The sequence below is a fragment of the Pleurodeles waltl genome, chromosome 5 (genome assembly GCF_031143425.1).
Source record: "Pleurodeles waltl isolate 20211129_DDA chromosome 5, aPleWal1.hap1.20221129, whole genome shotgun sequence".
Classification (NCBI taxonomy): Eukaryota; Metazoa; Chordata; class Amphibia; order Caudata; family Salamandridae; genus Pleurodeles; species Pleurodeles waltl.
Genome location: NC_090444.1, coordinates 1,076,082,118 through 1,076,154,206, shown reverse-complemented (window position 1 = coordinate 1,076,154,206; position 72,089 = coordinate 1,076,082,118).

The window sequence follows — 72,089 nt, the reverse complement described above, 5'->3', positions numbered from 1 at the left end:
ATATTAAAAAATTTAGCAACAGTCATGTGTAAAGCAAGGTTCAAGAATCGCTAAAACATATCAGTGTCAATTAACATTAAGGGGGTCATTACAACATTGGCGGTAAAAGGTGCTTACCGCTGTGCAGAAGACCGCCAACACACCGCGGCGACGGTGGAATCCCGCCACAGCTATTATGACCCTCATCTCGGAATCCGCCGAAATTCAGACACCCACACAAGTCCGCCACAAAAAAGGTCAGTGTTAAACTGGCGAAAACAAAACCTCCACCTCCACGGCAACAGAAACACGCCCATGCTATTACGACCCACGAATCCACGCGGCGGTCTTTCAGCCGAGGTATTCCATTGGCGGTACACACCGCCGCGCTCAAAATACACATACATCTCCAAAACACCGCCACATTGGACAATTCAAAATACACACACCTGACACACATACAAACACCACTTCCACACACCCAACACAATATAAAACACACACCTACATCACCCACAAACACCTACGACCAAAAAATAGAGACGAAGGCCAGAGAGAGAGCACAGAATAGACAACCCCACCACACAGAGGCACACAACACCATCACCCACACAACATCCACGCACAAAACACCACACACCACTACACATCACCACACTCATCAACACATACACCACCCCACAAATCACCTACACCACCCCATGTCACGCCAAAGACACCGCTGGTTTTCCGAGGAGGAGCTCAGGGTCATGGTGGAGGAAATCCTACGGGTAGAGCCACAGCTATTTGGCTCACAGGTGCAGCACACATCCATAGCCAGGAAGATGGAGCTATGGTGCAGAATCTTCGACAGGGTCAACGCTGTGGGACAGCATCCAAGAAATCAGGAGGACATCAGGAAGAGGTGGAACGACCTACGGGGGAAGGTGCGTTCAGCGGTCTCCAGGCACAACATCGCGGTTCAGCGGACAGGCGGCGGACCCCCACCTCCTCCCCCACTACTAACAACATGGGAGGAGCAAGTTTTGACCATCATGCATCCAGAGGGCCTCGGAGGAGTCGGTGGAGGAATGGACACTGGTAAGTCAAATCTTAACTATCATATCCCCCACCCTACCTGCATGCCATCACACACCCCCACCCTCACCCCCTCCCCTATCACTCCAACTCCTCACTAATGTACTAATAACACAAACCACCCATCCCTACATCAAGCCCTGCATGATATAACAAAGCATGGACACCCATCACCAAAGCATGCTCACTGCACATACCTAGTACACCCCCCCAAAATCATCACACAAGCCCCCCCACAGGAATGCTTGCACTGGTGTACACGGTGAGCCACCCATTGCACACCATGACACACACACATGCAATAATCATGCACTTATGCCCCTGCAGGATCACGAAGGACCGTCAACACACCGGAGGGTCCAGGCAACTCCACTCCACCCACAGAAGAGGCCCACAGTGACGATAGCAGCTCTGCCCTACTGGATCTAGATGACCAGCCCGGACCATCGTGGGCCTCGGGACAGTCGGTTCCCCTTGCACAGGCACAGCCCAACACTGACCTTCCACCCTCTGGTAACACCAGCACAGCACCCACCCAGCGGGCCCATACCTCCCTACCCAGGACACGTCAATCAGCTGTGTGTCCACCACTACAGGGAACCCAGGATAACCCACCACCCCAACAACAACAGAGACCTGGAGGCAGTGGTAGTGGGCACACGGTCCAGGGGACGGAGGCACAGGAACACAGGGAAACTGGGAGGGCTGCTGTGCGACAGGGGGCGGACAGGCCAAGGGAACCCACTCTCCACGAGGCCCTCTCCTCCATCATGGGAGCATACCACCACTCCCAGGAGACGATGGCGACGGTCCTGGCCAAGTTTCAGGACACCCAGCGCCTGCAGGAAAAACAGTATTTGGGGTTCAGGGAGGAGCTCAGGACCATCAGCTCCACCATGGGCACCATCGTAGGGGTGCTGAAGGACATACATCAGACCTTGAGGGACACCGTGGCACTCCAAGGGGCCCCTGACACTAGCATGGACGATGAACTGCCCACCACCCCCGCCGGCGCTAGTGGACAGGACGCCCTGCCACAGGACCACCACACCAGCACCCCACCCCCTGCAGACGGACAACCACCACGCAAGCGGTCCCTGAGATACAGGAACAGGACAGAGCAAGATGGCAAGACCCCCGCCAGGAAATGAGACCACCCTGATTGTCCTCCCACTGTCCCACTTTGTTACCCTGTCCATACTTTAACTGCCCCAGCTCCACTTCCTTTGCCCATATGGCCAGTGCACCTGTGTGACCAATGGACTGGACTCTGCCATGGACATTCCTCCACCGTCCCCCATCTCCATAGTACAACACCCCTCCATTTTTGAGCACTTCAATAAACACCCTTGAACCACAAAAACATCTGGAGTCAGTCTGTGATTTGGTAAAATGTACTATCAATGACAGTGTCAAAATGCGTTTCTAGTTGTAAAGCCAACATACCTATGTCACACATCACAAGTCCTTGAAGGAGGCAAGCAGATAACACACGTTGGTAACCATACCTGTGAAACCGTAATGGAAAGGTACAATTCAATTACCAAATAATGCTATGAAATTACACACAGGATAGAGGAAGACGTGTGACAGTGAATGTAATGGTAAAAATGAAAATTTTCTCACCTGTGTGTCACTGGAAATATTGCTGTATGACTGACTCCCTGTTGTCGTTGTATTCTTCCTCAGCTTCCTCCTCATCACTGTCCACAGGCTCCACAGCTGCCACAACACCGTCATCTGGACCAACCTCCTGCAGAAAAGGCATCTGGCGTCACAAAGCAAGATTGTGAAGCATCGAGCAGGCGATGATGATCTGGCACACCTTCTTCGGTGAGTAGAATAGGGAACCACCTGTCATATGGAGGCACCGGAACCTGGCCTTCAGGAGGCCAAAGGTGCGTTAGATCACCCTCCTAGTCCACCCATGGGCCTCATTGTAGCGTTCCTCTGCCCTGGTCCTGGGATTCCTCACTGGCGTCAGTAGCCTGGACAGGTTGGGGTAACCAAAGTCCCCTAATAGCCACACACGGTGCCTCTGGAGTTGACCCATCATATAAGGGACGCTGCTATTCCGCAGGATGTAGGCGTCATGCACTGAGCCAGGGAACATAGCATTTACCTGGGAGATGTACTGGTCTGCCAAACATACCATCTGTACATTCATCGAATGATAACTCTTCCGGTTCCAGTTCCTGTCCATCAATGGCACCTATGATGTTGGGGATATGTCCAAGGGCATAGAAGTCACCTTTCACTGTAGCCAAATCCTCCACCTCAGGGAAAATGATGTATCTCCTGACGTGTTTCAGCAGGGCAGCCAACACTCTGGACAACACGTTGGAAAACATAGGCTGGGACATCCCTGATGCCATGGCCACTGTTGTCTGAAAAGACCCACTTGCAAGGAAATGGAGCACTGTCAGCACCTGAACGTCAGGGGGGATACCAGTGGGATGGCGGATTGGTGACATCAGGTCAGGCTCCAACTGGGTACATAGTTCCTGGATAGTGGCATGGTCAAACCTGTAGGTGATGATTAAATGTCGCTCCTCCATTGTCAACAGGTCCACCAGCGGTCGGTACACCGGAGGATTCCGCCATCTTCTCAATTGTCCCAGCTGACGGTGCCTAGGAAGGACAACAGCGACCACAGAGTCAACAAATTTCCAGGTATGTACCCACAGATACACAGAACACGACACCAAACACAAAACCATTTCTGTATGTGTGTTGAGTGTAGGCCTAGCTATGTGTGACGCAGAAGTAAATGAAGCCATGTGGGCCCCTGAAATGGCGGCTGCCTGACCTCTAAACTGGGACAATGGTATTGTGAGGTAACTGCGCTGGCGTTGCACACCGTTGCGGTAGGCGGTGGTAGACCGCGGCTCAATGCAGCATTGGTTAACATTGGACCCTATGGGTCCCAGGAGCCAATGAACTAGTGTGCCGGCGTTGATGATACGCACCGCCGCGGACGTCACCGCCGCGGACGTCACCGCCATTTTCTAACTATTCAATCACTCAATACCTGACCTTCGACAGGAGAGGACCTACACTGCAAGTGCTGCTGTGACCTCGGTCTGGAAGCGACGATGGCTGCTGCGTCTGGGGAAAGGGCCCCTGCCTTCACTGCTCAGGAAGAAACTAGTAGATGGGGTCCTCCCCCAGTACACGCTACTCTACGGTCCTCCAGACCAACAGCTAAGTACACAGGGAGCACCTTGTATGGGCTAGGCCTGGGTGGAGAGGGCTGGTTGTAAGAGGGAAGAGGGCAGAGTTCAGGGAACATGAATGCATGTGAACGCATGTGCCACATGGCAAGGGTAGGGAGGGGGGACACTTACATTGACGGTGCAGTTGGTAATGACTTCTCTTCTTCCCTTGTGCATGTCATGTAGGTCAGCGCCCACCAGAAGAAGGACATTTGGCATGCCATCGCCAAGGAAGTCCAGACCCTGGGGGCCCACCAGAGACGGGGCACCCACTGCCGGAAAAGATGGGAGGACATTCGCCGCTGTAGCACGAAGACGGCGGAGGCTCAGCTGGGGATGGCCTCCCAACGTGGGAGGGGTGCCCATCGCACCATGACCCCCCTGATTTCCGGATCCTGGCGGTGGCCTACCCAGAGTTGGATGGGCGCTTGAAGGCATCACAGCAGACACAAGGGGGTGAGTACACTATCATTCTGGGGACTTTGCGCGCAGTTGAGGGGTCTAGGTGTGGGAGGAGGGTTGTGGGTTTCCCTAGGCCAGGGCGACTTCCATAGGCTAGGCCCCTCCGTAATGCAGGCCATGTGGCACTCCACCCCACCGCAGTAGAGTGCAGGTATAGATGCCCCTGTGGCATCCATGTGTGCAGATGTCCACCATAGCCATGTAGTCCAGAGCCCAGGAATTGCATCTGTAGAGGCCAGGAGCACGGCATAGTGCAGGGGGCTGCTGTGTCTGTATTGTCCGCCAACGGTAGCGGTTTGCCATGCACTCAACCTGTCTTTCTTCTGTCGTCCCCCCCCCTTTTTGTGCTCTCCCTGTCTTTTTGTGCATCAGCATCATCAGGCGGAGGTACAGTGGCACCGGAGCACAAGGGAACTGCATCCCACATGGCCATGGAGGGCCACACCACGGACTCAGAATGCACCAGTGGGACGGAGGGCGAGGGAAGCTTCACGTCGGCCACCGGATCACCAACAAGTGACACGGACTCGTCCGCCGATGGGAGCTCCCTTGTCGTGGCGGCACCATCTGTGCCCCACACTTCTACAGGTACAGCCGCCACCTCCCCTACCAGCACCGCCCTCCCAGCAGCCCCTCAGCCTTCGCCCGTGCCCGCTCACCCAGGAGGGTGGGCATCACCTTCGCCCCAGGCACCTCAGGCCCTGCCCCAGTCACCCCTGCTGCCCTCAGTGAGGAGGCCATTGACCTCCTCAGGTCACTCACTGTTGGGCAGTCTACCATTGTGAATGCCATCCAGGGTGTAGAAAGGCAGTTGCAACACGGTAATGCATTCCTGGAGGGCATTCATTCTGGTCAGGCTGCCCTTCAGCGAACCCTGCAATCTCTGGCCTCAGCACTGATGGCAGCCATTGTCCCTGTGTCTAGCCTCCCCCCTCCAACTTCCTCCACCCAGACCCAATCCCCTGTACCCCAGCCCATCCCAAGCACACCATCAGACCAGCATGCACACACCTCAACACACAAAAGTGGCTCTGGCAAACATAGGCACCACACATCCCCCAGGCACTCACACAAGCATCACCCACATACAGACACATCAACATCCACTGCCTCCACTGTGTCCCCCTCCTCATCGTCTCCCTCCTCCCTCCCAGTGTCATCTACACTCTCACCTGCATGCACTACATCTACAGGCACTAGGACTCGCACCAGAACACCCAGCACCACACCCCGCTCACCTGCACTCACCACCCCCACTCCCATTTACACGCCCCTGTGTCCTCTCCCAGTGTGTCTGTGACGCCCCCTCTCAAAGTACACAAACGCGGGCACCCACACACCCAACATCCATCCACCTTACGACAGCCTCCAGTACCTGCACCTGCACCCAAAACACCTAAAGTGACACCTCCTACAACCACCTCCTCTTCCTCCACTCCCAGACCCCCTCCAGCTACCCATCCCAGTGTTCGTCAGAAACTGTCCCTCTGCAAAGTTGACCTTTTTGCCCCCACCCCCCCCTCCAATTCATCAGTCCCGTTGTAGCGCCTCAGCCAAAAAGCCTCCAGTACCAGTGGTGCGTGTTCAAGGTGTGTGGAGTGCACTGGCCACCAGGGCAGGCAGTGTGACACGGAGCCAAGGCACTGCCAGTCCACCCCTCTGAAATTGGAAAGTGGCCGACGGGACCGGCTGAAGACTCCTGGAGGTAAAACAACTCACAGGGGTCCCAGGGGGATTTCAGAGTCAGCTGTGACTCCTCCAAAGGTGGGGAAGGGCCAGAAGTAGTCTGCACAGCCTGGTGTGAGCATCATGGCGGAGAAGGGCGGCATCCTTCCCGGCGGATGGGACGTTACCGCCAGCACCCTCGTCACTGGTCATGAGACCACCGCCAGAGTCATTGCCCAGGAGGGCACAAGTATCGTCACTGGTCAGGAGACCACCGCCAGAGTCATTGCCCAGGAGGGCCCAAGTATCGTCACTGGTCAGGAGACCACGGCCAAAGTCATTGCCCAGGAGGGCCCAAGTATCGTAACTGGTAGGGAGACCACTGCCAGAGTCATTGCCCAGGAGGGCACAAGTATCGTCACTGGTCAGGAGACCACCGCCAGAGTCATTGCCCAGGAGGGCCCCGGCAGCCACAACCCCGCTGGGCAATGAGGGACCGTCATGCCACACACCAATGGCCAGTCCAGAGCCCGCCATGGCAAAGCACCGCTGAACAGTCCAGAGACCGCAATGGCAAAGCACCGCTGAACAGTCCAGAGCCCGCCATGGCAAAGCACCGCTGAACAGTCCAGAGACCGCCATGGCAAAGCACCGCTGAACAGTCCAGAGCCCGCCATGGCAAAGCACCGCTGAACAGTCCAGAGCCCACCATGGCAAAGCACCGCTGAACAGTCCAGAGACCGCCATGGCAAAGCACCACTGAACAGTCCAGAGACCGCCATGGCAAAGCACCGCTGAACAGTCCAGAGACCGCCATGGCAAAGCACCGCTGAACAGTCCAGAGCCCGCCATGGCAAAGCACCGCTGAACAGTCCAGAGCCCACCATGGCAAAGCACCGCTGAACAGTCCAGAGCCCGCCATGGCAAAGCACCGCTGAACAGTCCAGAGACCGCCATGGCAAAGCACCGCTGAACAGTCCAGAGACCGCCATGGCAAAGCACCGCTGAACAGTCCAGAGACCGCCATGGCAAAGCACCGCTGAACAGGGCATGCACCGCTGAACAGGGCAAGCACCGCAGAAGAAGGAAAAAGACCGCCACATCAGGCATTGTTATCCCATGTGCAGCTGGGACCATGTGCAGCTGGGACAGGAACTGTCACGGGGAGACTAATCAAGTCGGGGCACCATTCCCCCTCCAGAACCAGTGGAGAGATCCATCCACTACCTCTGTCCTTCACAGGATGAAACACTCTGGGCACCAGTCCCCCTCCAGAACCAGTGGAGGCTGTTATGTACTTGTGAGACTGTGGCTTTGCACTCCCAGGATGGAACAGTGGGCAAACCACCCACTGTAGAGACTTGTGAGACTGTGGCTTTGCACTCCCCAGAATGGAACAGTGGGCAAACCACCCACTGTAGAGACTTGTGAGACTGTGGCTTTGCACTCCCCAGGATACATCAATGGGCATGGAGTCCCGTCGTGGATGTGGCGTGGTGCTGTAATCCGGCTGAGGTGCCTCCCCTTCCCTTCCCCCTGAGATGCCTGTTGTTTTTCTCTCTGATGCCCCGGCAGTGTTCTCTCCGTTTTTGGACAGGTATCTTGTGTGGGCCTCGCCCATGCATTTTTGGCCTAGTGGTGCACGGACATTGAGATATGCATATCTGCACTACTTCTCGTACTGTATATACCTTTGTATGAGTTTATATATATCTGTAAATAATTGACACATGTATTTTGATACATTACAATGAACTGATTTCGTTTTGTGTTTGCATTCTTCCGGGGGGGTTGTGGGTTGTAACTGTGATGTTTGTAAATGCATTGGTGTGTGTGTTGTAATATGCGAGGGTGGGGGTGGGGGTGTTGCGTGTGTGCCCCCCTGACTTTTGCCTCCCCCCTCCCCTATGTCGTAGGTGCAGTACTCACCGTTGTCTTCGCCGCTGCCGGCGCTGGTCTTCGTAGATGAGTAGGAAGAGAAGGGCAGGTAGGATTTGTAATTCCGGCTCCATGGTGTCCTCCTTCCTCGTGGGATGTGTTAAGGTGAGCGTTTTCCCATTGCAGAAACTGTTTCCTTCGTGTTTTTATCCACGGTGAATCCGCCCCGGAAAAGGTGGCGGATTGGCGGGTTGTGATACTATGGGCGGTACTTTGTCTTCCGCCTGTCTGTTGCCGGGGACCGCCGCGCTGCTTGTCTGTACTGCCGTGGCAGTCGGAGTGTTAAAGTGGCTGTCTATGTTGGCGGTTTCCGCCACGGTCATAATTCCCTTTTTTTGTCCGCCGGCCTGTTTGCGGTGTTACCACACCTTTAACACAGTCCGCCAGGGTTGTAATGACCCCCTAAATGTGTTTCCTAATGCCTGCATATAAATAATACATAGGTAGTTATGTTGAAAGCACAAAACATGCAATAATTGACTTGTTATTTTGTCTATTTTCAGGTGACCAGGAATATGGTATGCAGTCATGACTGATGACCCCATTCACTAATCCACGGATGGGTGGACAGAAGAAATACATCGCAGCTCTGTTCAAAACCCGCAATATGGTGGCGCTCATGTTTGGGTTACTAAAGTTCCAGTTTAGGTGCCTTGACAAGTCATGTGGTAGACTACTCTATTCACCTGCCATGGTGTGCAAAATAACATTAGTTTGTGCAATATTGCATAAATATATACGTAAGGACCAATGTCCCATGGGACTCTCAGTGGGCAATCCCACATGAGCATAAAGAGGCAAAAGACTCTTAGTGAGAGATTGTCCACACAATGGCAGGTTGGCAGAGACAGGACCAAATTGTGGATTTTCTTTCTCAGTAAAATGGAAATTACATCAATAATGACAAACAATGTCAACTACTCATCCAATACATATTTGTTTTGAACTCATCCGTTGTGTGATATATATGTTAATGTCAATGTATCGATATAGTCATTCACATCTTGTCAACTACATGTAGGGCTCAAAATGTCTATTTTGTATTTTTTGGGTGTTGATAAATATGGGGGCATATCTCCAATTCAGAACAAATCCAACGCAGCAAGTCAATGTGATGCAGTGCACTTCATGAAAGTGATAGGGCAAGACTGAACCATATCTAGATATATATGAGTCATTCCTGTCCTCCCTCTCTTAACCAGTGCAGTGCAGTGCAGTACAGCACGCTGTCTTGCTGTGTTCTACTACACCAAAGTGTGTTAAATGTGGCACTCAGTGTCTGATGAATCATAAATCTCCCAGTAGGTCAGTCTCTGAGGCAATTTTCAAATTGCCTTGCTGTGCTGACCTGCTGCCTGCTGATCCACTGGTTAGTTGATAAGGACTGCACATGCGCCCCTTGAACCCAGAGTGACTCCAAGGGTAATCTGCCTGACCTCCTTTTATGAATTCTCAGGGCCATTAAAGACTTCTAACCACCCTGTTTCAGCACCTGGACTCTGCCATCTGTCAGTCTGCCCTGCCAAATGGGGGCCAAACCAGACCTGGACTCATGGAAGTGGGTCTAAGGTGTTTTCTCCAGCAGAAGTGACACTTCTTATCTGTTGTGCAGGTCAGAATGGGTGCAGCAGCCTTATTGGGCAGGTTGGAACCAGTGCATCGCCTCTGTTGCATGGGTTGAAACCGGAGTATCACCCCATTGCACGGATTGAAACCGGTGCATCGCCGCCTTTGTGTGGGTCTCAGCATAGCTGCATAAAGTAGTTGCATAAGTGCAACTGCGCAGTGCATCACACAATTTGCATAGCAATGCGTCAGAAATATCGATTTAAATGTCAAACACATGATGGTAACACCCATGAAATGATGCAATAAGTATGGCAGGCTGCATACTAGGAATTGTAAAAGTTATTTTCACTTTCTGTTAGTGTGTTGTTTGGAGCTGGTTGTTGTTTGAGTGGAGAGAGAGGTTTACTGAGCTTTTGCTGTTTGTGGTGTAGTCTGTGTCTGGTCTGTCCCTGTTTTTGTTATATTGTGTAGTTTTTGTGTCTTTGTGGTGTGAGTTATAATTGTACTTGTCTTTGTATTGTCAGGTGTTTCCATTTTTTGTTTATTTTTTAATTTAGGCACAGTTTGTTGTTTAAGGGGTGTTATATGTTTGTTAAAGGTGTTAAGGAAGGATAGGGCCATGGCTGGGAAGGGTAGAGGCAAAAACTATTCTGGGAGAGAGGTTGGAGGGTTCCTTTGACTGTGGATGCACTACCTGCCACAGATGAAGGCTTCCGGAGGTAGGGTGAGCCGAGGCTACCTCTCAAAGGATCGAAAGGACAAATGGGAGAGGGTACATAGTCCCGTTTTTTGAAGAAGGCCAGACTGTTTCACTCCTCATGCACCGCTGGGCTGATGTGATGGCCTGTGAGGCAGATGTGGTGGAGCAGCTGGTTTTGGAGGTTGCAGACCCCATAGGTATGTATTTATGTACCACAATTGTGTAAATACTGCTATATAAGCCATCCTAAAATTAAAACACAAAATGTACTTGCAATTTGTGGATGCTTTGTAACACACAAGGCAAGGGAGTGACGCCAAGTGGCAGACTAAGCAGCACACCTGGCGTTAAATCTGCCTTGCCTTCTATGGAGCAAGCCCTCATGGAACCAAGTAATAGCAAGCAGCCCTTTCCCCAATTGAGGGTCACTACTGACCAATAACCTGCCCTGATGAATGTTTCGGCATGTCAGTGTAATGATGCACATGATGTATTGCTGCTTTGGCTCACTTAGCTGACACTGACACTGCACACTATGTCAGACAATTTGCATCTATGGCTAGATTTACATTACATAACACTGCACATGGTATAAGTAATGTGCGTGTGGCAAGGTTAGTATGTATTATTTATTATTATTACACACAGCACAGCAAATCAACTTGCTGTGCTACACCAGAGTGAAAGGGCAGGAATGCATCATGTTTCACCTTTGTGGTTCATTCCTGTCCTTTCCCATTGCAGGAACACTTTTATGTGCCTAGTGCCAATGGTTGCCCCTTGTGTCATGGTGCAAGTGGGCCTGTGATGATGTTGGCCAGCAGTACTTAAAACATCACATACCTGAAGCATGATTCTGGCCTGTGATATGCGATATCTCAGACCTTTTACCTCCAACCAGGTCAGCCGGCAAGGTGACTAGCTGTATTCCATGTGCTGACAATGTATACATAGGTGTGTAAGGGTAATTGACATGAGCCATTACACTGGGAGGTCATAGTGATTAGTTTTGAATTTGAACTGTGTGTAGTTGCACCATTTACAATGTAATTTCTAAATTAATGTCCTGCAGGTGGACATATGCCCTTACCCGGACGGAAGTGGACAGCCTCCGGGAACCAGATGCAACAAGTAAGTGTAATGAGTGCATGACCATAGCTCTGTGACGTGTGTGTGTGATCCACGATAGTTGTAGCAGTGTGATTTGTATGGAAAGGTATTCATCACCTGGCAAGAAATGACACTGTGTGCCAACACAACAGCCTGTGCTCACAGAATCATTTGGAACTGACAAGGAGGCATGCTAATGTGAATGTAGTGCCAATACAAGCAGGGCTACTGGAATTATGCGATTGTGAGGCTTTGGCGGTTTTTGCATATTTATAGATTTGACGAATTTGCAACATAATCCATAATCTGTCACATATTGCACAGATAAAAAAAAATATATTCACATGGATTGACAAATCATTGCCATCCTTATGGCGAGTATATTTCCTGTGTGGCATTTCTGTGAAGGATTCATACAATGCAAGGTGTGAATCCAAGTTGCTGCACTGTGTAAAAGTTCAAATTAAGGAATGCACAGTGATACCAGGATTCGGTGCATTACTGTGCTTTTCTACTGGTGGGGTACTTTTGCCTGGCTAGCACCAATGCAGGCACCCTTGCATCTTGGTGCAAGTGGCCCTGCATTGCAGGCATCAGAGTACTGGGCCAGATGAGAACTCCTGCTTGCGTACTCACACTCCTGAGAGGCGTTTCAGAATTTCTTCATACGCTGATGAATGCACCACAGGGAGAATCAATGTGTAGAAAAGTCAGAATGTTCCAGGTTTATAAATGATGCTAAATTGGTGAAGTGTTCAAAATTAAAGTATTTCTGCAGTGAGATGCCCGCCCTCTATCTATGGATTGGTTCCCTGATGCAGAGTAAGGCAAGTCAGCAATGTGTGCTGCCTTGCATAACTCCAGATTACTTGTGAAATGCAGAGTTACACAAGCTGGACTAGTTTACCTTAACATTTCTGACATGGGTTTTGCCAAAACTCCACTCTGCCTTGCATGATACAAGACCAACACCAAAAAGGAACATATCTGGGACATGTCTAGAGTTTCCCATTGACAAATCTGAATGAGTGTGAATGACTGGTATAAGTGATAAGCATGTTATTATATTGTGACTAAATAGATGTATATTGTATACCTACACTGACCTCACTGAGGTCAGTTTGGCATATTGTATTAGGATATGTCATTGTATTTAAAGTGTATTATACATATATCTATTTCAAGATTTGGGGTAGGTTTGGACTGTCACTTATGATTGCATGTCCATGTCAGACAAAATTTGGTAAATGTGCTGTGCATTTGCACCTTGAGCTAATATGTATTTACATTTACTTCCTAGATAACAATGCAGCAGATATGGCCTAAAGCTTTGAGCTTCGACGTGGAACCTATGTCCACGTCTGTAGAATTGTCCATGGTTATTGCAAAATGGGTCACATATACGAAAAGGCAAAGACATGTGGCATATTGGCTTAGGAACCAAGGCCGGCCCACAGAAGCCACCTGCGGCAAAAGATTTTCAGGTTAGCAAGCAGCAGTAGGGCAGCACACAGCCAATTCCAGGACCCTCAAGTGGATCAAATCAAATCAAATCAAATCATTAGCATTTGTAAAGCGCGCTACTCACCCGTGCGGGTCTCAAGGCGCTAGGGGGGAAAGGGGGGGTTATCGCTGCTCGAACAGCCAAGTCTTTAGGAGTCTCCGGAAAGCGGAGTGGTCCTGGGTGGTCCTGAGGCTGGTGGGGAGGGAGTTCCAGGTCTTGGCCGCCAGGAAGGAGAAAGATCTCCCACCCGCCGTGGAGCGGCGGGTGCGAGGGACGGCAGCAAGTGCGAGGCCAGCGGAGCGGAGGGGGCGGGTGGGGACGTAGAAGCTGAGGCGTCTGTTGAGGTATTCCGGTCCCTTGTTGTGGAGGGCTTTGTGTGCGTGGGTGAGAAGACGGAAGGTGATCCTTTTGCTGACTGGGAGCCAATGCAGGTGTCTCAGGTGTGCGGAGATGTGGCTGTTGCGGGGTACGTCGAGGATGAGGCGGGCCGAGGCGTTTTGGATGCGTTGCAGGCGGTTTTGGAGTTTGGCGGTGGTCCCGGCGTAGAGGGTGTTGCCGTAGTCCAGGCGACTCGTGACAAGGGCGTGGGTCACGGTTTTTCTGGTGTCGGCGGGGATCCAGCGGAAGATCTTGCGGAGCATGCGGAGAGTGAGGAAGCAGGCGGAGGACACGGCGTTGACTTGCTTGGTCATGGTGAGAAGAGGGTCCAAGATGAAGCCGAGGTTGCGGGCGTGGTCTGCGGGGGTCGGTGCGGTGCCGAGGGCCGTGGGCCACCAGGAGTCGTCCCAGGCGGACGGGGTGTTGCCGAGGATGAGGACTTCCGTTTTTTCAGAGTTCAGCTTTAGGCGGCTGAGCCTCATCCAATCTGCGACGTCCTTCATACCCTCTTGTAGGTTGGTCTTGGCGCTGGCGGGGTCCTTGGTGAGGGAGAGTACAAGTTGGGTGTCGTCGGCGTAGGAGGTGATGATGATGTCGTGCTTGCGTACGATGTCGGCGAGGGGGCTCATGTAGACATTGAAGAGTGTCGGGCTGAGCGATGAGCCTTGAGGTACGCCGCAGATGATCTTGGTGGGTTCTGAGCGAAACGGAGGGAGGTAAACTCTTTGGGAGCGGTTAGCGAGGAAGGAGGCGATCCAGTCCAGGGCCTGGCCTTGGATCCCGGTGGAGCGTAGGCGGGTGATTAGGGTGCGGTGACAGACGGTGTCAAAGGCAGCCGAGAGGTCGAGGAGAATGAGGGCGACTGTTTCACCGTTGTCCATCAGGGTTCTGATGTCGTCTGTGACTGAGATGAGGGCGGTTTCCGTGCTGTGGTTGGTTCGGAATCCGGTTTGTGAAGGGTCGAGCAGGTTGTTGTCTTCCAGGAAGGTGGTCAGCTGTTTGTTGACGGTCTTTTCTATTACCTTGGCTGGGAAAGGTAGAAGAGAGATGGGGCGGAAGTTTTTCAGGTCGCTTGGGTCAGCCGTAGGTTTCTTTAGTAGGGCGTTGACTTCAGCGTGCTTCCAGCATTCGGGGAAGGTAGCAGAAGAAAAAGAAGAGTTGATGACGGTCTGGAGGTGCGGGGCGATGATGTCGTCGGCTTTGTTAAAGATGAAGTGCGGGCAGGGGTCCGAAGGGGCGCCGGAGTGGATAGAGTTCATGATGGATTTGGTTTCTTCCGTGTTGATGTGTCAGACCAGGCAGCCACAGGGAAACAGAGGGCCAGATGTGCTGCACCCTCCGCTTTTAGCTTTGCCATGGTAAACATGATGCAGGAAATGGTCAATAAGATGCCTGGCATCAAGAAAGAGCAGGTAAGCATTCATGAGCTATTATTGACATGACAGGAGGCACAGGAGCAGTTTGCAGAACATACAATGATATTTTTTCATTTTTAGTAGGCATAGTGATAGTTAGGATTTAGTATAGGTTTGGTTTAGATAAGTTTTAGATAGTGAAGACGTTTGTAGGTATAGTTTTTTAATGTGTTTTTAATATGGTAGGCTTGTAAGTGGGTGGTGGTTGATGTTTTGTGTGCAAGAAAAAAAATATATATATATAAAAATTAAAAATACCAAAATATATATCGGTGTTTAGGCTTCACTGTGTAGTTAGTATATGTTTAGGATGTAGTTAATGTTTGTATTGTACTGAGCTATGTGCATTAAGGGGGTGGGGACTGATGTTTACCTTGTCATGTGTGAATAGTAAGATAGGTTAAGATTTAGATGAGTTAGTATAGGCTTTTGTTAATGATGGTTAGTGTAGGATAGGTGCTGTCAGTTTTTGTCGATAATAGTTTTTCAACATTTATAAATGCATCATTGTTCTCTAGCTGGATGATATTTATTTGTCAAGAGTTAGTACTATTGTGTTTGAAGAGTAGAGTGCACGATGGAGAAAAGGTTGTGAGTTAATTGTTGGCATATGTCGCTTTGTCAGAGGCCTCTGGACAGCTGTACATCTTTCTCAGATTTGAGTTCTGTATAGAACCATTTCCATACTTTATGCACTGGCAGTGGGCCTCAGAAAGTGAGATTATACACAGCACAACACAGGTAGACTCCTACTGTAGCACCCTGTGTGACAGGGAGTGGGGAGGTATGTATTTAATTTGACTTTTTGTTACAGAATGCCGGTCCTTGACTGCATTGTGAGCTAAACTGCTGCATAGCACTAAAACTACCCCCTTGCACCATTGTGCAAGGAGATCTGCATTGTTGTGTGGATTTTAATTGTGCAGGAAGTAACACCTGCCTGCTTACTTCTTGCTTAGTATGCCACATCATGCAGCTCACTTAGAAAAAGCAGACAACAATATTTTTTTCACATATGTCTTCCATTTACCTCTCCCCTGAGGAGGTGTTGCATTAGCATAGGTCCACTGGTCTTCCACCTATGCTAAACTTGTGTGGGCAAATCATTTGATATGTGAATGCACTCACACTCAACACATTTGAGGCCCCTTTGTGGCAGAGTAACATAAGTCGTCTATTTTGACCTGAGGGGGGTAAGGTGCACTTGCATGTCTTGGTTACTGTCATTTACAGGAATGGGTTGCCCTGGTGCCTCCTTCTGTGGCACAAGTACAATGCTAATCCATGAGGAATATGATCATGCTTATCCGGATAGTATAGGAAAAAACATCTAGGGTGTCATTCTGACCTTGGCGGACGGCGGAGGCCGTCCGCCAAGGTACCGCCGTCAGAACACCGCACCGCGGTCGAAAGACCGCGGCGGTGATTCTGACATTTGCCCTGTGCTGGCGGGCGGCCGCCAAAAGACCGCCCGCCAGCCCAGGGCAAATCAACCTTCCCACTAGGATGCCGGCTCAGAATTGAGCCGGCGGAGTGGGAAGGTGCGACGGGTGCAGTTGCACCCGTCGCGTATTTCAGTGTCTGCTGGGCAGACACTGAAATACTTTTTGGGGCCCTCTTACGGGGGCCCCTGCCGTGCCCATGCCATTGGCATGGGCATGGCAGGGGCCCCCAGGGGCCCCGCGGCACCCCCTACCGCCATCCTGTTCATGGCGGGAGAGCCGCCATGAACAGGATGGCGGTAGGAGGTGTCAGAATCCCCATGGCGGCGGAGCGCGCTCCGCCGCCATGGAGGATTCAGACGGGCAGCGGAAAGTCGGCGGTACACCGCCGACTTTCCGTTTCTGGCCGCGGCTGAACCGCCGCGGTCAGAATGCCCAGCTGTGCACCGCCAGCCTGTTGGCGGTGCTACCGCCGACCTCCGCCATGGCGGTAATTACCGCCATGGTCAGAATGACCCCCCTAGTGTTTTGTATTGTTAATTATGTTTTTTGAGAGCAGTGATGTTTTCACATTTGGGAATGATGTAATCTTTACATTGCAACAATGATGTTGACATTTCTTACAGTATTTTGACCTCACATGCCTCATACGTCCCATTTATAGGTGGTCGTTTTGTGTGCACCTTGTCAGAGCCTTCTCACTGTGTGTGTATCAAGAAAATGCATCGTATTCATACACTCTGACATGACACTGATGAGTACACATTGCTCATCATAACATTTCAATAGGTGTAACTGGTGTATGTGCATGTACAGAGGCAGAATGTGCAAATAAGTTGAGCTCTCTTTTCTTCAGCTTAACAAAAGTGACATTGAGGGATATAGTTACAATATGTTTGTAGACTTTTGAGGAGCACCCACACAAATCTAAATATGCTTTCAAAATGTCATATTTATTCTCTTCCAGATGTTCCTATCCTCACAGTACAAAATGTGAGTAGGTTTATTCTTAGGAATTTGTAAACACATATGTCAAATCAAATAGGTTTTTTGTGTAAAAATATTGTCATGCACTAGATGTCACTCAGCTAAAATTCAGGTTCTGCATGAGTGAAGAGCAAGCCTCCTGCTCGCCTTCAGACCAAGGTCCTGATTTAGAGTTTTGCGGAGGGGTTACTCCATCACAGACATGACCAATATCCCGCCCGCTATATTACAAGTTACATAGGATATAATGGAATTGTAATACGGCGGGCAGGATATCCCTTATGTTTGTGATACATTAACCCCCTCCACCAAACTCAGGACCTAAGTCTCCAAACTGGAATTGATACGAGTGTGGGCAGTTAGCCTTCAGGAGAGAGGAAGAAGGGAAATTTGAGAGAAGTGGAAGAGGAGGTGAAAATCCACTGGCTTGCTGCAGGGATGGTACACCAACCACTGCTGGCAGCCCTGTCTGAGCTAGGAAGGCTACGCCTCAATGCAGACAGGGAACGTGCTCTTTGGTGGAAACAGAAAAACAAGAAGGTCATATGCAATCATATACAGGATCTTAGTACATAATGCATGATACACTGGACCGTCTGGATCAGCAAACAACTCACCAGTCACGAAACTCTAAGAGCTTTGAAGGAACAGTCCCTCTTGTCCCTCGTAGGTTAATAGGTGCAGCACATAACAGGGATAATGTTCAGTAGCTTTTGTGATCAGCACACCAACTCCCCTGTAAGCTCATGAAGTTAGAAATGAAAACAGTTCTTGATAGACCAGCACTGTTTAGCAATGTTCTGAAAACAGGCACTAGGACAATATGCAGGGTTCAATTCCTATTTCCCCTGAGTCTTTACCACCTATTAATGCATAGGTGTGTGGTATACTGATACAGTCCTGTGCTTATTCCTTGCATAGGTGAAAAATGTAGAGAAGGAAATAAACGCTTCTGAATTAGTGTCTTTATCCAATGCGCAATAGCGTTGGGTACAGTGTACTGGTCTTGATGACAGTGGAAGTGCATGATGTCGGACGTGAGCGTTGATATTGATTTTACCTTTCTAGGTCTTCTTCCTTTGTAAGTGCTGTGCCGAAGAGACAGGGATAGCAGGTGACAGATTTGAGCTGCCACTGAGAAGAAGAAGAATCCATGCAGTGGGAGTTGGGCATATAGCAGGAATCACCAGAGTGGGAGCCGGGCATAGAGTAGGAATCGCCATAGCTGGAACTGGGCATAGAGCAGGAATCACCAGGGCGGGAGTGGAACCTCCTTCAGGTAAGGAGCAAAGCCAAGAAATGCAGGAGAGCAAGGTTTTATAGACTGGTCCCCCAATATGGCCACCAGGATCACACAGACCTGAGATCTTGCCAAATCTCGCACTTCTATGGTTCATGGAGTGGAAGGAGCCCAAATGAGAAGAGTGGAGGCAGCATTTTATCAAGGTTGGCAAAAATGTATCACTACAGCAACAGAAATGACAAGGTTTTCTGGGATCATACACTAGCAGTGTCACAGTGATGATGTGGATACTTTATCAACCTGATTTGACTTCTGGGGATGTGGTGAGTGGGTGTGTCTAGGAGTCAATAATAGCAAAAGCATATCCTTACTGCTGGAGGTAGTCTGCATAAGGTTCGGTACAGATCGAGCACAAGCCATGCGTTGTGACAAATACATTATTTTACATGTTACAACACAATAAAATGTGTGTAGAGAAATCATTGAGGAGGGAAACATTGCCATTATTGGGTGTGGCATAGGATTTAGGGGCCCAAATGGGCTAAAAAAGGCACAGCGCAAAGAGTACTGTCCTGGCTTACAAAGAGGGTGGCATGGTGTCCTACACAGGACAGATAGGAATACTGGCCAGGGGGCATTCACAAATGTTTATCGGGACGTTCTTAATTGGAAACTGGGGAAGTCTATGTCTTCCTTCTCTGATACGTGTTCTGCCTCCCCTGGAAGTTGTGGCATTTGAATGGGAGGCAGCTGAGGGATCTTACTGGCCTCAGGCAGACACACATCAAAGGCAGAAGATGTGACTCCCATGTTCCCAACAACATTTGTGAGGGACAGGAAAGCAGCATAGTAGTCCTTGGCAAGCATTTGCTGGTTAGCCAACAAAGCAACAGCGTTGCTATTGAGGGCACTTGTTGTTGCTATGCAGGAGTCTATCTTGGCCTTCAGGGACTGAATGAATGTATTAATGGACTCCAACTGTCTGACAACTTCACTGGTGTCAGATGTAGAAGGCTGATGGTGTTGTTCCGTCTGCAGCATGGCACCAGTAATTTCAGCTAGGGACTCATCAATCCCATGGAGCCAAGAGTAGGTTTCTGCGATAGCCTTCAACAGTCCCTTATTAGAGCTAAGACACCTATGGACTGCTTCAAGAGTGCCTGCCATGCTCCATTCTAAACCGGACCTCATCAGCCATTGACTACTGGACTCCTACCACTCGCTGTTGAAAAGCAAAGTGAGGGTCCTCAGAGTCCTCTGCTGTGATGTCATTGGTTGATGGTCCATGTCCAGTGTGTGTTGGTTCATCTGGAGAACCAACAATGCTGTCTTCTCTTGCCTGGTCTGGAGGAGAATTGTCAAAAGTGTCCAGGAAGTGTGTCTTCATCAATGGGTGAAGCACTATGGTGTCCTCAACAGTGTGGGCTCCACAAGCAGGCTGATCTCCAGGAGATTCTATTTGTCCCTCTGGAAAGAAATAGAAATATGTTACAAGGATTCCATGATTCATTATGACATAAGTGATTTCTGTAACATTCAGACAGTATTTTTCTTCACTTTACAAGTATACAGGGATATGTGGAACATATGTTTCGACAAGTGCTATGGCCATGTTGTACAACTTTTGCTTTTCATATGACAATACATGTACGTTACTCACACAACTTCAATATTCACTAGGGGGCCTATTTGTGCAAAATTTAGAAAACGCAACACAGCTTGGCAGTTTGCTGCCTGACAGAGTGAGTTCTAGAATGGGCCACATTCTACATGTTTCTGCTGTCTGCCTGCACTGTTTCAAAAGTGGCTTCTTAGCACCAAAGAATATACCACTGCACCATGTAGCAAGGCCTGCATTTGCTCTAGCCATCTATTTGTGGCCCAGCATGTCAATTATATTATACCTCATACTATCCTGTGCTCTGCCTTTCACACAGCACTACACACCAAGCTGGCTTGCTGAACTGCTTTACATGCAATTTGTGCATTATTGGACCCCAGGATCCAAACAACACTACACAGCAAGCCACCTTACTGGACTGCATGTAAAGAGAAGGGTTTACACATGCCATAGCCCAAAGTTGACTGGAGAATACTGTAGATTTCTAACACGCACAGTTAACTCCAGACTTCACAAAACTAAGAACTAAGGAGCATCTCTGAAGTGGGTAGCCTCCTTTATAATTGTTAGTATGCAACAGCTTATACTCACTTCATTCCCTCAGAACCCTCCAGAGTTGTACATGACTTCTCTGGCAATCATAATTCAGACCCAGAGACTGTACATCTCTTACTCTGATGACACCCAGATCATACACTAAGTCTCAGACGACACCAACACCACCAACAGTAGTTATGTTATGCCATTAACCAACATGACTACCTGTATGTGAGATTAGCTGCTCATACTCAACATGACAAGATATGAGTGATGACATTCTGCAACATGTAGTAACCCTGGTTGCCCACATGACTATGCCCAAAACCACCTACCAGCAACCACCACAGACACCTGCCCATTATCCTGGATACCTACCTCACCATGAAACTTCAAATTGCCATGATCACTTTCACCTGCTTTCACTTTATTTGCATGGTCAGACATTTCTTCATATGTCTCCCACCTGACACCTGTGCAGTCATCTCCCAGGCCATCATCACATGTTGACTGTAGCACCCCAATAACCTCTATTACAGCACCTCTGGATACCTGCTTCACAAGAGGCAAACTATCCAACACACCACTGCCAAACTATTACTCTGCCTACCTTGTGGCACACATATCACACGTCACTTCAGAAAATTACATTGCCTCGCCATTCAGACACACTGGCAGTTCAAGATGCTCAGCCACATCTATAAGGCACTACACTGCAAGGGACCCACCTAGCTCACACACCATCTACACTTCCACCAACCAATCATGAACTTCAACTTTGCATCACTTGCTCTCACTCACAGCCCCAATATCCATATGATCATGCCAGGAGGTACGGTGTTCTCATACATGGCAGCCTACACCTGGGACAACATCCCCAGGCACATCAGGTCAGCAGAGTCAAATATGGATTTGTACTAGGAACTGTATACGTGGCTCTCTGAGCAATATTACTTGCACTGCATGCAACTCCTTAGAACCTGGAGACCTTCTCAGGTGGACCATTGACCCTCTACAAAGGCACATTAACTAATTTTACATTACGGTACACTTTGGGCTACCTAGCCCCAACACAAGCACAATTGTGTGATGGTGCAAAGCTGGCCTGCATTAGCACCGACATATCTGCTAAGTTTCCTAGGTCCATGCATGATGTGCTGTTCCAGTCCAGATTTTTTATTTTATATTCTGTAATGTGTAGTTCTGTTTCGTGAAGCGATAAACAATGCTACTAGACCCAGTATTGAGAGGTAATACCTTGAATGTGGCAGTACATCACGCATAGACGTGGTGATCTTGGCAGGACTGGACTGAGCTGGTAAAATGCTGCCCATGGAAAGGACAGTTATGTGAAGGATGAGTGGACGTGTGCAGCATTCCTGACCTTTTTCCTTCACTCAGGGCAGCGCAACACAGCACATTGTATTGCTTTGCATGACAGTTTGTTAATATATGATCCTTTGTTTGGAATTCACCCTGTAGTTCTTCCTGGACCTCCACTTAAGCACTGCCCTGCTCTACCACTCCTGCCATCAGCTCTGTTGGAGTGCGGGATGGCACCTGTTCCTCCAATGGATCCAAGTCCTCCTGGACATCAGGCCCTCCTCAGGCCCTGATGGCTGCCTTAAGTTTCTTGACCAGTTTGTCTTTGGTCCTGAGCTTGTAATTGTGCCACCTCTTCTTGCACTCCAGGATGGTCCTCTTTGTTTGTGCTACACAGTTGATTTTGTCCATTGTGGATCGCCAAATGGGATCCTTCCTTGGTAATGACAATTTTGAGGTGACAAGTAAGCGATGTTCATTTTTTGTCACCTCACTTATTAAAATCTGGCTCTCCTCCTCACTGAAGGTGGACTTCTTCTTTCTTTTCCCCTAGGACGATGGCAAGTATTCTGTGTTGGGGCTGTTACCCTCTTGGCTCCCTGAGGCTCCTTCACTTTTTCTCAGTATTTGAGTATTGCTGTGCTGATTGTGTTGTTTTCTCAAATGCTCCCACGATACAAAGCGTGGCACAAGGGTACTTGTATTGCGACACCTTACACCATTTCTGACACTGTTGTGTCGGAATTCCTGAGACATCTTTGGTCCTTGCGCCATGGTGCGCTTTACCATAAATATGGCGCATCCATGGGGCAAGAAATTCTACAACACAGTGCAGATTTTGCTGACGCAACACAGTGTTGCGTCAGATGTCATAAATATGGCCCAGTGTATCATAATGAGCTTTGCGCCTGGGATTTGTAATGTCAATTAATTAAACTCAATTTTTCTCCATGTTAGAGCTTCGTTTTCAGACAATACAGCTCGGAAACAAAGAACAGGTTTTCTTCTTTGTGTTTCTGAGCTGCGCTGTCGAAAGTAATGTACTAACTGGTAGAAATATCAGGGTAAATTAATTGACTTTCCGCACCGCAGGCTCATAAAAACAGGCATTCAGCTCCACCATGAGGTAACAAAACCCATCATGATGGGGTCTTGAGAGCTCAATCTCTAAACAGAGAGAGAGAAAGACAGAGAGAGAAAAGGGTGGGTATGTGCTCGTTTACGGGCGTGTGTGCTTTTAGTGAGTGAGTGATTATCTGGTGCTTATTTTGGATAAACAGTTTAATTTAGTGGTTTATTTTTAATAGTAAATAGCTTCCCTAAACTTTTTTAACCTCTTTTGCAGGGTGCGGTAGTCTAAATCAGAGGGCACAAATATAAGCTGCAGAGGAGTGGGTAGATGTGGTCAGGAAAAGCCTTTGATGTGCACTTCTGGTTATTATATAAAAGAAAACAAAAAAAATGTTTGAGAAAGCCAAGAAAATAAGTTAAAACCTTGTGTATGAAAAATGCTTTTGCGTATGTGATCCAGCAGAAGCTAGGCAGATTGGTGCACATGGGGTGGGTGTGAAGTCCCCTTCCTCCGAAGTCTTACATTAAAAGCAGCGCAGATCATTCTACACATATTTTTCAAGTCTCCCAACTTGTTTAATTCCCTGAAATTAAATCCACGTCTACTTTTCTTACACCTGTTATTCCTCATAAATCAAACATCACAACTTGAAATACGCTTTGGCCAGGGAACAATATGCACCCTTTTGCATATCTGTTAGCTGCTTTGTGGACTGCATTAATCGCTTCTTAGTATGGGCCAGTAAGGTTTCCAGATTTCTAGGTGACACTTTCTAATGCTTGCATTGTACCTATGTGTGACATTTTTATGTCTTGCGTATGTCAGATTTAGTTGGGCAGATCCGCATAACTTTACACCAGACGAATTGTCACTTTGTAAACTCTGTAACCCGCATACATTGATTATATCTCATTCGTTCATTTATCTAGGGTCCAAGATCTTTATTGAGGATTCAGTCCACTGACTTGTGCAAGAACTTGTTCAGACTGACTACTGGGGCATGGCTTGTGAGGACTGAATATTGGGGCATTCTGGCGTTTCGCAGTCCCTGCTATTAGGGTTAAGATGGGCTGCTTTGATGAAGCCCTGAAAATGCATAACTATTATATTTGGATAATTGTGCTCTAAGATGCCTCATTTACAGCCATTTTACTCAACATTTCTTTGGGACGTCGCCAGTCCTCCACTCCCCCAACCAGCTGTAGAGGGTCCAGTGTGCTTGCTAGGCAATCTTTTACAGTGCAATTTGGATCTGGTGTCAACATTTTTACCAAGGTTGTTTTTTTCTCTATCCAGCACTAGGCGACTGTGCCCCTGGCTTCTAAGAACACCCTCCAGCTCTTCTCTCTCTCAGTTCACCCCATTATACCGCTCGCTCCCTTTGTGCCCTCTTCACCCACCACAAGCAGTGTCCACATCTTTCCATCATCAGGTTGAAGGTCATAATCGAGTGTTATCCTTAATTTACTCTTATTTTTTTTTTAAATAAGGAAGGTCACTCTCCTGTTGTAAACTGATGAGATAATACCGTATTTGAATGCATTCAATAGTATAAGACGTTCAAAGCAAATGCTTTGCTCCTTCCAGACTTGCCCTCTCTTGTAGTTATTCCTCTGACTCTCTTTGCTTAAACTTCCCCTCTCAGCTCTCCCATGTATCACAGTGCCCCTCTCTCACTCCCCTTCTGTATAAGTGCCATTTCTTAGTAGCAACAGCGTTTGTGGGCGCTGCCCCATCACTAACAGTGCCCTCTTTCTCTCATTCATTGGTGTAATGCAAAATCATGGGCCCTCTGGTAGAAGGTAGTGAGGGACTCTTGAGGCTTCCAAATCGTTCAACTATCTGTAGCTTTGAAATTCAATGTGGGTTCCTGAAGGGTGACCTCCCCGCATCACAGAGGCTTCAGGGGCATGTGTTTTGCTCTTATTCTTACTACCCACATTAATTTGTGTGATGCACCAACTTCCAGATCCACCACTCCCCCCACCAGGCAGCACAAAAACCTGTCTTTCCAGCTTCATTGCTTCGGCTTTCAGCAATATAGCTCAGTAGGTCATTGAGTCTGTCGCTGGTATCTATGCATCAGTCTGGCCATCTCATATGACCTAAAATTAACTTCTCAGATCATCTGAAAATGAGGTGGTGCTGGAGCCCTAAAACTACTCATTCACTTATCCGCATTTGACATATGGAAAACCATCCACTCCTTCATTAATGATGAAAGAAAGGGACTAAGGACGCAACCCTGAACTGAGTCAACTTTATTCAGTTCATCTGTTCCTAGTACCCTGCTATATTAGCTTTCCTAAATTACTATGGAATCATCACTTTATGTATGATAATGCTCTTCTTTGACCTAAAAAATCAAGCTGGTAATAACTCCCTGTGATGTGGTATAACCTTCCACGAAGAATGAAGCTGGCACTGAGGGAGGTTTTATCATATTTTATTCTTCAACCAAATTATATTATTTCAATGAAGATGATTATTGTCCCTGCTGAGGTTACTTCATCTTTGGGAACATGGATGAGTACCCAGAGTCCACTGCATTGTGCTTCTTTGGTTGCCTCATGCTTTCTTTCACCGGGTTACAAAGGCCTTTAGTGGTGATATTTCTCAAGAGGAATATTATCAGCACTCCCCTCCTGTCTCCACCAGGGCACTCAGAAGTCTGTTGGTGAATGAACAAAATGGAGGGTCACAAAGTGTAACATCTATTCTTTGGTTTTGTCCCTTAAATGTATCTTTTTCTCACTTCATAGAGCTGCGTTTTCTCTGGTCTACCCCTGAATACATCTGACACCGGTATTGGTGAGGTCAGTGGTCCATCTAAGTCTACTTCACAGCAAAATAAAGGTCGAAGTTGGGGGCGCCGAGCCCGCCATCACTTAATTGCCGGTGTAGGGTGGTAGGTGCAACTCGAGTCCTGCCCTTTCCCCATATGAGTCCCAGTAGTAATTTATTCAGTTCGCGAAAAAAGCTTTTGGGTACTGAGACCGGTAGTGCCGCGAAGCAGTAAAGAAGACGGGGAAGTAGTAACATATTCGCCACCGCTACTCTGCCCAACGGTGACAAGGGGAGCGAGCACCAAAAACGCAGAAATCCTTTCATGGAGTTCAGCGCTCGGCCCAAGTTGCCATCCCTCAGATCCCCAAGTTTATGATAAATATGGACTCCCAGGTATTTGAATGTGTCAAAACACCACCTCAGACTCCCCGCTGAAGCATCCTCCCTCGCGCCCAGAGGCCAAACAGTCAAGAGAAACAAGCAAGATTTGTCCCAGTTGACCACCAATCCCAATATACTCCCATAATCATCTAACAGGGATATCACCTAAGGCATCATTGCGCTCCCTCTTTCCAGATATTTCAATGCATCGTCCGCATAAAGCGAAATATTGTGATGCATTCCAGATCTGCACACCCCCCTCTGCCTCTCCACTGCACTTAACCTAGCCGCCAATGGTTCCATCGCAATGGGGAACAGCAAGGGAGATAGTGGGCATCCCTTCCTAGTTCCTCTGCTAATGGCGAAGCTATCGGATATGATGCCTCCCAAACCCCATAACGTGCATGGTGGCAAACAGAAAGTCCCAACCTAGCGTATCAAATGCCTTCTCGATGTCTAATAACGTTGCCACGTTATCGTATGCCTCCGGCGGAGTGTCCCCAATGACGCTGAGCAATCTGCAGATCTTTAGGAATGTATTGCGTTTTGGGATAAAGCCATTCTGGTTTTCATGTATTAAAGTGTATATTATGGGGGCAAGTCTATTTGCCAATACTTCACCCCGATTTTGCAATCTAGGTGGAGGAGAGAGAGCGGTCTGTACGACCTAACGTCTGTAAGATCTCGGCCCTGTTGAGGAAGAACCACTATCAGTGCCTTTCTTTGCGATGGTGGGAGCAGACTGCGGGACCACGCCTCCTCGAACACTGCCAATAAGTGGCGTTTTAGATGTTTTGAATAAGTGATGTAGTACTCTATTGGCAAGCCATCTATCCCTGGTGCATTATTACGGGACATCTGTGCCACGGCCACCTTCAGCTCCTCCACTGCAAGAGGAGCCTCTAATGTCACCTTGTCTAGCTGTGACAAATGTGCTAGGGATGCCCCCCCAAGAAAGGTCCCCAATTGTTGAGTGTTGCATGTGGTTTGCCCCTTGTACAAGCCGGTGTAGTAGTCCTTAAACGCTTTATTAATCGCTTCCTGGTTGGTGGCCATAGTTCCATCAGCCAAGCGTATAACCCCTATGGGAGTCTGCTGGCGGTCCTCACGTAGGAGCCATGCCAGCAGTCTCCCCGATCTGTCACCTTCTGTTTGTAAGCGCACCAGGTGGTAATTATAATCATGTCGGCATAGCCGTAGGTCCGCCTCCTCGTACTTCATCCGCTGAGCCCTGAGAATGGTACCTCATTTTGAGCTCCGCAACGTCCAAAGCTCTCATTACCATCACCTCCACATGGAGGGTGCGCCGCACTCCCCAAGTGGCCGACAGGCAATGACCCCGCACAATAACCTTATGTGCATCCCATACCATTGCTCTTGTTTCTGTAGAACCACTGTTTGTTTCCCAGTACTGTCTTATTATTGTGTTCAATTCTTCCTTAAATGCCTGATCCTGGCGGGCTTCCACCTGCAGGCGCCAAGTAGGGACCGCGGGGCGTCTTCTACCCCATCGCATTGTCATCCTTAGCGGGGAGGGATCAGAGAGTGTCTTGGCCAAGTAGCCAGAATCCTTAATTAGAGAGCATATATCTGGGGTCCCCCATAAAATATATATCCTGGTGTGTACCTTGTGGGGTGTGGAGTAGAATGAGTATTCCCTGTGCGTCGGATGTCCAATGCGCCAAATGTCGTGCAGTCTCATGTCGCCTGCCCAGGTCAACAGTGGACTAGTGTCGCGCCTGTATGTCAGCTTCCCTGGGGGGTGGTGTCGATCGATCCAGCGAGATATCTGGTGTGCTATTAAAATCGCCCCCCACACGGCAGGCGCTGCGGGATTCATCAGCAGTGCTGGAGACAGTGTGCGTAGAAATTCGGTCAGTGCGCTGTTAGGGGCATAAATCCCTATTATTGTGAGTTGTTTGCTGTCTAACTGTCCCTCTGTCAACACATATCTGCCCCCCTGGTCTATCCTATGTGTATGTTGGACGTACGGCACCCCTTGTGCTATCCACACCAATACCCCCCTCGCATAGGCTGAAAATGATGTGCCTAAAATCTGTCCTCCTCAACGCCCCCTTAGTGCCCTCAAATCAGCCTCCAGTAGGTGTGTCTCCTGCAGGATAGCAATGTGTATTCTTTGACGTTTGAGGTAAGTGTAAATTCAGTGCCTCTTGCCCTGCGCAGCCATGCCCCTCACGTTCCACGTAATTATATTATATTCATGCATAACGCGGAATGCACACTGAACCGTGTCCTGTTGTAAAATATTTGTGTGTGTGTTGTGTTCCTGGTTCCAGCTCCACTACAAGTTGTACTACTCCATTTCTGAGAGTTACTGTGAACTAACAGCTGTGAGGGTATACTTTGCAATCTAGATAGACCTAGTAAACATAAACAAAACCATTCCCAACCCCCACCCACCCCCTCAAACTCCCGAAAACTGTGGCATAATTGCACTTTTCTAACTGCCATCCATGATAGCAAAAAAACACAGCACACTTCTAACATCGAGAAACTGTATCCATGTGGATACCATCTGGGGAGCCATGGTAGCAATTGGAGGCGGCCCTTGTAAGGGGCCCCCAACATTGAAGCAAAGATTGAGCATATTGGCGCTCCCAGTGTTTATAGCCGCCTAATCCCCCAGGGCTCGAGCCAATGTGCTACAAGTGTAAAGGAAAAGACTAATCGGCTGATACTAATATGTAAAAGCAATGTCATTTCTATCTTACTTAACCCTATGTCCTCGAGGTTTCACTGCAGGGCCGTGGAGCACAAGAAAGAATGAAGCAACCCCCCCCGAGCTCCCCAAGGCAATCACAGTACATCTGCAGTTCTGGGCGTGAATGTCGGGCCCCTCAGCATCTCCAAAACCATCGAGTCAGAGCTACCAGAGTCCGAATCTGTATGTTCACTTAGATTAGCCTGTAGCACTCCGAAGGAGTTTTGTGGGTGCAAAGTCATCTCCTTCAACACTTTTGCTCTCTCGGCCGCAGCTTGTGTTTCCATGGGTTGCGCCTTTGAGCACTTCCTGAGTCTCCTCTGTGCCGGCGATGTGAGCCATGCATCACCATCTCCTGCCCCCTCCTGGGTCAGTGCTATGCCCTTGGCGTGCATCCATGTCCAAGCGTCCGCCGGAGTGGTGAACACGTGAGTTCGATCATCCGAGATCACTCTCAGTTTAGCAGGAAACATCAGGGCATACTTAATATTGTGCTCACGGAGGCGTTGTTTAATTTTCTTGTAAGAGTGGCGTTGCCGCTGTACTTCCTGGATAAAATCCGGGTAGGCAGTGATAGAGGTCCCCTCGTATTGAATTGGTCCTTTACTGCGAAAGTGTTGAAGTATCGCATCTCGATCTCTGTAATTAAAGAATCGAGCAATCATCAGTCTAGGTGGTAGTCCTGGAGCCGGTTGTCTCCCCGGAACCCTGTGTGCCCTTTCCACTGAGAAGAACTTTGATGGGGCACCATGCAGTACTTCCTTGATCAGCCATTGCTCCAGGAATAACTCCGAGTTTTGCCCTTCCGATCTTTCAGCAAATCCCAAAAAGGTAACATTATTGCGGCGCGACCTGCCCTCAGCTTCCTCTGCACGTCTCCAAAGGGCTTTCACCTCAGAGTCCAAGCGTTTAATTTGTTTTTGGTTCTCTGAGACCAGTGGGTCCATCCCGCCCAGCGTGACCTCCACTGTTCCGACTCTCTCCGCCAGATTACGATGATCCACCCTTAGCAAATTGAGGTATTGAGATACTGTGTCGATTCCATTTTCAAGGGATGATTTAGTGTCCATGATCGCTTGTAAGATTTTCTCAAATTGGGCCGAGTGGGATTGTAGCGTGGTTTCCAGGGATTGCAGACCAGGCACCGTCTGCTGCCCACCCGGGAACACTGCGGGGACAGGACGCCCTTGGGCCTTAGCTGCCTTGGATTTCCCCGCCACGTCAGCCGGGCAGGATCTCTCCTCTGTGTTCTAAGTTGCTGCTCCAGTGCGTGATCTGCGCGCCAAGCTTCTCCTTGGGATCAACACCCACGACCCAATGGGAGACCATACAGTACGAGCCAGGCCACCCCTAGCCAGCAACAGTCACCACAAGTAAGGCAGCATGGAGTCCAGGAGGTGCCACTCCTTGCAATGATGGTAGTCAGTCGCGAGGCCGGTAAAACTGCCAAAGCGGCCTAGTCTTTCTTAATATTTTTGTAACGTTTGGGGCATCCCAGTGCCCAAATCAGGTATTCATGTGGACCTCTCTGCTTCTTCTATGGCCCAGAATCTGGACACTATTCGATTATTTATGGTGGTGTGGCTCACCACAAACAGGCCTTTGGTCTCCCAGGTGCACTCCTTTCACCAGCGGAGTATCGAGGAGGGGGGCGGGGTGGAGGAAATCCCCATTGTATTGCTTTGAATTGTCGCATTAGCTGCAGCGGCGCCTTGTTTCCACGTGCCGTATCTTCAATCAATTCGGCATCGCGGGATGCCCGGGGGGGGAAGAAGGGCCTCCCGGCTGGTATCAGGCCCTCTTGCTTGCAACCCCCCCTGCCACTCTCCTTCGTACGCGAGCATCGGGCTTCGTCAGCCGGCAAGGCCTCTACCGAGTCAGAGGTCCGCACGGATGCAGCAGCCTCCCTGCGTCACTTTTTTGTGTGCCAGCCGGTTCCTGAGGGATTTCGTCAGTTGGCGCTGTGGGTTGAACAGGATACTTTGCTGGGCCCAGGTCGGAGCCTACGTTTTAGGCGGCCGCCGCGGCCGCCATCTTAGCCACGCCCCCTCCCATCCTGAAAATTGACCATGTGTCCCCCTATTTTCACTTACTACACTGGTTCCCACTTCAGAACAAATCTATTTTCGAATACTCTGTTTATTTCACAAGCCTACTACAACCTCTGCCAGAAATTCCTGTAAACTTGTTTCCAAAAATGTCTTCCTGGCATCTCTTTTCACGTATGTTGTCTCCAAGCACTCTCAACAGAATCCAAGAATATTTGCTTTAGGGTGAAAAACTCTGAAAATTCTTCTGGGTTTCACTTGGATAGCAAATCAACCCACTTAATTGAAGAAAGCTACTTAATAAGTGTTTCCACTCTTCTCAGTAAGTTATTCTTTCTGCTATTAGCACAGCAGTAGTTTCTCTCTCATTTATCATTCACTTCAATGGTTCCAAGAGAGATTATTGGTGCAGATGTACACTAGAAATGTATTTTACATGGCAAACCATCACAAAGCATAGTGGGCCATAACATAATAAAATTACATAATATACACGTACACAGCATTTGCAGGTCACATGTTTGAATATTGGACGAAATTAGTCTTTCATTATTCTGAGGTTGCCAATTAGAATTGAGTTGCCTAGTAAAACACCAACATATCCTTGATATCCTTCAGCTGTGGACTTACATATTGGCTCGACTGCGTAACTGGTGACCTGGCTGTGGAACGGGGTAGGTCAGAGGAAGAAACAAAGATATGACACAATGAGAGGGTGGGTGAAGAGGAGTATGCCCAGAAAAGAAAGAAAATCAGCTGGACTTGGAGGGAAGGAATAGTGATACAAAAGTGAGGCTAGAAGGAAGGAAGGCCGGCCAGAAGGATTACAAGAAGGATTAAAAGAAAGTGCCAGGCTGTTAGGAGTATAGGCGAATGAGAACAGTGCTGCAAGCTTGGGCTATATAGAGAGAAGGAAGGAACAAATGTTTGTGAGAGGTAGATGGGTTAGATCTCTATCCAACCACTACTCCACCAACCATCATCACCTTGACAGGCTTGGATTTCTGCTACTCAGGGAAACAGGGCATCAGTTCAGTGCACAGTGACAGAATACCGCTGTGACCAGAGGCTGGGATTATAATCTGCCCAGTGGCACTCTAACACTCTTTCCGCCCTACAGTGTTGTTCTCCTACCTAGTTTCTCACCAACACAAAGGACAGCTTAGTTTATTGATGTTCTTGCAAGGCCCTGGAACTTTCTCTTTCTACCACTGACTGTTTTAAGCCCATTGCCACAAGCAACTGGCTTGCCTGACTGCAGTATAAGCAGCAGCACGAGGATGACAGACTGTAAGAGATGCTGTTCTATGAGGCACAGCATGAATACTTTTCCAGTGCAGCCAAAACAAAGAACTTTAGGGATTTATGACTGGCAGGCAAATCTTAATATTTACTTCCTTACTCCTTGACCTCACAGTCAACTTCCCTCTTCAATTACCTCTGTGAGCCATTGATGCATTAAGGATGTCTTTATTTTGTGCTATGCTTGCTGCTACTACCTATATTCCATGTGTGTGGGAGCACACCTCCACACATTTGTGCAGGTCAGAATGCTTCTCTTTCCCTGCTCCTTCCTGTCCTCTACCAGCTGCGTAACAAAAACTGAGGGGGCCCACTGCAAAGTACATGGAGCCCCGCTTCGGACTTATTCAGGCGTTCAGGCCCAAGTACTGTGCTGTGAGGGGCCCCTTAGAGCTCAGGACCCCCGCACCACGGGGCTAAGGGGGCCTTTGTTATGCCCGTGTCCTCTACCTGTTACATTGGCAGGGGCCTAGAACAATGTACAGCGTGTGGCCTGACAATAACGGCACAACACACACCAAGTAGTACTTTTTCCTGCCTCCATCTCATTTGTAGCCCTTTTATTACCCAAATGACATAGCACTGGATCACACCAACTGATCCCGTAAACACAGGACATACGTGTTTCCCTCCCCACCGGGGCGAGTGTGGGCGTGTCCAGCCTTATATTTCTTTTGATAGTTTATTTAGAAGGTGATACTTATAGGGTAACCATCAATTACCCTTAGAGGTCGTCACAAATCTTTGGACTCAGATAGGAGTGTGATAACGTCCTAACAAACAACATTAACAATATCAAATCAATAAACATCACTTTCAATTTTTGGAGTTAGTAATTTATAAGCACCATGACCTATGGGGCCATGAATCACCACACCATTTTAATAAAGTTCAAACATTTATTGCCCTTTAGATAAACACTGCTGAGATTACGTAAATCAAACGTAAGACCAAGTGATAAAAATACAAGAATAACACAGGCTCACCAAATCTTGTAGAGAATCTTAACCTAGACAGAATATTTGTCATTAAACATTCTAGAACTACCATGTAGAATAACAAAGTTAGCAGATGAATGATAGACATAGAATACATTTAGTTATCGCAGATGAATTGTTTACAATCAATTTATTTGAAACACTCAAATTTAGATTTTGACATCCTTAACTATTTATTCCAGTTCGATGAGCATGTTTGGGCTTCATGCAAAAAGAAAAGAAGACAAAAGATTATTTGGAGAACTTCTGCAGTTGGATTTTCTAGAGAGAGAAACATAAAAATCTGAAAGAAAGACAAATGCAAATTTGGTTATACCTCTCGAAAATGGATCAGCAAGCAGCGATGTCTTCATCAGTGGAGCATCTTCTGGTCTTCTTCATTTGGGCAATGACATAGTAGGAAACAGTTCAGTAATGTTTGGCCTTAATGCATCTGAACTGGCAGAATCATGGGCAAAGAGCTAAGAAACAAGGGGCCAGATGTAGGAAACTGTTTGCGACTCGCAAACGGCAAAATTTGACGTTTGCGAGTCGCAAAACGCAGTTTCCTATGCAGAAATGCATTTTGCGAGTCGGAACCGACTCGCAAAATGCATTTCCGACTCGCAAATAGGAAGGGGTGTTCCCTTCCTATTTGCGACTCGCAGTGGGATGCAATACCATTTGCGACCGCGTACGCGGTCGCAAATGGCATCGCAGTTACCATCCACTTCAAGTGGATGGTAACCCACTCGCAAATTGGAAGGGGTCCCCATGGGACCCCTTCCAGTTTGTGACTGGACCCATAAACTTTTTTTCAGGGCAGGGAGTGGTCCAAGGGACCAATCCCTGCCCTGAAAAAATACCGAAACAAAAGGTTTCGGTTTTTTTTTTAAGTGCAGCTCGTTTTCCTTACAGGAAAACGGGCTACACTTAAAAAAAAAAAAACTGCTTTATTTAAAGCAGGTCACGAACATGGAGGTCTGCTGACGTCAGCAGGCCTCCATGTTAGCGAGTGCCTATACTCGCTATGGGGCCGCAATTTGCGACCCACCTCATGAATATTCATGAGGTGGGTCATTGCGACCCCATAGCGAGTCGCAGTCGGTGGCTGAGACACCGTACTGCATAGCAATTTGCGACTTGCAAATTGCGAGTCGCAGGGACTCGCAATTTGCAAGTCGCAAATTGCCGTTTTGCTACATCTGGCCCAAGAACACATTCCACTAATTGAGAAAATGAAGATCAACCCTTACATCACCTATGTTTGGGATGTTAAATCCCTAGAAAGCAACTAGCTAAGCTTCTATTGGTCAGTCTATGGGTTGGTTAAGGTCAGAACCAATTGAATTTGCTCCACGTTTCAGGTGTATCTTTTCTTCATTTCCTCCTTTGACAATTGGCTCATCTTCTCTCACTGCAGTCACCATTTTCCGCAGTAGAATACAATAGTTGCAGGTTATACATGAGCACTGAAGACTATTGTTCCTGGGTACACATTATCTCATCCCAGGAAGACAAACAAATGTTACAACATAAGAACATAGCCTTTCCACAGTGAGCAAATCACACAGGATATTGAAAATCTATTTCGTTAAACATTTGAAATATTATGTTAGGTCAGCATTATGTGAACAACAATGAACACTGAGCTTCTAGAAATTGCTGTGATAGAAAGCAATGCACAAGCTTTTAAATGTAGAATTAGCTTTAGGCCTCTATGTAGGCCCACATTTAATGAAACAGGTAATTCACATTTTATATCAAATAATCATTTAATTCATTTACATCAGTATTCATATTAATTCATTCTAAGTACATTTAACTATTATTTAACAATTACATATTCATTAGTCATTATTTTTCAGATTTATACACATTGTTTATGGTGTTCACCATATTAATTACACATTTTATTTAATAAGATACAATTTCAATTAAATCTTTTAATTCATGTTATTTCACACTATATTTAAGTGACAAAGTTTTTACTAATAATGTTAGCACTTCAACACCATGCTGTTAGTGACGCCCAACACTACATCCCCCACACTACAGGAAGTGGTGCCCTGGGGAGTTATCTGGGCCTGTGGTGGCTGCAAGTTTGTGGAGCCCTGCTTCCTATGCACATCTAGGCACGTATTTATACTTTTTTAGTGCCGCATTTGCGCCACTTTTTGACGCAAAAGCGGCACAAACTTACAAAATACAGTTGTATTTATCTAAGTTTGCGCAGCTTTTGCGTCAGAAAGCAAAGCAAATGCGACACTAAAAAAGTATAAATATGGGCCCTAGTGTCTTTCTAAACAACATCTTCCCTCTTCCTTAAGAAGAAGAGATAAAGAAGGGGGAGAGAAAGAGAAAAGGGTCATCAGGAATGACAGTGTGAGGTGTGGCTAGGGCGCGGTAAAAAGAAAGGAAAAAAAACAAATGTGAGTGTGTGTGACACAGACTGGCTACAGTGCCTCAATTAGTCAGTGAGAATTCCTGATGAGGCATTGTGACCTCTGCTTCAAGGCTGTGTTGCTCCATTCATCAGGGCCATCCAGATTGTCAGTTCCTTTGGGTTCACCATGTCTACCACAGCCTTGCTACATGACACTTGGAGGTTCAGACGAACCTTGCACAGACAACATTAAATCGACCATGTGAAGAAGGGCCATTGAAGTTTCCCACACCCCACTTTTTGCCCCTACTGTAAAGCATATTGACTCTAATTCACATTAATGTTGTGCTCAGAAAGTCATTGGTCTGAATACTACACTTTATTTGTGGTCAGACTAACCACTCTCTCTGACAGGCTCTAGTGAGCAGCATACTCAGTATTCTGAATTGAGAAAGCACAGTGAACAACCGGACCCTATTTAGATAGTTTTTTCAGGTGCAGTGATGCTAGGTATGGGATATGTGCCTTCTTAGGGCACTGAAGTACATGCGGACCTGACTGACCCACCAATACTGGCTGCCCTGCTCTGGCCAAGCACCATTTGTGGCCTGAAGAAGCTTAATCGTCCTCATTATAGGTAATGATTGTCCTTTTCCCAACTTTCTGTGAGAACAGGTGCAGGCATGAGTCGAGTTGGATTAACTGTATTCCAGCACTACAACAACAACGAATATTAACACTGTCAGCTCAGAACGTCAACCATTTTGGACGATGGCTCCACAACCTTGTCAGTTTGTGTTAACATCACACAGGATGTGTAACTCTGGGCAAACGTGTTAATAGGAGCCTTCTTGAGTAAAAACTGCCTCGATGCTGATAATATGACACCATGTGTGAAGGACTATCAGCTAGTGAAGTAAAAACAAATCTGGTATGTTCTAAACGAGGAAATATCATCCAATTGAAATTGAGCATCATTGTTATTACTGACATTGGTACCAGGTCTGCATCCAGCTGCCTTTTAATAGACTTTGTGAAATTCTCCCAGGGACAATATTGGCATCAGCTAGACCTCGCAGTAGTTGTTAAAATTATGGTTATTATGCAAATAAGCCTTTACTGATGAAATGTCGGTCTGATTTATGGACGGGTCTTTTTTCGATCTGAACTGGACTCAAGGTGCACAAAGCATAAATGTTTATTCTATCTAAGTTGGGTCTTAGCAGTTGATCCTGACATTGTAGCTTGTGAGAGGCTGAGGCTTTCCAGGTTGGCTGGTTTATGGCAAGAATACTAGATTCGCTTTAATTTGTAGTAACAGTGAATTCTTAATTTGTAAAACTGTTCGTTCTATTGACATTCCGATGAAGGGGTGTAAAATACCATAACAGAAGGAAACACGTTTGACCCATGAGAAACCTCTTGCATGGATCTGATTGTTATTATATTGTACCTTGAAATGACATGAAAATATGGGCATCCAATGCCTGCTCGGCTGCATCCATACTTAGAATAGAATTGATGCCAGAGGGTTCACAGGGAAGCTCAACTATTCAGAGCCATTGACATTAAACGACATAAAGGTAAAGGGCAACTTCGATTGGTTAAATACTCTGCAAACCTAATTTTCCTTTGAACCGTCAAGATTGTCAAAAAGGTTTCCACTTCTTGTAGTAGGGAGTTATCCAAACTGCTCAAGAATTTTGAGATGGCCTTAGTCTTGGCTAATAATGATAGACCATGTGATAATATAAAAACAAAGTTGGTCATTACAACCCTGGCGGACGGTGTTAAAGCGGCGGTAAGACCGCCAACAGGCCCGCAGTAAAAAAAAATGTATTACGACCTTGGTGGAAACCGGCAACAAAGACAGCCACTTTAACACTCCGACCACCACGGCGGTACAAACAAACAGCGCGGCGGTCACCGCCAACAGACAGGCGGAAGACAAAGTACCGCCCACAGTATCACAACCTACCAATCCGCCACCTTTTCCGGGGTGGATTCACCGCGGACAAAAACACGGCGGAAACAGGACTTCGAAGGGAAAACGCTCACCTCTACACACCCCACGAGGAATCCGGACGCCATGGAACCAGAGTTGCACATCCTGCCAGCCATTATCTTCCTGCTCCTCTACCAGGAGCACGAACACCGGCGGGGAAGACAATGGTAAGTACTGCACCTATGACACAGGGGAGGGAAAAAACAGGGACACACACACGCAACACCTCCACCCTCACCCACTACAACACACACACCAATACAGCATGATACATTACAGTTACAACCCCCAACCCCCCCGGAAGAATGCAAAGACAAAAGCAAATGAGTGTAACCATTGTAATATATTAAAATCAAGTACGCAAAAATATATATATACACTACAAACAAAATATGCACCAAGCTTAGTAGTCCAGGTAGTGCTCCAATGAAGTCCGTGGAGCACAGGGCCATCACGGTATGGGCAAGGCCCACACAAGATCCCCGACCATGACGGAGAGAACACTGCAGGGGCATCAGAGAGCAAGAAAATAGGCACCTCAGGGGGAGGGAAAGGGGGGGCACCTCAGCCGGTTGAGTGCACGACGCCAAATCCACGAGGGGGCCACATGCCCACTGTTCAATCCTGGGGAGTTGAAAGCCACAGTCTCTCAAGTCTCTACAGTGGGTGGGTTGCCCACTGCTGCATCCTGGGGAGTGCAAAGCCACAGTCTCTCAAGTCTCAACAGTGGGTGGGTTGCCCACTGCTATATCCTGGGGAGTGCAAAGCCACAGTCTCTCAAGTCTCTACAGTGGGTGGGTTGTCCACTGCTATATCCTGGGGAGTGCAAAGCCACAGTCTCTCAAATGGATAACAGTCTCCACTGGTTCTGGAGGGGGCTTTGTGCCCAGAGTGCTTCATCCTGCGAAGGACAGAGGTAGTGGATGACAGTCTCCACTGGTTCTGGAGGGGGCTTTGTGCCCAGAGTGCTTCATCCTGCTTGTGACGGACTCAGTAGCGGCAGTGCCCTTGGTGCTCATGGGCCAGCGGTACTTGATGCGACGGTGCCCTGTTCAGCGGTGCTTGATGCGGCGGTGCCCTGTTCTGCGGTGTTTGATGCAGCGGTGCCCTGTTCAGTGGTGCTTGAGGCGGCGGTGCCCTGTTCAGTGGTGCTTGAGGCGGCGGTGCCCTGTTCAGCAGTGCTTGAGGCGGCGGTGCCCTGTTCAGCGGTGCTTGAGGCGGCGGTGCCCTGTTCAGCGGTGCTTGAGGCGGCGGTGCCCTGTTCAGAGGTGCTTGAGGCGGCAGTGCCCTGTTCAGCGGTGCTTGAGGCTTGACTCATCTGCTGGCGGTCCTCTCTAGCCCAGCGGGGCTTGTGCTAGCGGTGGCCTCCTGGGCAGCAAGGCAGGTGCTGGCGGTGGCGGTGGCCTCCTGGGCAGCAGGGATGATGGCGGTGGCCTCCTGGGCAGCGGGGATGATGGCAGTGGCCTCAGGGGCAGCAGGGCAGGTGCTGGCGGTGGCCTTCTGGGCAGCGGGGATGATGGCAGTGGCCTCCTGGGCAGCAGGGATGCTGGCGGTCTTCTCTGCAGTGCTGCTCTTCCCAGACTTGCCGGGTTTCTTGTGGCCCTTCCCCACTTTGGAAGGTGTCACAGCTGACTCCACACTCCCACCGGGACCCCCGGGAGCGGCTTTGGTGGCTGGAGTCTTCCCCCTCTCCCGCTGGGCACTGGCCAACTTCTGATGCTTGACAGGTGGCGGACTGTCCGTACTGTGGCTCCGTGCCACACTGGCTGCCCTGGTGGCCGGTGCACTCCAGATTCCGGTGACTGCAGGCACCACTGGTCCCGGAGATGTTGTGGCTGAGGTGCTAGTTCGGGACCTAAGAGACGGACGGGGTGGGGGAGGTGTGGGAAGGAGGTCAAGTTTGGACAGGAAAAGTTTTTGGGAGACAGTGGGACGGGTAGCTGGAGGGGGTTTGGGAGTGGAGGAAGAGGTTGTGGTTGTAGGAGGTGTTCGTTTGGTGACTTTGGGTGAAGGTGCATGCGCTGGAGGCTGTCGTGAGGTGGATGGCTGTTGGGTGGGTGTGTGCCTGCATTTGTGTATCTTGGGAGGTGGCGTCACAGACACACTGGGAGAGGACACAGGGGACGTGTGAATGGTAGTGGGGTGGTGACTGCACGTGAGCGGGGTGTGGTGGTGTGTGTGCTGGTGATGGCAGTAGTGGCTGTAGATGTAGTGCATGCAGGTGTGAGTGTAGACGAGACTGGGAGGGAGGAGGGAGACGAGGAGGAGGGGGACACAGTGGCGGCAGTGGATGTTCGTGTGTCTGCATGTGTGTGATGCTTGCGTGAGTGCCTGTGGGATGTGTGGTGCTTATGTTTGCCTGAGCTTCCCTTGTGTGTTGACGTGTGTGCATGCTGGTCTGAAGGTGTGCTTGGGATAGGCTGGGGTGCAGGGGATTGGGTCTGGGTGGAGGAAGTTGGAGGGGGGAGGCTGGAGACGGGGACAATGGCTGCCATCAGTGCTGAGGCCAGAGTCTGAAAAGCTCGCTGAAGGGCCACCTGACCAGAATGAATGCCCTCCAGGAATGCATTTGTTTGTTGCAACTGCCTTTCTACACCCTGGATGGCATTCAAAATGGTAGACTGCCCAACAGTGAGGGACCTGAGGAGGTCAATGGCCTCCTCACTGAGGGCAGCAGGGGTGACTGGGGCAGCACCTGAGGTGCCTGGGGCGAAGGTGATGCCCACACTCCTGGGTGAGCGGGCACGGGGCAAAGGCTGAGGGGCTGCTGGGAGGGCGGTGCTGGTAGGAGGGGTGGCTGTTGTACCTGTAGAAGCGGGGGGCACAGATGGTGCCGCCACCACAAGGGAGCTCCCATCAGAGGACGAGTCCGTGTCACTGGTGTCAGCTCCTGTCCTCGCCCTCCGTCCCACTGGTGAACTCCGAGTCCGTTGTCTCGCCCTCCAGGGCCACGTGGGATGCAGCTCCCTCCTGCTCCGGTGCCACTGCTCCTCCGCCTGATGATGCTAATGCACACAAGAACAGGGAGACCACAAAAAGGGGGGGACAACAGAAGAAAGACATGTTGAGTGCATGCCTTACCGCTACAGTTGGCGGACATGACAGACAAAGAAGCCCCCTGCACTATGCGGCGCTCTTGGGGTCCACTGTTCAATCCCTGGGACATGGCCTACAAGGCTATGGACGACATCTGCACACATGGATGACACAGGGACATTACTAGGTGTACTTGGCACTCTACAGAGGTGGGGTGGGGTGCCACATGGCCTGCCTTTCGGAGGGACCTTGCCTACTAAACTCGCCCTGGCCTAGGGAAACCCACAGCCCACCTCCCCCACTCAGACACCTCCACTGCGCACAAAATCAGCAGAATGAGAGTGTACTCACCACCTTGTGGCTGCTGTGATGCCCTCAAGCACCCATCCAACTCCGGGTACTCCACTGCCAGGATCCTGAACATCAGGGGGGTCATGGTGCGACGGGCACCCCTCCCACGTTGGGAGGCCATCCCCAGCTGAGCCTCCGCCGTCTTCTTGCTCCAGCGGCGAATGTCCTCCCATCTTTTCCGGCAGTGGGTGCTCCGTCTGTGGTAGACCCCCAGGGTATGGACGTCCTTGGCGATGGCACGCCAAATATATTTTTTCTGGTGGGCGCTGACCTACATGATTTGTACAGGGGGAAGAGAAATGTTATTACCAACTGCACCGTCACAGTCATTGGCCCCCATCCCTACCCTTGCCATGTGGCACATGCATTCATCGTCGTTTCATGCACGCCTCATTCTCCCCCCCCCATCTTTCATCCACCCCACTCCACACTGGTATAGCCCATACAGCATGCTCCCAGTGTACTTACCTGTTTGTCTCAAGGACCGTAGAGTAGCGTGTACTGGGGGAGGACCCCATCCACGAGTCTCTCCAATTCCTCCGATGTGAAGGCAGGGGCCCAGACACTGGAGCCATTGTCTCTTCCAGACTGAGGTCACAGCAGCACTTGCAGTGTAGGTCCTCTCCTGTCGAAGATCAGGTATCGAGTGATTGAACAGATAGAAAATGGCGGTCACGTCCGCAGCGGTGCGTACCGTCACTGCCAGCGTACATCGTCATTGGCTCCTGGGACCCACAGGGTCCAATGTTAACCAATGCAGCATTGCGCCGCGGTCTTCGACCGCCTACCGCGACGGTGTACAACGCCAGCGCAGTTACCTCACATCCCGTTGTCCCACTTTAGAGGTCAGGCAGCCGCCATCTCAGGGGCCCACATGGCTTAATTTTTAACTGCGTCACACATACCTAGGCCTAGCCTCAACACACATACAGGCCACTTTTCGGATTATGATTCGTGTTCTGTGTAAGCTGTGTGCACGTACCTCTGAGTTGGTTGACTCTGTGCTCGCTGCTGTCCTTCATAGGCACCGTCCGCTGTGATATGTGAGGAGATGACGGCATCCTCCGGTGTACAGACCGCTGGTGGACCTGTCGACAATGGAGGAAAGACATGTGATCATCACCTATAGGCTTGACCGTGCCACAATCCATGAACTGTGTACCCAGCTGGAGCCAGACCTGATGTGAGCTATCCGCCATCCCACAGGAATCCCCCCACAAGTGCAGGTGCTGTCAGTGCTCCATTTCCTTGCAAGTGGGTCATTTCAAACAACAGTGGCCACAGCATCAGGGATGTCCCAGCCTATGTTTTCCAACGTGTTGTCCAGAGTGTTGTCTGCCTTGCTGAAACACATGCGGAGCTACATTGTTTTCCCTCAGGTGGAGGATTTGCCTACAGTGAAAGGTGATTTCTATGCCCTGGGACATATCCCAATATCATAGGTGCCATTGATGGGACACATGTGGCTTTGGTCCCCCCGCAGGAGTGAACAGGTGTACAGAAACCGGAAGAGTTATCATTCCATGAATGTGCAGATGGTGTGTTTGGCAGACCAGTACATCTCCCATGTGAATGCCAAGTTCCCTGGCTCAGTGCATGACGCCTACATCCTGCGGAATAGCAGCATCCCTTATGTGATGGGTCAACTCCAGAGGCACCGTGTGTGGCTATTAGGTGAGCACCTGGAAGCAATACAGTGGGAATGGTTATCTGGGTCTGGGGATATCCCTACAGGTTAGTGTGTGTCTAACAGTTGTCCCTCGACATTTGCAGGTTACTCTGGTTACCCCAACCTGTCATGGCTACTGACCCCATTGAGGAATCCCAGGACAAGGGCAGAGGAACGCTACAATGAGGCCCATGGGTGAACTCAGCGGATTATAGAACGGACCTTCGGCCTCCTGAAGGCCAGGTTCCGGTGCCTCCATATGACATGTGGATCCCTATTCTACTCACCAAAGAAGGTGTGCCAGATCATCGTGGCCTGCTGTATGCTTCACAACTTAGCTTTGCAAAGACAGGTGCCTTTTCTGCAGGAGGATGGTCCAGATGGCGGTGTTGTTGCAGCTGTGAAGCCTGTGGACAGTGAAGATGAGGAAGCAGAAGAAGAAGACATGGACAACAGGAACTCGGTGATCCTGCAATATTTCCAGTGAGACACAGGTAAGAGTACAGACCTCCCTACTACATGTACTTTAACATTACTACCTCTTTACTGTCTGTCGTTTTCACCCAGTGTATGGTCACTGAGTTGTCACTTTCCCTTACGATTTCACAGATGTGGGTCCCACTGTGTGACATCTGCTTTGTTTCCTCATGGACTAGAGCTGTGTGACATAGGTATGTTGACATTACATTTGAAAAAGCATTTTGTCACTGTAATTGCTAATACACAATTTTGAAATCACAGACTAACTCCAGATTGTTTTGTGCTTCAAGGGTGTTTATTTATCTGCCCAATATTGGAGGGGGTTGTAAAATGGTGAGGGGGGATGGTGGAGGAATGTCCATGGCAGAATCCAGTCTGTTTGTGTCACAGGTGCATTGACCAAATGGGCATAGGAAGTGGAGCTGGGGCAGTTTGAGGATGGACAGGGTGACAAAGTGGGACAGAAAGATGACATTCAGGGTGGTCTCATTTCTTGGCAGGGGTCTTGGCATCATTCTCTGTCTTTGTCCTGGATCTCAGGGACCGTTTGCGGGGTGGTTCTCCCTCTGCTGGGGGTGGGGTGCTGGTGTGGTGGTCCTGTGGTGGGGCGTCCTGTCCACTAGCGCATCCGGAGGTGCTGGGCAGTTCATTGTCCATGCTAGTGTCAGGGGCCCCTTGTTGTGCCACAGTGTCCCTCCTGGTGTTGAGTACTTCCTTCAGCACCCCTACGATGGTGCCCAGGGTGGAATTGATGGTTCTGAGTTCCTCCCTGAAGCCCAAATACTGTGCCTCCTGCAGCCGCTGGGTCTCCTGAAACTTGGCCAGTACCATTGCCATCGTCTCCTGGGAGTGTTGGTAGGCTCCCATGATGGAGGAGAGGGACTCGTGGAGAGTGGGTTCCCTTGGCCTGTCCTCCCCCTGTCGCACAGCAGCCTTCCCAGTTCCCCTGTGTTCCTGTGCCTCCGTCCCCTGGACCGTGTGCCCACTACCACTGCCCCCAGGTCCCTGTTGTTGTTGGGGTGGTGGGTTTGCCTGGGTTCCCTGTAGTGGTGGACACACTGCTGATTGACGTGTCCTGGGGACAGAGGTATGGGCCCACAGGGTGGGTGCTGTGCTGGTGTTTCCAGAGGGAGGAAGGTCTGTAGTGGCCTGTGACTGTGTGAGGGGAACCGACTTTCCAGAGGTCCCCGATGGGCCCGGCTGGTCATCTAGATCCAGTTGGACAGAGGTGCTGTCATCACTGTGGGCCTCTTCTGTTGGTGGTGTGGACATGTGTGGACCCTCCTGTCCGGTGATGTTGGGTAGGGGTCCTGCAGGGGTATAAAAGGATGTTTATTACATCTGTGTGTGCCATGGTGTGCAATGGGTGGGTGACCGTGTATCCCAGTGCTTGCATTCTTGTGTGGGACCTTGTGTGATGGTGGTTTATAGGGTGTATGGGTATGTGCAGTGGTGGGTGTCCATGCTTTGGTGTTGCATGCAGGGCTTGGTGTTGGGATGGGTAGTTTGTGACATTGGGACATATGTGAGGAGTTGGAGTGATGGGGTGAGGGTGAGGGTGGAGGTATGTGATGGCATGCAGGTAGGGTGGGGGATGTAATAGTTAAGATTTGCCTTACCAGAGTCCATTCCTCCATCTACTCCTGCGAGGCCCTCAGGATGCAGAATCGCCAAGACCTGCTCCTCCCATGTTGTTAGTTGTGGGGCAGGAGGTGGGGGTCCGCCGCCAGTCCGCTGAACCGCAAGGGTGTGTCTTGAGATCACGGAACGCACCTTCCCCTGTAGGTCATTCCACCTCTTCCTGATGTCATCTCGATTTCTTGGGTGCTGTCCCACTGCGTTGACCCTGTCCACTATTCTTCGCCATAGCTGCATCTTCCTAGCTATGGAGGTGTGCTGCACCTGTGCTCTGAATAGCTGTGGCTCTACCCGGACGATTTCCTCCACCATGGCCCTGAGCTCCTCCTCAGAGAGCCTGGGGTGTCTTTGCCGTGCCATGGGGTGGTGTGGGTGATGTGTGGGGTGGTGTGTGTGGTGATAGGTGTGCTGATATGTAGTGGTGTGTTGTGTGAGGTGCGTGGACGTTCTGTTGGTGATGGTATTTTGTGCCTGTGGATGCTTGGTAGTTGTTTGTGGTGTCTCTCTCTGGTCTTCTTTCAGAATTTTTGGTCACAAGGCTTTGTGGGTGATGGTGGGTGTGTGTTTTATATTGTATTGGGTGTGTGGGAGTGGTGTGTGTATCAGGTGTGTGTATTTGGACTTGTCCAATGTGGCTGTGTTTTGTATGTGTGTGTGTATTTTGAGCGCGGCGGTGTGTACCGCCAATGGAATACCGCGGTTGAAAGACCGCCGCGTGGATTCGTGGAATGTGATAGTGTGGGCGTATTTCTGTTGGCGTGACGGTGGAGGTTTTGTTATCGCCAGTTTATCACTGACCTTTGGTGTGGCGGACTTGTGTGGGTGTCTGGATTTTTGCGGATTCCGAGCTGTGGGTCGTAATAGCTGTGGCAGATTTCTGCGGCCGCGGCGGTGTGTTGGCGGTCTTCTGCACGGCGGTAAACGGCTTTTACCGCCAATGTTGTAATGACCCCCAAAGTGTTTCAAGTGGTTAATTAATAATTTTAACACTTAAAATTACAATCAGATCTTACCAAACCTAAAAACTCATCACTTATAAAATAAAAACAACTGAAAAAATACCTAGCACTCATGTATGTGTTAGCCCTTTGTTCACCATGGCAGTGGCCCACCGGGGGAATACTCAGCTGGCTCTGGGAGTGTGCAGAGTCCAGCCACTGTGTGTGACTTCACATAAGTTTCGAACTCACTGAAAATAAATTAAACAACTACCAAAGCATCAGAGGTAGGGGAATGACTGGTGTGTGGCATCAGTATTACCAAATGAAATAGTCTCCACGCACAAATACCACAAGTGCCAAGGCAACAATGATACCAGGAGCCAACGCTTGAAGTCAAGCACCCCAAGCATTCAATTACACAAACAAATCCTGCCTCATCTTGGGAAACCAAGATTTGAAATCTGATCCACAGCTGCCCAGAAAGCTAATGCCCACTGTTTCAGGGACAAGCAAAGCTCCGCAGAATAAAGTCTGTCACGACTGTCTAGTGTTAGGTGAACAACACAGCTTCAAGCTCTACCCAGAGATACCACTCTGCAGGGCACTGGAAACCGACAAAGATGGAAAAAGAATTATGACTAGCTTACCTACTGGGCACTTTGGTTAAATCAGCCAAACTAATTTTGTGAAAAATTGCTGGAATATTAATCAATGGAATATTCATGAAAATAAGACCTGTTAAAAAATGTTTCATACCAAGTCAGAGTGCTAAACCTGCTGGTAACATGGGACATGGGAGATGGAAACCTAAAAGAACTTTGGGAGAAAGCCAGTTCTTAGCAGAGGAAATGGGGCTTTGTATTAAGATGTTTAGGCGGGCTCCAAGTCATGCGAAGAACACTGAAAACAACAATGTGGAAGCAGAAAAACAAATGTTGACAATAAGCCTCAGAAAGGAGTCTGTTGATAAAAATAATTAATATGTGTTTAAAACCATGTAAAGATTAGCCCCTTAGTCATCACTCAAGAGCATGCCAGCACCTTTGGATTAAGGCAAGCATCACAAATATAGAGAACTGCACCTGCTAGTGAATGATTTTAATTACAAAAATCAACAGCCAAGAAGGTCTCAGCATAGAAGCTTCCAAATGAAGATTACAACAGTCGCATATAAATATCACACTTAGGGCCTCATTCTGAGGCCGGCGGGTGGCAGTCGCCGCCCTGCCTGGCGGGAACCGCCATATGGCCGCTCCGCGGTCAAAAGACCTCGGAGGCCATTCTGGCTTTCCCGCTGGGCTGGCGGGCGACCGCCAGAAGGCCGCCCGCCAGCCCAGCGGGAAACCCCTTCCCACGAGGAAGCCGGCCCCGAATGGAGCCGGCGGAGTGGGAAGGTGCGACGGGTGCAGTTGCACCCGTCGTGAATTTCAGTGCCTGCTAAGCAGACACTGAAATTCTTTGTGGGGCCCTCTTACGGGGGCCCCTGCAGTGCCCACGACACCCCATACCGCCATCCTGTTCCTGGCGGGCGAACCGCCAGGAACATGATGGCGGTATGGGGTGTCGGAATCCCCATGGCGGCGCAGCAAGCTGCGCCGCCATGGAGGGTTCCTGAGGGCAGCGGAAAACCGGCGGGAGACCGCCGGTTTTCCCTTTCTGACCGCGGCCAAACCACCGCGGTCAGAATGCCCTTGAGAGCACCGCCAGCCTGTTGGCGGTGCTCTCGTGGTCGTTGACCCTGGCGGTCAATGACCGTCAGGGTCAGAATGACCCCCTTAGTCCCAGATTTATACGAGCTTTGTACCGAATTTGCGTCATGTATTTTGACGCAAATTCAGCGCAAAAGTAACTCCAAATGCATACTTTGGCGCTAGACCTGTCTAGCACCAAAGTTTTGGAGTTAAAGTAATTTTTTGCTAGCAGGAAACTGCCTTTCATCAATGAGATGCAAGGTAGGCGTTCCTGGCCAAAAAATGACGATATGGCCTAAGTGCCATATTTATCCCCTCGTGCTAAAATCAAGCACGGGGGAAGGTGGCCTTAAATAATGGCGCTAACCTTGCTTAGCACATACTGCCAGAGGCCTGAAAGAACTAGAACTAGCCAGTTGCCATATGACATTGTCTCTTTCATTTGAAGTGGGTTGTATACGAGGCGAAACCACAAATATAAAACAAGTATATAAAGACTATTAAAAAACACAAACAAACTTGAAACCCGTGTGTTAGGAAGCCCACAAATTGATATCCATTGTAAGAGTTTCCAGGGAGTCTGACAGGCCCCCCCAAATCTGGCAAACATCAGCAATGCCTAAAAACTTTTGCTAGTACCCTAGAGCTGGATTACAGATGTGCTTCTGATGCTGACCTATGCTGAACCTATGGTGAGAGATGGCCCAGAGTCGCCACCCCCCATCCTTGGCAACTATTGTATGTCCCGATTTTTTTGTTTTTTTGGTTTGATCAGTTCCAAAACCACCAACCAATTGTCTCCTGGATCTCCTAAGACAGTGGTTCCCAATTGTGGTCCATGGACCCCTGGGGGTCCACAAAACATTCTCAGAGTGGCCACGACTGCTTAGAAAATAAAAAAAAAATGAACAGATTAGGTCCCCAGCTTTCAGTAAAGACTCAATGGAGGGTCCCCCGATTCCGATAATAATTCAGTCGGGGTCCACAGAAGTAAAAATGATGGGAACCACTCCCCTAAGAGACTGGCACTTACTGATCAAATTATTTGGGTTCAACAGAATATAAACTGACAGGTATCACACCAAAGGGTTATGTTGTGGTTTTGACTAGGCAGCTACAGCAGTTGCTCCCAGCACATACCCTTGTATGAACAAATATTCTTGAGCCTAGGATTTCTGCAACATAGTCTGTATTAACTACAAGATTTTGCATTCCTGTTCCGAGACAGAATTCCCTTCACTTTGCCTGTGTCAAACTCAGTACTTATGGACAATATAACAGTATTGTTCTATGGCAGGTAATTTCTAAAGTACAGAATGTTTAGTGCTAATGCTTTGAGATCATACTGATTGTGATGTCACCATATTCGATTAGAATGCGGAGACGAGTTTGAAGTAAGTGGTTTTTGTATTAAGAGGTTACATAATCAAACATTCCTCCGCTTCTGTCTCTGTAAAAAAGAAATTAACCTCATTTTTCTACTTCCACTGTGTGTTGATTTGAGCCTGTTTCAAAGTCTGTTGGCAGGATTCTGTCAAAACTATCCAGTTGTATGAGTAAGGGAAAAATCAGATCTTCTTCCCAGTTTTATGCAGGTGTACAATTGAAACAGCCACGCTGTTGGTAATAAACTGCAGCTACAACAAGAAATGAGATGGACAATTTGGAAATTATGGTTGCTGACTTAAAAGGTCAGAAACTGATGCCACTGCTAAGAGGAGATGCATGTAAAAATGAATTCTGCAAATCTGCCATCGCCAGACAGTCTCCGGGGGTACTGAAGGGATGCTAACCTTGAGGGTAGTCATCTTGAACTGGTGTCATAAAAACAAACCTATTTAATATTTTCAAATACAGCACTGGCCTTGATTCACTAATGGTTTGTGAAGTGGCCACTGAATTTAGTATGCTTGAGGAAAGGCAATGAGATGAGAAAATTCTGATCAGTGCCCTTACACAATCCATCTAGACCCTGAGGGCATAGCCCTCTATGCAGGAACCATGGCCAAACTCCAGAAGAGGCTGCAATACATCCAGAACGCCTCTGCATGCCTCATCCTGGACATCCCCCGCCACTGCCACATCACAGACCACCTGAGAAACCTGCACTTCTCCCAGCCAACAAGAGAATCACCTTCAAACTCCTCACCCATGCTCACAAAGCACTGCACAACACCGGGCCAGAATACCTCAACAGACAGCGCTCTCTTCTACACCCCGACCCGACCTTGCCCTCGCAACCACCCCACGCGTCCACAGAACTACAACCGGCGGTAGACCATTCTCGCACCTCGCTGCCAAAATGTGGAACACTCTTCCCACCCACCTGCACCAGACCAAAGACATCCTTGCCTTCAGGAAACTTCTCAAGACCTGGCTGTTCGAGCAGTAGCAGCATTCCACCTCCCCCCCAGTGCCTTGAGACCCTCACGGGTGAGTAGTGCGCTTTACAAATTCCTGATTGATTGATTGATTGAGCTTGTCCTCATTCTTGGGGATTTTTATGGATCTTGGCCAGATGTTGGAGGAAGTTGATGGATCTGTATTGTCTTTTTCTGACCACATCCAGGACCCACTGGTCTGTTGTAGAGGTCTGCCAAGCCTCCATGAGGGACCTCACCAATAATTATTGGACAGTCAGGTGATACTTAGTATCAACACATGATTTGCAGGAGATTGATTGGTCGCCAACTGTGCCTTATCCCCAATGACGCACTTTTAGCCTCATCTTTTGTCATGAAATAATCTCTAACCTGCTTGGAAGCCAGAGGTCTGAGCTGCAAATTTGTACACTTTTGGACATGGCGCTCTTTAGGATAAAAATCTTTAAAACTTTTGCTTTTTCCTCCCTGCATATGATGTCTCCTCGTTTTCTGGACCTTAGGACTCAAAACACTTTCCCTCTGTCTGGCAGAGGGGAAGCAAGAACTCCGTCCTACCAAAAATAAGGTGGGGGGGGAGGACATGGCTGGAGTGCCGCACCCCAGCTGACCTAGTACGATAAGGTGTACTGGATACCTGGGGGGGTTACCATGGTTGCCCAGGGGAATTCTGGCGTAAGTGCTGCCCTCATTGGTAGACCTATTTGCCACGTCCGCGGCCTGTTTGAGGAGGCTTGCCAGGTCTGGGGGCACCTTCACTCAGGTTAGGAATTCCATGAAGAGATGAAGAGGACAAGACCTGTGTGGGCTCTACACCGTCCCAATAGGGCCCTAGTAGAGGGGCTGGTGGTCAGCATGGAGCTGGGTGGGTACATCCTGAAGGACGTGCCCAGGGCAACCCCTACCGAAAGGGAGCCAGCCTGATCCCAAGGTAGTGAGCTAGTTCCCTGATATGTGGCCGTGGGCCACAAGCATCGTCTTCCTGTATGGGCTGGGTGGAGATACAGGGGCGGGTGCTCCCAAATGAGGAGACCACACTGGGCAGCATGTGTGGGACCAGCCATGGTTAGACCTGGAGTGTGCCTTAGACCTAGAGGGCCGGCCGAAGTACAGGCCCAGCACAGCCGGCCCATAACCGCATACCCACACGTTGGAGACCCCCCATGTGGAGCGCTGGCACAGAAGCCCAGAAGGTGCCTAACCGCAGCTGGGCCCCATATGATCCAAGGGCATAGAAGCTCAGAGCACTTTCCCCCTGCCAATGCAGAGTGAAAGTTGCCATCCATATGATTTAAACACTGGCACCATTACCTGCATGGGGGTTTGAGTACCCGGGCCAGGCCAGGTATGGCTGGGGGTTGGCCTCTCCGACCCAGGCGTTCATGTCTACAACTGGGAAGGGTGGTTCCTTAGTGAATGCACACTTGGCCGAAGTAGCCACGGCCTGCATACTTAAGCACAAGTATTCATGATAGGAAGAGAGCCTGAGGAGTCAGGCCGACTGAGAAGTACAAGCACTGTAGTGGTGGCTGTAGCCGAAGTGTCACCTGCCTTGGAAGGGTGGTGCGTGCACTAGGGCATAAGTGCCTTGGAAGTGCTGAGCACCCACGCATGTTTGCACTGCCCATGAGAGCTTCTGTACTCATACAGTGATATGGGATGCCGAGGCTTATTAAGTCTGGTTGCAATGAGGGAGTGCAGGGGAGCAGCCTCATACTGTTTAGTATCGCTGGCCACAGGAAGACAAACCTGAGCTGTTGGTAACGTAGCTTTGTCATCCCTGCCTAGGAAGTGCCACTTTTAGATAGTGGGCATTTCTAGGCATTGGACTGGTTCTGATGCCATGTAAATTAGGCTTCATTCCATAGGTACCGGGTGGAGTGCGCATTCCTGGACCTTAGGTCAAACAAGGAGGAAATTTAGGGGAGACATCTGTGGTTCAAAGGAATACCCTTTGAACCACCCCCACTTCAAAGGTTTTACCTAGTATAAGTACAGGTACTCAAAGTCTGCAACTTAGAGTACCACCAACGGATACGTGGGACCAGTGCGGCTGGACCATGTTGATGCACTGTAAGAGGAATCTGGGTGCCCAGGAGGATAACTGTCCAAGGAAGGGGATCTGCCGACCCTCTCCCAATCACAGACTGTCCTGGTGCTGATTGCCTGCTGCGGTTTGGCATCCTGAAGTAGCTCTCTAAGGGCAAGTTGGCTGCCCCCTGTTTTTGATGGAGGTCTCAGGGACAAAAAAGACCTCCGGAGAGGGATCTACATTGTGATCGGTAGTATCTGGAGAGTGCTGCCTTTTGTTTGTGTGTACATCGTGCCAGACTTCATCTGGCAGAAGCGGTGTGCATGCAGACCAAGAATTAAGTCTGGAGACTGGGCGCACCAGGTGCGGGGTAACAACATACTGCTCGTGCTACTGGTGGGTGGCCCATCATTGTGGGGAGCACTGCACCCCGAGACAGCTTGTAAAGTAAGCGGATCATTGTTGCAGGACCCTGCTGGGGGCTCGTTGAGGTAGAGTGGGAAGCATTTCTCTTGTGTGACCCTCGCCTGAATGCTCATTGTGTGCTGTGCCCGTTCATAAGTTGGATCCTGCAGAGGTGTGGGTACAACCCAAGACGTGCTTTACGTGGCCTAGTATGGCATAATGGAACATGCGTCTAGTGTGTTCGTCCGGAGAGTCCGGTACTGCTAAGTTCATAGCATACTGGGCAGAGTACCCAACCCAATGGGGTATGGGAACCAAGTCTTGAGTGGAACTGGAAGGTCTGGGGTGGTTAAAGGGTTAAAGTCATCACACACATGTCTAGTACCTCCTGTCGAGGGGAGTACGATGCTTGGAGTTGGTTGAAGAAACCTGGTGTGGTTCAGGAAGCCCCAGTCATCGGATCCCTGACCGTATCCTCTTTTTGTGGGGTTATGGCACCGAGCACTTTCTACATTGGATCGAACCTGTCTGAGGCCACTGAATGTTCACGGGCACCAGACAGGGTGTCCCCAATCTGGGTCGAGTCAACACGCCCAACTGCACCTCTCCATTCCAGAGATGCTTAGTTTGGTTACTATTTGGTAACATTGGATTATCTGGTGGAGTTGGGAGCCTCCAAATCTAACAGTTGGCCATGGAGACCACCACCCTGTGTTTTGCATGCCTCTGAGTGAGCCTCCTATTGGGAACCTGAATGTCTCCTCCTTAATTGTTTACTGGCTGTTGTCTTTCCGGTCCCCCTCTTTGACTCCAACACCTGGGGAGTTGCGACTTAGCTGTTAACAGCTTGGTGCCCATGGGAAAGTTACTACTATCTTTGGGGTTGAGGTGGGGAGAGGTTAACTGGAGGCTGGTTTGCAAGTGGAGAGTGAGTGTTTGCAAGTGTGTGGGACTCCACTTGCCAGTTATCAGGGCATTGCATTAGGGTGCTGGAAGCGAGAGCATACGAGAGTGTGTGCATGCATACCAGTGACAACTGTTACCCAGGACCCATGCCTAGGCATGGGATAGATGTGAGGAAGTGAGTCTGAGCGAGAACGAGTGAGTGCTGTAGCAGCACTGTGGTGTTGCTGGGTATTCGGGTTCTGCCAGGGACCTCATAAGGTTGACATCACATTTTACTAGCGCAGCTGAGGTTGTGGGTCTACGTAGGAGTGTGGCTATAATGCGATTTATATTGTGCTGCTACTGTCAGCCCTGCGGCGCAGCCTGGATTGCTCGTGTTACACTGATCATGGGTGACATGAGGGTGGGGCTAGTGCTGACAGTGGGCGGGCACCTTATGTGGGTGCCTGGTAGGAATGTATGGTTTCATCAAATGTATATACATTGATCAATGTTTTAAGCGGTTGGGCCTATTACTGTGTGTTGCATTGTTCATTGAGATTCATGGCCAAGCTCACAATGCATATGGTTTTCTGCTGTGTGCTCATTGACATATGTGCTGAGATCATATTTCATTCAAATTGTGTTAATTGTGTGTGTGTTGAGTACAATTTTTCTATACACAACTCGTGTGAAGTCTCTTTTTGGGGTCGTCAAGCCGGGGTGTTGTGTGAACATGCTGTGCTGTTGCTTTCCACATTGCCTCCAAGATCAGCCTGACTGCTCCGTGCCAAGCTACAAAAGGGTGAGTGCAGGTTATCTAGCAGGTGTACTTGACCACCCTGGACAGGAGTAGCACATCCCACCTGGCTTAGCATACGCTTTAGCCAACTGGACAGAGCCCCCTCCAACAGACACACATTAATTTATTTGTTTTTGAATGGGAGAAGAAATGTATGGTCATCAAAGTCTTGCATCATGAGGTCACCAAATCAGTCCTAAACAAATTTCGCCCAGTTATGAGAAGATGAAGCAGTTGACGTTTCTGTGAGGCCTTCACTTTCCAGGAATTAGAAGTTTAAACATTGGTCCCTATAAACGGAAACTAAGGAAACTATGACATGGCTCTTGTTAACCAGATGTCAATGTAGTACCCAAACCTAATTGGGCCTGAAGTTCCACAATTCCCAGTAAATTGAAATATATAACAATGGGCCTTTGAAGCCCAACCAGTGGTGGAGCTCAGGCTGTGCATGTTCCTGCTTTCTTTATTACTCCTGTAATTGTTTTGTTAATGAAGCCTTGAGACAACTTGTGATGCAACAATGGATACTTACTTCACAAACTTAGTAACTAATGGATATATTCTACCAATGACTGAATTTGGAAAGAAATTCCTTTAAGGTAGTATTGTCTTATTATAAAAAGAGGTAGCCATCCTCTCCCCCACTTCCTTCTATTCTCTCAGACTATTTTGCACACTGTTTCCGAAAGAGCAGGCATCCAGAAACAGGAAAATGGAGCTGAAGAGACAACTATAGGGCATATTTAGGAAGCCCCTAGCGCCACCTTGCGCCACCTTTGCGTAATTTGTTTTATGCAAATGTGGCCTTAAGGTGGCCTTTCCCTGCGCCATATTTATAAAGTGGCGCAATGCTTGCATTGCGCCACTTTGTAAACCCTTGTGCCACATTCTGCCTGCGCCGAGCATAATGTATGTTAGGGGGCGTTCGGATGCATGGAGGCCCAAAAAAATGTAGCAGTGAAATTTAGCAAATTTCACTGCTCCAGTTTTTCTGTCATCTTTAACGCCTGCTCAGAGCAGGCATTAAAATGACGCACCTATTTGATTAAATGGACCTCCTTGCACTCTGGTACACTAGCATCCAAAATGTTTATGCTATTGTTCTAACTACTGCCATGGTGTTAAATACAGTGTAACGATGGTGTTATTAAGTGCCGGTAGGGAGGGACAAGAAAAGTAGTGCATCATTTATGATGCCCCACTTTCTTGTAAATATGGCCCTAAGTGCTTTGAAAGTCACACGTTTCTTTACAGGGAGCCAATGGAGATCACTCAGGACCTTTGCTACTGACATATATTTAGGGACTTTAGGAGGAGGGCAGCTGCATTCTGCAGCGTCTGAAGCTTTTTAAGTACTGCTTGTTGAATGCCCATTCATAAAGCATTGCAATAGTCAATCTTCGATAAAACCAAAGCGATGATTACTGATTTTTGAAGCTGAAAAGGAATAAAAGGTAACACCCTTTTTAAGGTCCTAAGCTGTAGAAAACAGGATGAAGTAAGTAAATCTAGGCCTAAGATTCTTCTACTGCAGGTTCAGAACCCAGTCCCAGATTTTCACTAAACCTCAGATTGCACCTTATCAAGTCAATCTTTCTGTCCAGTCTACCTTATAGTCTAACGTTCATAGCCAACCACCACCTCTTCAGGGCCCCATTCCTAGTCCTGAGGCCGGACCTGAAGCACTATAGATGGGGTATCTTGAGTAGAGGCCAGATAAAGAAGAGGACGAGCGATGAAAAAGAGATGAGCATTGTCCACTGCCTTTCGTGAAATTCTCCTGAAAGAGTACTTGTCCTAACAACTGTGCAAAATACCCATCAGACGTGGGGAGATATTACCTCAGGACAAAAGTGGTCTGGCTCCCAGTGATGAGAGAGGATGGACAAAATCATGCTTACATATGCATATTTTTCAACAAGCGTGATTGCGCAGCTTTGAGTTGAGGGCTTCCTCTCTCATGACAGATCTATGCTGCTTATAAAAACTAAGAAATTCAATTCTCAACACTATAACCCAAGCAGAGACAAGTATGGGAACTGAAAATGTGAAAAGCTAAATGTCAGTTTTTATTGTTTTTTTTTCTGACAGGTGCCAGAATTCCTTTTGTAACAAAAAAAAAAAAAAAAGGAATTCCTAAGTTCTACTGTGTAGGTAATAGTGTACCTTCTTCATTGATTGAAGGCTTTCGGCCTTGGCCATTTGCCACAAAATAAACTCACGTTGTGTTAATATCAATTACAGCGCTCTGGCAGTCAAGTCATATTGCTTAAATATCCCTTTCTATGCTTGGCAGCGTTTCCATCTCAAAATCATTTCCAAATACTAAACGAAAATGTATCTCAAAATCTGGAGTTAATAACGTTGGGCCACGTGGAACAGGTAACGAATAGGTCAGAAATGTGTTCTTTGGACGATCTCCGTAAAAATACATGCAGTCCCTTTCATGTAGACTTTAATGGTAGGTACTGTTTCGTTCTGTTCTGTGAAGTATTATCTGGGAGATTTTCTCTTTCTGGGGTGAGAGAGCACTACAGCATTAATGGTCTTGCAGTGTCAAAAACATCTAACAGTGCTGTTGGTCACCTGGAAACTGGACGATAAATACCACAATTGAGAAATGCAAATAAGGCCTTTTTGTTATGGGAATGCTGGGGAGCATCAAAGAACTAAAATGAAATTCCGCATATTGAGTTGATAATACACCCTTCCAAGCGGCGGCTGGCAAGTACTTAAAGTGGGGGAGGCCAGGAAATGGGTGGTGGGTGGGTGCATACCTGCAAGATGAGTGGCGACAGTAAATAAAAAACAAAAATAGCTACTTACTTTGCTTGCTGGACGACGTCCTTGCTCCGGTCCGTGTTCTGCCCTGTCACCTCCAGGCTCCCAGGCTCCAGCAAATACCCCTAACCATTCCTGACTGCTTGGATGCTGATAACCAGCATGAAAGCAGCGCCAGGGTTGGAGAGAGCGGCCTCTCACTGTGCTCACAAGAGCACTGGAGGCCTGTGGACAGCTGGGTTAGAGAGGTTTGAAATGGGCATGTCTGGCTGGCCGTCGCAAGACGGCCGGCTAAAGAGATATGTGCACTTTAAACCAGTGCACAGGCAACCCACCTCTCCTCCCTGCTGCTGCCACTCAGCGGTCCTGCCCTGTCATGACACTAAGGCCCATATTTATACTTTTTGACGCTAAACTGCGCTAACGCAGTTTAGCGTCAAAAAATTTTGCGCCGTCTAACGCCATTCTGAAGCGCCATGCGGGCGCCGTATTTATGGAATGGCGTTAGACGGCGCAATCAGACCGGCGCTGCCTGGTTTGCGTGGGAAAAAACCACGTAGACCAGACAGCGCCGGCGTAGGGGGAAAATGGCGTATGGGCGTCTTAAAATGGGGCAAGTCAGGTTACGTCGAAAAAATCGTCGTAACCCAACTTGCACCATTTTTTTTCGACGCCCATCCCCCATCAACATGACTCCTATCATTGTAAAGATAGGAGTCATGCCCCCTTGCCCAATGGCCATGCCCAGGGGACTTCTGTCCCCTGGGCATGGTCATTGGGCATAGTGGCATGTAGGGGGGCACAAATCAGGCCCCCCTATGCCACAAAAAATTAAAAAAAAAATACTTACCTGAACTTACCTTAATGTCCATGGGATGGGTCCCTCCGTCCTTGGGTGTCCTCCTGGGGTGGGCAAGGGTGGCAGGGGGGGTCCCTGGGGGCAGGGGAGGGCACTCTGGGCTCATTTTGAGCCCACTTGTCCCTTAACGCCATGCCTGACCCAGGCGTTAAAAAGCGGCGCAAATGCGCCGTTTTTAGCCACGCCCACTCCCGGGCGTCTCTTTTGCCCGGGAGTATAAATACCACGTAAAGGCCTGGGAGTCATTTTTTAAGACGGGAACGCCTCCCTTGCATATCATTAACGCAAGGAAGGGGTTCACGCTAAAAAATGACGCACATTCCGGGAACTTTGGCGCTAGACGCCTCTAACGCCATAGTATAAATATGGCGTTAGTTGGCGTTAGTTTAGCGTCGAATTTGCGTCGAAAAAAACGACGCAAATTCGGCGCAAACGGAGTATAAATACGGGCCTAAGTTCAAGATGGGTTGAGGAAAACAAAAATGGTAATGAATTAAATTCATTACCATTTTGTTTTTTGTCTCTCGGGGCATTTCAGTGGAGTGATGCTCCTCTCCTTTAATGGAGGAGCCGCCGCTGACCTTTCCTACTAAAATGCAATTGAACATTTTGGGGCCATTCACCTAGATTAAGGATATTTGAGTAACTTACTACATGAACACGTGTCTGTGTATAAGCTGTTCTTGAACTTATTTATTTCTAAGAAAAAATCTCATAAAAATACAGTTCAAAATACACAAACTTCACATTTGAACCAACATACCACATCCAAGTTTAGATCTTCCAAGTCCCCAATTATATTGGGGATACCACCATTTATTAATTAGTAGCTAGAGAAGCAGTATTGTGGTTAAAACTTACTAGTTGCACCTCCTCTTTTAGCATCACATTTAATAAAAGTAGGGGCATATTTACAGCAATAGTGGAACAGGGCAGCACAGCAAGTCACCTTGCTGCGCTGTGCTGCACTTCGCCACAGGCATAGGGCAGAAATGCACCATACTTACAAAATACGGTGCATTTCAGTCCCTTCCCCCTCCCTGGCACACAATTGGCTGCCTAGCACCAACATAGGCACACTTGCACCGTGGTGCAAAGGTGCCTGCATTGCATTGAGGATTGTTTTTGTGCAGGAAGGGACATCTTTCTGCACAAAAACAATACATGGAGGTGTTTTCCTCTTGCTATGCAGAACGCAGCACATATGGAAAGAGGGAAAAAAACTAGACAAAATGAAAATATTTCTCTTCATTACGGCTCTCCTATGGAGGCGTATGATTTTGACACATTCCTAGGTTTACACGTCCCTGTATATCTGGCCGTGCGTCAAAATCCATGGGTGTTGCATGGGAAAACCCACAGCAATGCCCGTGGAATGCCCCCTGATGCAGAGTAAGGCAATGCAGTGACTTGTGCTGCCTTGCCTTACCCCATATCTACAAGGCCATGAAAAGTCACCCAAAGTGGCTTTGCGTGGCCTCGAACATATTGGTCTGCACTCTGCGCCACCAAAATGTAAAAATAAAAGACGCACCGGCAGCGCATGGGACTTATAAATATATCCCTTAGTGGCCAATATGAATGTGGGGAAACCCACATCTAGGCTAGAGGCTAGTGAAAACAGTTTTGCAGTTAAATTACCCCCCTTTATGCACTATATGGGACTCACTAGCTAAATACAATAGTTTGGCTGTGTTTGAGGCATACTTCAGTTGGTAAAAATAGCAAACAACTTGTGCTTTGGCTGGTAATCTCCATTCAACATAGTTGCGTTCTAAGAGAATGGCCTTGATCATGGTATTTACAGGGATTAGTAGAAGTCTTTTTAAAAACAAACGTTCAAAAGACTCCCAATGGCATCTTTGATCAAGTGCAAATGATACCGTTCAATTTCAGGCTTGAGTAATAATTCCCCACAAGTTGCTCTTCAGGGCAGTTCAAGGGAATAACTTCCATAGGCAGCATCAAAATTTCTCAGGGCATTAACTGCACCTATAGAGATTTTCCCAGATGGGAAAAAAAGGATGGGCAGTTCAGTTTGGCTTTAAAGTTGAGTCCCAAATGTTTAAATGAATGCACCTGTTCCAGTGGCTGTTTGTTTAAACATCACTGAAACGTAGCCTGTTTTGCTGAAAAGATCTGTGTTTTGGTTTTGTCAACATTAATAGTCAATTTATTCAGTCTACAATTTTTCACCAAAACTAGGATCATTCTTTTCAGTACAATCAGGGTATAATATGTATCAATTAAGTATTATAGGTCTCCCTTCCCAACGTAAATGATGCCAGACTTTTTGTGATCAACAGAAAAAAGAGCTTTATGAGCACTACTGTGAGAGGAGCTTGACCACAGCATTTGACTGGGAAGAAGTTGTATTGCCACCCTGCCACATGGTAGGGTAAACAAAGTAGGTCTAGGTCAAAGAAAAAACGGTGGCCTATGGCAAACACACACACACAACCTGTCCACACAAAAATGACCACTTGGCCAGTTAAGAAACGAGACAAGGTAAATAAAAAAGAAAACACTACCATTAATTCAGCAGTGCCAAAAACTAAAATTAAGTCAACTTTAAAATTTCCATAACCACAAACTCCCCAAGGCATAAACAATTATCCCACCTAAATAAGCTTTACTGACTTGGTTGCTCTTCAGCCATTGGTTTCACGATCTTAAGAAAGAAGGGTATACCACCATCTTCTCCAAGCCCCCTTCTGATGATCTGGACTTGATTGGACCCCGGCCTAGTTAGAGACCCTCCACAAGAGGTAAACAAATAGGAAAGTTCATGAAAACCTTAGAATTATGAAAAATTACAATGGTGATGAGCCAGTGACTGTCATTATGGAGGGCGGCTCAGAGGATACCAAGATGACCCCTCATCTTTAATCTTCTCAGAGTGATGTGGTTCCACCACCACCCCCATGTGCCATAGACTCTGACCAAGACCTGCATCCACCACTACTGCAGTTGAAGTACTCCCTACAGGTAGGCAAACAACATACCCACCTACCTCCAGTTCTTCAGGCATGGCAGTAGCACATTAGAAAATTTATCCTCCCCAGTTTGGAACTTCATTTCGATTAGCAAAGCAGGAGGATAACATTGCAAAATGCCCCATTTTTCATGCAAGTGTTTGTCAAGGTAAGCTTGGTCCACACTACGGTACTAGAGCCCAAACGTCCCATCTGAAAAAACATCACGCAATCCAGGGGGAGGAGAACCTTGAGAAGATAGCTGGTGGTGGTGGTGATGAGAGAGGGGAAGCAGCTGCGTTTACAGTGATAGAAGAAGAAGGTGATCCTGGAAAAGAAGAGAATACAGCATTATACAAGTATCCCCTGTAATGTGCCAGCATCACTCATATCATCAACCTCTAAATGGCTCAAGACTCAGATACAGATACTGCCACATACAGTGATTCTGGAAAGATGCACATTAAGTCTACCACCTCCTGGTTTTCCCTGGAAATCACCTGTGCCATTGGCACCAAAAAAAGGCAAAAATCCAAGCTACTTTTACTGGCACGTTGAGGCAGGAAAGGCACTATGAGTGCAACCAACAAATGGCATGTTTATACAAAGTGAAGATGGCTAAAATGCTTAACGCTGGACCTCCTCCCTTTCACTTTTGTGGAAGGAGTGAGATTTTTAGAATTTGTGGTACCCACCCACCCAAAATGGAAGCTTCCCATTCGGACCTATTTCAACAGAGTTGCTGTTCCAGCTCTCAATCATGATGTGCTGCAGTGTGTTGGCCAAGCTATGCAACAGAGTGCAGATCAGACGATCCACCTGACGACAGACATGTGAACAAGTTGTCAAGCAATGGGTTGGTGTATCACTGCACACTGGATCTCTTTTGTGGGAGTTAGGCAAAGTTATCTGCAGGTCTCAGCACTGAAGAGTTTTTTAAGGGCATTCAGCAGCATGCAAAAGTAGTGAGGATCGTCGTGGAGAAATCCCACACAGCTGTAAACATCTTGGAAAAGTTTAATGGAAGGTGTTTGAATGGCATCGGCCAAGAAGTCTCCGAATCAAAATTGTTGCCACAGACAATTACAGTAATATAGTCAAGGTGATGGCAGACGGTGGATGTTTCAGGGTCATGTGTTTGGTGTATTGTATCAACCTGATTGTGCCAAAGGTCAGTGATAAAGTGGCGATAACAAAACCTCCACCGTCACGCCAACAGGAATACGCCCACACTATCACGACCCACGAATCCACGCAGCGGTCTTTCAACCGCGGTATTCCATTGGCGGTACACACGCTCAAAATACACACTCATATACAAAACACAACCACATTGGACAATTCGAAATACACACACCTGATACACATACAAACACCACTCCCACACACCCAATACAATATAAAACACACACCCACATCACCCACAAACCCTTACGACCAGAACTGCGACAGAAGGCCAGAGAGAGACACCACCATCAACAAACTAGCATCCACAGGCACTCAACACCATCACTCACACAACATCCACAACATCCACACACCTCACACAACACACACAAACACATCCCCTCACACATCACAAAACACACCACCTCACACATCACCCACACCACCCAATGGCACCGCAAAGACACCCCAGGTTTTCTGAGGAGGAGCTCAGGGTCATGGTTGAGGAAATCATCCGGGTAGAGCCACAGCTATTCGGATCACAGGTGCATCACACCTCCATAGCTAGGAAGATGGAGCTATGGTGCAGAATCGTGGACAGGGTCAACGCAGTGGGACAGCATCCAAGAACACAGGATGACACCAGGAAGAGGTGGAACGACCTACGGGGTAAGGTGCGTTTCGTGGTCTCAAGACACCAGATTGCAGTTCAGAGGACTGGCGGTGGACCCCTACCTCCTCCCCCATAACTAACAACATGGGAGGAGCAGGTCTTGGCTATACTGCATCCTGAGGGCCTCGCAGGAGTAGCTGGAGGAAAGGACCCTGCTAAGTCAAACTTAACTACCGTATCCCCCACCCTGCCTGCATGCTATCACATACCCCCACCCTCACCCTCACCCCCATCACTCTGACACCTCACATATGTCCCACTATCAAAACCACACATCCCCAAACCAAGCCCTGCATGCAACAACAAAGCATGGACACCCATCACCAAAGCATGTCCACTACAGATACCCACACAGACCCCAAAACAATTATCACACAAGGTCCCACACAAGAATGCAAGACTGGGGTACAGGGTCACCCACCCATTGCACACAATGGTATACACAGATGCAATAATCATGCCTTTACAGCCCTGCAGGACCCCTACCCAACGTCACCGACAGGAGGTTCCAGACATGTCCACCCCCCTCACAGAAAAGGCCCACAGTGATGACAGCAGCTCTGTCCAACTGGATCTAGATGACCAGCCCGCCAGGACCATTTTACAACCCCCTCCACTATTTTGCACTTAAGTAAACACCCTTGAATCACAAAACAAGCTGGAGTCAATCTGTGCTTTCACAAATGTGTATTTGCAATAACTGAGGAAAATAGCAATGTCCATTGTATTGTCAACATACCTATGTCACACAGCTCTAGTCCATGAGGTAACATAGCAGAGGCCACACAGTGGGACCCACATCTGTGAAATGGAAAGGCAAAGTGACAGGTCAGGGTCCATACACTGGGTGAAAGTGACAGTCATATGATAGGTCTTACAATTTTATCAGATGTAGGAGGCAGTGATGTCTTCTTACCTGTGTCTCACTGAAAGTATTGCTGGATCATGTGGTTTCTGTTGTCGATATCCTCTTCTTTTGCCTCCTCTTCTTCACTGTCCACAGGCTCCACAGCTGCCACAAGACCTCCTTCTGGACCATCCTCCCGCAGAAAAGGCACCTGTTGTTGCAAAGCCAAGTTGTGCAGCATACAGCAGGCCACGATGATGTGGCACACCTTCTTTGGTGAGTAGTACAGAGAACCACCTGTTATATGGAGGCACCAGAACCTGGCCTTCAGTTCAATCACTCTCCTAGTTCGCCCATGTGCCTCGTTGTAGCGTTCCTCTGTCCTTGTCCTGGGATTTCTCACTGGGGTCAGTAGCCATGACAGGTTTGGGTAACCAGAGTCGCCTGCAAATGTCGAGGGACAACTGTTAGACACACACTAACCCTTAGGGACAACCCCAGACCCAGACAACTATTCACAGGGTATAGGGTCCTTGTCCTCACCTGTTAGCCACACACGGTGCCTCTGGAGTTGCCTCATCAAATAAGGGATGCTGCTTTTCCTCAAAATGTAAGCGTCATGCACTGAGCCAGGAAACTTGGCGTTCACATGGGAGATGTACTGGTCGGCCAAACACACAATCTGCACATTCATTGAATGGTAGCTCTTCCGGTTTCCGTACACCTGTTCACTCCTGCGGGGGTGGGCCAAGGCCACATGTGTCCCATCAATGGCACCTATGATTTTGGGGATATGTCTCAGGGCATAGAAGTCACCTTTCACTGTAGGCAAATCCTCCACCTGAGGGAACACAATGTAGCTGCGCATGTGTTTCAGCAGGGCAGACAACACTCTGGACAACACGTTTGAGAACATAGGCTGGGACTTCCCTGATGCAATGGCCACTGTTGTTTGAAAAGACCCACTTGCCAGGAAATGGAGTACTGACAGAACCTGCACTAGAGGGGGGATTCCTGTGGGATGGCGGATAGCTGACATCAGGTCTGGCTCCAACTGGGCACACAGTTCCTGGATTGTGGCACAATCACGTCTGTAGGTGACTATTACATGTCTCTCTTCCATTGTCGACAGGTCCACCAGCAGTCTGTACACCGGAGGATGCCGCCATCTCCTCACCTGCCCCAGCGGGCGTGCCCTATGGATGAGAACAGCGAGCACAGAGTGGGCCAACACTGAGGTAGTAAAAAAACAATTTTATTGCACACATTTGTAAATCCGCTATGTGTCTGTCTTTGTGTGTATGCAAGGCCTAGATATGTGTGACGCATTTAAAAGTAATGCCATGTGGCCCCCTGAAATGGCGGCTGCCTGACCTGTAATGTGGGACAAGAGGATATGAGGTAACTGCGCTGGCGTTGTACACCGTCGCAGTAGGCGGTCGAAGACCGCGGCGCAATCCTGCATTGGTTAACATTGGGCCCTATGGGTCCCAGGAGCCAATGACGATGTACGCCGGCGGTGACTGTACGCACCGCCGCGGACGTGACAGCCATTTTCTGTCTGTTCACTCACTTGATACCTGATCTTCGACAGAGAGGACCTACACTGCAAGTGCTGCTCTGACCTCAGTCTGGAAGCGACGATGGCTCATGTGTCTGGGGGAAAGGGCCCCTGCCTTCACATCGGAGGAGTTGGATAAACTAGTAGATGGGGTCCTACCCCAGTACACGCTACTGTTTGCAGTGGTGTGTATGGAAGATACGGGGGGATGAGGACTGCATGATCGGACGGTGAGTGTATGTGCATCAGGGCAAAGGTGGGAACGTGGGACAATGACTGTGACGGTCCGGACGGTTAAAGTTTTTCCTTTTACCCTGTACTATTCCTGTAGGTCAGCGCCCACCAGAAGAAGAATATTTGGCCTGCCGTCGCCAAGGACGTCCGGACCTTGGGGTTCCACCACAGACGGAGCACCCACTGCCGTAAAAGATGGGAGGACATTCGCCGCTGAAGCAAGAAGACGGCTGAGGCGCAGCTGGTGATGGCCTCCCAACGTGGGAGGGTGCCCGTTGCACCTTGACTCCCCTAATGTTCCGGATCCTGGCGGTGGCGTATCTGGAGTTGGATGGACGCTTGAGGGCATTACAGCAGCCACAAGGGGGTGAGTACCGTCACATCCATCTGACTCTGCGCGCATTGGAGGTGACAGGGTGGGGGAGGTGGGCAGTGGGGTCCCCTAGGCTAGGGCGAGTTTTGTAGGCAAGGACCCTTTGTGAGGCAGGCTAAGTGGCACCCCAATCCCACCAGTGGTAAGAGCCATCTACACCTAGTCAGGCTCCTGTGACTTCCATGTGTGCAGCAATCGGGCATAGGCCATGTACCCCATGTCCCTGTGATTAATTAGGGAACTCTAAGTGCATGGCGTAGTTCAGAGTGCTGCTGTGTCTGTAGTGTCCGCCAACGGTAGCGGTATTGCATGCACTGAACATGTCTTTCTTCCTCCCCCCCCCCCCTCTTTTTGTGGTCTCCCTGTTCTTGTGTGCATTAGCATCATCAGGTGGAGGAGCTGTGCCATCGGAGCAGGAGGGAGCTGCATCCCACATGGCCCTGGAGGGCAAGACAACGGAGTCTGAAGTCACCAGTGGGATGGAGGGCGAGGGGAGCTCCACGGCAGGGACAGGAGCAGAGACCAGCGACACTGACTCCTCCTCTGATGGGAGCTCCCTTGCGGTGGCAGGCCCCTCTGTGCCCACCGCATCTACAGGTACAGCCGCCACCTCCCCTACCAGCACCGTCCTCCCAGCAGCCCCTCAGCATGTGTCCCGTGCCCACTCATCCAGGAGGGTGGGCATCTCCTTCCCCCCAGGCACCTCAGGCCCTGCCCCAGTCAGCCCTCCTGCCCTCAGTGAGGAGGCCATTGACCTCCTGAGATCCCTCACTGTTGGGCAGTCTACCATTTTGAATGCCATCCAGGGTGTAGAGAGGCAGTTGCAACAGACAAATGCATACCTGGAGGGCATTCATTCTGGCCAGGCAGCCCAACAGCGAGCTTTTCAGGCTCTGGCCTCTGCACTGATGGCAGCCATTGTCCCTGTGTCCAGCCTCTCCCCTCCAACTTCCTCCACTCAGACCCAATCCCCAGTACCTCAGCCTATCCCAAGCACACCATCAGACCAGCATGCACACAACTTAACACACAAGGGTGGCTCTGGCAAACATAAGCACCACACATCCCATATGCACTCACACAAGCATCATGCCCATGCACACATACCAACATCCACTGCCTCCACTGTGTCCCCCTCCTCCACGTCTCCCTCCTCCCTCCCTGTCACATCTCCACTCACACCTGCATGCACTACATCTTCAGCCACTACCTCCATCACCAGCACGCCCATCACCACACACCGCTCCCATGCACTCACCACCTCCACTACCATTCACACATCCCCTGTGTCCTCTCCTAGTGTGTCTGTGAGCCCTCCTCCCAAAGTACACAAACGCAGTCACACACCCACCCAACAGCCATCCACCTCACAACAGTCTCCAGCCCATGCACCTTCACCCATTCAGCAAACGAACACCTCCTACAACCACTACCTCTTCATCCACTCCCAAACCCCCTCCATCTACCCGTCCCAGTGTGTCTAAAAACCTTTTCCTATCAAATCTTGACCTCTTCCCTACACCTCCCTCACCCCGTCCATCCCCTGGGGCCCGCCTTTCCAGGTCCCAACCCAGCACCTCGGCCACCACATCACCGGGCACAGTGGTGCCAGCAATAGCCGGATTTTGGAGTGCGCCAAGCAACAGGGCTGCCAGTGTCCCAAGGAGCGAGGCCAAGGACATTCCCCCACCTCCAAAACAGAAAAAGTTGCCCACATCCCGGAGGGAGAAGGCCAAAACACCTGCCACTAAGGGCTCAGGCAAGACAATTGTTGGAAGTGGCAAGACAGCTGCGCCACCATCCAAGGTGGGGAAGGGCCTGAAAATGAAAGGAAAGTCAACGTTGCGCTAAACCTGCACGGCAGACAAGACCGCCACCGGCACCGCCACATGCACCACTGCCACGGACACCGCCGCCAGCACCCCAGATACTGAACCCTTCACCAGCACCGCAGACACTGTGCCCTTCAGCAGCACCGCAGTCAGTGAGCCCGCCACCAGCACCGCCGCTACTGTCACTGCCACCAGCACCGCAGTCAGTGAGCCCGCCGCCAGCACCGCGGTCAGTGAGCCCACCGCCGCTACTGACACTGCCGCCAGCACAGCAGTCAGTGAGCCAGCCACCAGCATGGCAGTCAGTGAGCCAGCCAAATGCACCGCAGTCAGTGAGGCCACCACCAGCACCGCCGCCACAGTGACCACCGCAAGCACCGCTGCTACTGACCCCGCCGCCAGCACCGCCAACGGACCCTTGACATCCTGAGCCAGTGGCACCACCGCAGACATGGCTGCCATCCCCAGTGGTCATTCGTACGAGGCTGGTGGTCAATTCCAGGGGCCTAGGCAGCTTGCATGTTGCACCACCGTCAGTGGAGTGTCCATCCACTACCTCAGTCCTTGGCAGGATGAAGCACTCTGGGCACAAAGCCCCCTCCAGAACCAGTGGAGAAAGACATCCACTGCCTCAGTCCTTGGCAGGATGAAGGACTCTGGGCACAAAGCCCCCTCCAGAACCAGTGGAGAAAGACATCCACTACCTGTCCTTGGCAGGATGAAGCACTCTGGGCACAAAGCCCCCTCCAGAACCAGTGGAGAAAGACATCCACTACCTGTCCTTGGCAGGATGAAGCACTCTGGGCACAAAGCCCCCTCCAGAACCAGTGGAGACTGTTATCCACTTGAGAGACTGTGGCTTTGCACTCCCCAGGATGCAGCAGTGGGCAAACCACCCACTGGAGAGACTTGAGAGACTGTGGCTTTGCACTCCCCAGGATAAAGCAGTGGGCAAACCACCCACTGGAGAGACTTGAGAGACTGTGGCTTTGCACTCCCCAGGATGCAGCAGTGGGCAATCCACCCACTGGAGAGACTTGAGAGACTGTGGCTTTGCACTCCCCAGGATAAAGCAGTGGGCAAACCACCCACTGGAGAGACTTGAGAGACTGTGGCTTTGCACTCCCCAGGACAGTGCAGTGGGCAAACCACCCACTGGAGAGACTTGAGAGACTGTGGTTTTGCACTCCCCAGGATACATCAATGGGCATGGAGCCCCCACGTGGAGCTGGCGTCGTGCACTCATCCGGCTGAGGTGCTCCCCCTTCCCTTTTCTCTGAGGTGCCTGTTTTATTTCGATCTGATGCCCCAGCAGTGTTCTCTCCATTTTGATCAGGTATCTAGTGTGGGCCTCGCCCATGCATTTTGGGCCCAGTGGTCCACGGACAATGAATGTGCATTACCTGCACTACTAATCGTGGTGTATATTTTATTTAATGTGTATATATATCTATATGTATATATTTGGTTACTGTATTTTGATATATTACAATGGTTCAACTCATTTCCTTTTGTCTTTGCATTCTTCCGGGGGGGTTGGGGGTTGTTACTGTAATGTTTGGTTATGCATTGGTGTGTGTGTTGTAGTGGGTGAGGGTCAGGGTGGGGATTGTGATGTTGGTTGTGTGTGTCCCTGTGTTTTTCCCTCCCCCTCCCCTATGTCGTAGGTGCAGTACTCACCGTGGTCTTCGCCGCCAGCGTTGTTGATGCTCGTATAGGAGCAGGAAGACTATCGCAGGGAGAATATGGAGTTCCGGCTCCATGGTGTCGTCGTTCCTCGTGGGGTGTGTAGAGGTGAGCGTTTTCCCTTTGAAATGGCTGTTTCCGCCGTGTTTTTATCTGCGGTGAATCCACCCCGGAAAAGGTGGCGGATTGGCCTGTTGTAATACTGTGGGTGGTACATTGTCTCCCGCCTGTCTGTTGCCGGTGACCGCCGCGCTGTTTGTCTGTACCGCCGTGGCGGTCGGAGTGTTAAAGTGGCTGTCTTTGTTGGCGGTTTCCGCCACGGTCATAATTCCAAAATGTTTACCGCCGGCCTGTTGGCGGTTTTACCGCCGATTTAACACCGACCGCCAGGGTTGTAATGACCACCTATATATATACACACAATATTAACAATACAGAGATGCATTCACTGGTTCAAGTTAACAAACACAGATAGGAACTTATGGTGTTCTTCTTGGCCAACAGTTAATGAACGGGTGTTGCCTCAATCATATCTCAACGTTTCATCCCCAATTGGAATAAATAGTCCAGGGTCTTCATCAGAACATAATAATGGTAGACACCTCCAAATAAAATTGTGTACAAGAATCAGACTCAAATAAAACAACTAAATTACTAATTGCAATGGTCCTTCTAGGGAAAAAGCTCACTTAGACCATTATTATTCATGGTACATTGTAGAATCAGTTTCTACTCATCAGCCTTGATTGATCTATAAAAATAGAGAATGCATACCATTAAGAGGAATACAAATCAAACAGTAATGCATGCTTGTCAAAAGAAGGAAAACACACTGTGAGTATTACATGCAAAGAAAAAAGGGAATATCCATCAATCAAAAGATTTAGACAAGACACTAGAACTAGGCATGAAGGTATGTGATCTCATGTGCGCCCAAGTAAGTGTCTCAAGAGGGGAGAACAAGCAGTTTATAAACAAAAGTACTTGTAAAGATGGAGCCACTCACATTGCAGCACCCTGTGCTTGAGCCTATTCTAGACAAAAGTATAGGAAAATACCAGACTGTAACGGTACCTGGGTGTCATACCTAACTACACTTTGCATAGAGATTAATTGTAGTGTCACCAGGTTAGCCGTCACATTGCAATCATTGCACAACAGATAGATGCTGGAAATGTGCCTGTAACATACAAACCTTAGCTGTATCTTGATCACAGACCATAAAAGGTACAATTGACATCTCATCATGTGTTGCTGCAGGAGTGTGAGACATTTCCATGTTAACTAATCATTCCCCCAGTGTTACCGGAGGTATAGGTGTTGGAATCCTGTCTCAGGGGTGTCTGACCCTCCATCAGAGATTTACATGTCAGTGCTTTGTAGAATGGAGTGACAGTGGCTCTATTACACTGATGTCCTGGAGGCTGAGTGAGTGTAGGGTAGCAAAGGTATTGATCTAAACTTTGTTTCAAAACAATAGCTCTAAGTCAGTCTTATGCACATTGTGAGGGTAGATGTCCATTTGGCTGGGAACTTGTGCTGTGGCCTAATAGCTGTACCGTGCATGGCAACCTGCATATCTCAGTTATTTATGTATCCGTAGATCACAGAATTGCATTATCATTGTTGAATAACCTATGGAGCTCCAGAAGGCCTCACAGCATGGACACAAAACCATTAGCCTATGTTTGTCCGGCAGGACATACATACTAGATTCCCCCTATATTGTCAAATCAATGCCAGCCTCATGGGCAGTATTTAACCTATGGGCATTTATTTAAAGCTTTTATGTAGTGTTACGCAGAAAGGCACCTTGCTGCTCTGGGTGTAAGAGAAAGGGCAAGAATACACAGGGATTTCATTATACAGAACATTCCTGTTCTTTCCAACTGGTGGTGTACTTTTGCCTGTCTATGGCCAACACAGGCACCCTTTCTTCATGGTGCAAGGGAGCCAACAGTGTAGACAAAATAGTTTTTGGGCAGGTAAGGGTACCTGCCTGTACAAACACACTCCTGAGAGACGTTTTCCTCTTTCTTTATGTGCTGCAGAATGCAGGACAGGGAGAATGGGAAATTAGATTATTTCTCCTGGTTTAGGTTCATTATTGGACTTAATGCATTTTGACATGTTTCCAGGTCTAGCACTGATGCTAAATCTGGGAAGCAGTTAAAAGAAATGTGTTGATGCAGTGAGACACCCACCCTCCACCTATGTAATGGCACTCGGCCGCAGAGTAAGGCAATTCAGCAGTTTGCACTGTCTTGCGTAACTCCAGATTACTCAAGACATGCAGAGCCACACAAGCTGCCTTTGCTTACATTAACACATCTCACTTAGGTTTTACCTTGACCCTGCCCCGCCCCTTGCATGATGCAAGACCAACACCAAAACTTACATATTCGGGCTATGAGTATTTTTTTCATTGAAACATCAGTGTGAATGAGGATCATTTGTAGGAGTGAAATGAGTGGTTGTATATTGTGACTAAATAGAATTTTGTACACCTACACTGACCTTAATCTTGTTAGACTGACATTTTGAAATTGGAAATGTCATTGTAATGAAGGTATATTGAACAGAGCAAAAAGAACCACGACACATCCAAATGTTCAGAACAGTGTCCTTTAATCTTCAATTCAGAATATCCGGTGTGACATCAGCCAGAATGTTCAAAGTGAAGACAGCCGACACATGTTTTGTCGTATCAACGACTTTCTCAAGGCTTGATGATATAGTATGTGGAACACAAGATGTGCCAGTTAAGTCCGTAGTAGAATATTCAGAGAAAAGAGTCCTTCTATATATGAAGGTACCCCATGTCGAATTCAAAGGTGCATTTGGGTATTATGTCAGTAGTTGCACCAGGACCATAGTAAGTCCGTAAACAGGTCCGTATAGACGCTGATTAAACAGCGTGTGTGTTATGACCTTTGAATCCT